General features: G+C 36.7%; 2 protein-coding genes across 4 annotated transcripts; one reads left to right on the top strand and one right to left on the bottom strand.

The window, feature by feature from the left end:
- Window positions 1-15,130: 15,130 nt before the first annotated feature.
- LOC144438602 (fibroblast growth factor 9-like) lies at window positions 15,131-28,280 on the bottom strand. Its single transcript, XM_078127696.1, has 3 exons — window positions 27,565-28,280; window positions 21,880-22,004; window positions 15,131-19,111 (listed from the first exon to the last, which is right to left on the bottom strand). Exons 1-3 carry the CDS (start codon window positions 27,902-27,904, stop codon window positions 18,815-18,817), a joined length of 762 nt encoding a protein of 253 aa, XP_077983822.1. The 5' UTR covers window positions 27,905-28,280; the 3' UTR covers window positions 15,131-18,814.
- Window positions 28,281-30,016: 1,736 nt separating this feature from the next.
- On the top strand, window positions 30,017-39,485 carry LOC144438617 (uncharacterized). Of its 3 annotated transcripts, XR_013481072.1 has the most exons (5): window positions 30,017-30,399; window positions 35,188-35,621; window positions 36,451-36,594; window positions 36,774-36,949; window positions 37,597-39,485. XR_013481072.1 is itself a non-coding variant. In XM_078127716.1 (4 exons), exons 2-4 carry the CDS (start codon window positions 35,230-35,232, stop codon window positions 37,661-37,663), a joined length of 603 nt encoding a protein of 200 aa, XP_077983842.1. In that variant the 5' UTR covers window positions 30,017-30,399; window positions 35,188-35,229; the 3' UTR covers window positions 37,664-39,485. The 3 variants fall into 3 exon arrangements, 2 of the variants coding, with proteins under 2 accessions (XP_077983842.1, XP_077983843.1); XM_078127716.1 differs by lacking the exon at window positions 36,774-36,949; XM_078127717.1 differs by lacking the exons at window positions 30,017-30,399; window positions 36,774-36,949 and having other exon boundaries at window positions 35,481-35,617.
- The last annotated feature ends 27,616 nt before the right edge of the window (window positions 39,486-67,101 follow it).

The raw sequence follows: 67,101 nt of genomic DNA, 5'->3' as shown, positions 1-67,101 counted from the left end.
TATTCAATCAATTAGATTGATACTTATGGTATTTACATTATAACTAGTCTTATCTTAAATCAATCAATCATAACAAATTTTCATAATTTTAATTTTGTATAACGCGAAAGACACCAGAACCAAAGTATTGTTCAACATGTTCAATGGCGCTAATAAGGTCAAACCACACAAAATGCTTGTTTCAACATATATGTCTTGAGTTTTTTCAATATAGTTTTGAAAGCGCGCACTTTTTTCCGATTGACAGCCAAATCATGACGAATTGATCTCCAAATACAAGGTGTCTTAATTTGTAGTTTTAATTAAAATGTTGTATTTTTCTCTCTTTTATTTCACCAAACTATTCAGAGTTTGATTCACTTCTCTTGTCATCGCTACTTCATCTTATCAAGATATCATATTTGAGATATGGCTCTAATCAGAATTCTGTTTTGTATTACTTTCAAAGAATGTATATTTTGTTTTCCTTTTCTGGTGGAATATATTTCAATTCATTTCAATTCAATATTTTGTTATTATTTAACTGACATTAAAGCAATCCTGTTAATTTTCAAATTGATTCTCCTGCACAATATTTACATAACGATCGCCCTACTATCATATACTCGACATTCATCAACTTTTTTTTTCTCAAAAATAAAGTGCTATTGATAATTAAAACGGATTATGCATAGATAGTTGTCAGTAAAAATCACCGTATGTACAAGACATGGGTATTATGCCCATATTTAAGGTTAAAACGTGTCAGTATACATCTTATTGTCCATTTGGTTCTTTTGTTTGTGTTTACTTGAATGTGTATTTGTTTGGTTTGGTTATAAATCGAGTTTGTTCATGTTTACTTTGGTTTTACTGCTTACACTTGAGTGCAACCAATTGGTTTACTTAACACATCTTTAAACAAATAGTCTATTTTGATTATACGTGTATTTCAAGACAGTGTATTCTCTTCACATGGACCATAGCGATACAAGTAAAGCATTCTAGTATCTATGCAGAGCAGTATACCCTGACAACCTGTGAGTTCAAATATAGGGCAATTGAGATCACGTGTTGTGCATATCCAATTAGTCTTAATAAAACTTTGCCACTTTGGAGTGTGATTGGCCCAATCATAAAATGGAGATTTATTATCTTATAAAACACTTGTAGATAACCAAGAAAGAACAAACAAAAGATTTGATTATTAGACTTTACATAGATGACAAAACACTGAGTAACTAGTTCTTCAGTCTCTGGTGTAGTAGTAAAACTTTTTAAGATGACGCGCACAAATCGAAGCTTCACCTTCGTTAATGAGATCACAATGTTACTACGTCAACGAGGTGGAAAACTACCTCGAGCGGTACGGTTTACTTTTAGTCAGAAATAACTCCCGCAACAACCCACCATGCATCAGTCGTTTTAAATAAAAGAAGAAAACATATTTGGGGTTTAACTCACAGCAGTGGATCAGTAAATCACTATCCGAAACGATCCTATCTTAGAGTATACAAACCAAAATCTTTGTCAAACAAAATTGCGTTTTACGATCGGAAAATTAAGAAAAGGTCATAAAAGAAACACTTCTGAAGTGCGTTTATTTAACTTTCAGTCATCGCCAATAGTACATGTAATAAAAATAACGAATATGGAACAATATGATTAAAGCCTCTCGGCGGTTTGTGGCCTGGGCTATTTTGAAATCGTCTCGCCTCAGGCATTACTCTCAACATGTGTCTGATTGATTCGACTTTTCAGTTTGTTACACTATACACATAATACATGGTCGTATCGATATAGATCGATTTAGCCATACAATTATCAGTTTTACAACGTATCTTGTTGTACACAAACTTATTCTTCATCGGAGAAAAAATGTTAAGGTCGTGAAAATTATTATAACGCTATAGGCTAGTGTACAAAATTTACATTGACTTTAACAAATCTTTGGAGCAGTCATTTGTGTCATTTTATCCCAACCGTCAATTTTATTCGTTGTTTGTGCAGTCTACTTTGATATTGTTGTTGTTGTTGCTGCTGTTGTTGTTGTTGTTGTTGTTGTTGTTGTTGTTTTAGTTGTTTTCATTGGTCATGGTTGATTACACTCAGGTTGCTATTGGTTACCGTATTTATATATTTGTTTTGTGTACATTGTAAAGTCTATTGATTTGACAGTAAGGTAAACTTGTTACTACCAAACGAAACAACATTTCACAAGTTCAGGGTCAGTTCTACTCTATAATCAAACATTGAGGAAAATGTGTAATATCCATTGAGACAATGCAGGCGTACGTGTAGACTGTCGACAGTCGTTCGTGCCTTCGTGCCAAAGTCGTCGCCTCGCTCCGTAGCACTGCTAATGCGTACTGATAGGAACTGCGCTTGTCGAAGGCACGAACTGTGAGTGCCACCGGCACTCGCTGATCAGTACGTGGTTATAGTATTGCTCCGGATCGGAGCGAGGCAACGACTTTAGTTTTAGATAAAACTTAGCAAAAAGGCACGAACGACTGTCGACAGTCTAGCGTACACAAGAATGATATGAAGTGACAATTACTGTGTAATTATCTAATGATTTACATCATCACATTACTGGAGATCAATTCAACATCTCACGAGATCATGCGGGCCAATACCACCTATACAAAGCAAAGCAAGCCATAAAAGTATTCTGAAGTGGTAAAAAAGAAAGCACAACTTGATTCATTGACATGACATCCATGGTCAGTAGACGATGAAGGAATGACTTGTGGTGGAAACGTTGTTCATTCGGAACAACGTGAATCAGGAGTCAGACTCAATAAAGATAGACAACAGTAGAAGGCCTAGGCAAACATCCATGGCATGACTCTAGGCTTGTATGCGCTGGTTCTACATATTATCAAGACACTTCGTTTCAACCGTACATAGATACGGCCTATATATAGTCTTCACAGATAGGCATGGGTAATTTATGTAACAAAAACAGCTATATCTCTGTCTTTGTTTCTGGTTGTGATAAAACGACAAGTATGCAATTGTCGACTTCAACCCTATGTGCGATAACCTCATACAACATGTACAAAGGCCAGGATGCTTTATTCAATTTCTTATCAAATGATATTTTAGCCATACACCTGTTTCACATTTAAAGAAACTAAAGTTTATTCATATCTAATATACCATTTGATGTACATGGAAATGTTGGCAGCGGTGCCTGGGGTTCCATACACATACATACATACATACATACATACATACATACATACATACATACATACATACATACATACATACATACATACATACATACATACATACATACATACATACATACATACACGCATACTTATATGCAGACAGACACGCATACTTATATGCAGACAGACAGACAGACAGACAGACAGACACAATTTAGAACAAAATTACAGACCTATTTTACGTAAACATTGCAAACTCAATATCAGTAAACATGTTATATATATATATATATATATATATATATATATATATTGTTATATATATATATATATATATTGATACTCACCGAGTAATATATATATATATATGTATATATATATATATATATATATATATATATATATATATATATATATATATATATATATATATATATATATATATATATATATAGTTTTGGTAGTACTGGAACTCTTTCTTGGGTGTAACTCGGAGTTTCACGCATAATGCGATCATCAGACAACTGGTCTGACCAGTTGTCTGATGATCGCACTATGCGTGAAACTCCGGGTAACAACCAAGAAAGAGTTCCAAAACTATCAAAACTATATATACATACATATATATATATATATATATATATATATATATATATATATATATATATATATATATATATATATATATATATATATATATATATTCTAATTATCATTTTTTTCTGCCTGGCATCTCCATCCACCTTTAAATACCATAGATATCTGAGGTGCAAAGACAAGGCAGCAACAAGATAAACAAAGTTTGGGTGGTTGTAATCTTATATACATATTCATAGATATAAAATAGCCTAAGATATATAATTACCGGTGTATTACGTCATAATACTGACTAGTGTGGTTCATCATTTATAAATGCATTAGTGTGTGTAATGATATAGTCTAATGTAAGTCGTGTGTAAGTTGAAGAAGTCATATCTAATCTCAAACTCATTTCGATCCCTGTGGACTGTCATATGTTTTCAGAAAATAAACCCACGCTTATCAATGTATTAATAAACCATACGTTATATTGTCATTTCAAATTGACTAAATCATAAATTAAAGTGTCAAAAGGGGGCGATTACAATTTGCCTTTTGGCTTAAACATCTCGGTCAATTTATACTCAATATGTATTTTGTTATATCCTTGTTTGGTAATGGTAATTGAATTTCTTGGCTTCCTACAATGAGTAATTCAATATATATCTGTATGTAGGTTTGTTAGTCTTTCATTTTCGCTAGATCTTGACTGAGTTATGATTTTAATTATCGTCTCCACCGTAATTATTCAGTATCGGTGATATGCACGAAGATGTCTTGATTTCCTCCATGTGGTAGGCGTTTCGTTTGCTTATTTGCTTTTGTTGTTGTTGTTTTTCTACTTCACAACATATCTGTCCATTTTGGCTTGTTTTCTTACACTATATGTGAGGGAACGAACCTAGTACCTAGGAAGCTAATGTGAATGAAAAGGTGTCCTCATATATTGTCACATTTTAACAGGAGTGTAATTAAAGAAATGTGACTTAGTGGAGGAGAGTCCGTGCATGTTAACAAACTAAATTACTTGAATTCCCTAAATAACTACTTCATGGCATGAATTCTTTCCTGGTCATCGGTTGTTAAAGTAAATGACAATATAACGTCATGCCTCCAAACAAGAACCTGCGGTGGAACACCATCGATGATAGCATAAAAAATAATGATCTAAATCAATGGTTAGTTCAGTTATTTCATTATATCAAAGAAACATATGATTGTTCTCGCGATACAAACAGAGTGTCACTCTTGCAGAAGTAGAGCGGCATGTGTTAAGAGTTGTGTCGTTGTCGTAAAGATGTCTTTTGGGGTTTACGAAGATGAACAAAATAGTCGTTGCATCATTTATTTTAGTATTCGTCGTATTTTTTTTTACCGTCATATTTTGTTGTAACTGTATTAGCAGATAATCCTATTAACGAGAATACCATTTCAAGACTTAAAAATATGGTTATTCCTACATGAAACAAGACATTTTTTCAAATGGCCAGTGCGGCTGTCAGTCACGAAATTCTATTAAATTTAATAGATATGATGTGAGTATGAGTAAGTCAGGGATGATCATTTCCTATGAATAGTATGTTTTTCCCCGTGGAATTTTAAAGTTATTAACGCGACATGTGCTTACCAGATGTGCATATGTATAATCATGATAACATGATAAGTAAACAAAATGAGGGCAGAAAAACTCTGATAGAGTTTGATCGATGTTTTAGTTGCCAGACAAATTATACTTTTACAACCTATTCACGTTATCTTGAGATTAAACACGACACGACGCCTGCGTTGTCATTTATGCTGAGTCTTGTGTTGCTTAGTATTTTTAAGATGAACATCACAAGTTAATTGTCACGTGACGAGTTGTGGTGACGGTCACCTGCTCTGGGTTGCCTTGCATATAATGGATTAAGAAATACCAAACTGATTCCCAATCTTGTGTCGTTAAACAAAAAAGTTTGTTTTTCATGTCATCTATTTGGAGTTAAGCTTCAAAGTAACACGTTGAGTTTAATCTGTACTTCATCAGGTCTTGTTAATCGTAATTGCCCAGATTAATGTAATTGTCACACCATTGGACACTTCGTCGTCGTCGCCTTCTTCTTCTTCTTCTTCTTCTTCTTCTTCTTCTTCTTCTTCTTCTTCTTCTTCTTCTTCTTCTTGGTTTGGAATGGGTTGGCTTCACTGACACTCGTCATTGTTATTTCCAGGATGACGTCATACACGCTGGTTATTTTTACCTTCCGTATTTAAATAAATATCTTGGCATTTCCAGAATAATTGTAAAGTTTGTTCGCTCATGCTGCTAATACCCTCGTAGACGTACGCCTACATAGTATTGCTTTGGTTATTGTTTTCCTAAGGAAAATATCACACGAATCCTGCTACTACAAATATATCAATATACTTTCATTTTATTTTTTATTCCAATTTTAGCCTAACTGGGCAATCTTCTAATTCATAAAGGTAGGGAAGATATATTAAAGTCAAAACGTTATCATAGCCTGGGGGAAAGGAAAATAACAGGAAGTACTAATCGTCTCTACGCTAAATACCTTGCCTTTTCGCCTATTTGCATAAATAATGATTAGTCATCATTTTTTTCCGTACATTTTTTGCATAACTTTGCGAAATAACTTTATCACTGCCCATAGACTGCTTAAACTATACATTATACAGTCATATAACAATATTACAGCATTATACACATACAATATTACAGCATTATACACATACAATATTACAGCATTATACACATACAATATTACAGCATTATACACATACAATATTACAGCATTATACACATATAGTACTCTCAGTAGAACAAAACTAGAATGTCAAAAAATGTTCGGATTGTAACTTTAAAATCCATTCAACTGAGACTCTGAGGTAAATCCAATATTAATACCAGAATTCGATACATTCAATGTTATTAATATTCGTGCCACATTCTTGCGGAAGACTACCGGTGCGTGATCTGACAGTAGACGAATAACCTTGTCTCCCTAGCTGGTTTGTGTCAGTGCGGTTCGCCGATCTTCGTTGAACCAGCTACGAACTCAATGCCATGCATAGTCAAATAGTGGAGTAGAGTAGAGTAGACAGCTAACTCTGCAACCAGCTACGAACTCTGGTTGCCCAGCGTTACGCGACTTCTCCGAGATAAGATATCGTAAGACAGAGACTGATAAAATTGAAATTGGATGATTCTGTGCTGTCCTAAATACATATAGGTCTTTAGTCTACATATAGTGTATGTCATTATACTACTAGTAGACTCTCGCTTGTGATATGCGCTTAAGCTTCTTCAACATTTTAGTCGCTGATCCCTAATCTTTTAATTATTTACTACTTTAGGTTTATTTTGTAGCAGGTTTTGTAAGATTTTTTTGTATGTATGTATGTATGTATGTATGTATGTATGTATGTATGTATGTATGTATGTATGTATGTATGTATGTATGTATGTATGTATGTACGTACGTACGTACGTATGTATGTATGTATGTATGTATGTATGTATGTATGTATGTATGTATGTACGTATGTACGTACGTACGCACGCACGCACGCACGCACGCACGCACGCACGCACTTCTTAAAACTTCGACTGGTTTTGCCTGTCTATCGCTATTGCTATGTCTAGGTGAAGTCAATCATTAATATGTTTGTTTGCTTTTGCTCGTAGTAATTATCAAAGACGATATGTTAGGCAATCCATTATGTACATGTACATGTATTATTTTGACGTACGGAAGTAAAATGTAATAAGGATTAATCATTGAAGCAAAATACATTACTTACAATAAATTTTAATTGTATTTCGTGTTGTCAGCGAAAACCTAGCAGTTGACGAAGTATAATACCAAACTGAATTAGAAATAAGTCATTGAAACCTATATGCTGTATGTAGTATTGCCAGTACAAGTACATGTTGACTGAGGAATAAACAGGTGGTAGTAATCAGAGCTATCAAAAAAAAAGAGCTTGATACATTATCCGGTCAGACAATTGGGTATGACTTGGCAATGCATTGTGGTACAGAAATTGTACTTTATTTGCCATAAAACGGGGGGGGGGGGGGTGGCGAAGAGCGAGAGGAGGGGTGGTTAACACCCAGAGGTAAAACTGATGAGTCCATGCTTTAAAATGGACACCCAATTCCAGGAAATAAAGGCATTTGCGTAATGTTTAGGTTCTGGAGAGTCTGTATTCATGATTTCATGTCACATAGATTTCACTTTATTGCCAAAAAAACCACCAACTTGAAACTTCATATTCTTTGTTCTAAGAGTGGTCCAGCATTTGCCTCATTGGAATTAGCATACATGCATATATATTAGTTGACCTATAAATATTCATGACTGTTTGTCTGAAGGTAATAAACACTTAGTAGTCATGAATATTTATTGTTCATTTAATGCATATGCATGTCTCACATGAGACAGCAATGGATCGTAATTTCAATTCGATGTTCCTTGGAAATTGCGTGATGTATGTGATGTGATGTGATGTTCTCCTGAACCCAAGTTTACTAAAATGCCTTTCTTTCTACTAGAGTAGTGTGCCCCTTTAAAGCCCCATCTGCTTGACGTGTTTATTTTTGTTCTCGCTTGTACCACTTTACATCTCAGTTTCAAATTAATTTTTGATGCCATTCAAATATTTAACTTCTCTGAAATTCTGAATACGATTGTCAAATCAAATTGACAAGTATCTATCAGATCACTGATTGTGACATTACTTCTCTTCACCTGTAACTTCACTTGACACCTAAATTCGAAATGCCAGTATATAACCGTTCGCACAACAAAACTATAGCGTGCAGGTAGTTTGCTAGGTTTTTTCAAATTCACTTTCAATTAAAAACATTTTGCCCTCCTCTCAACCCCCACCCCCTCTCATAAGAAGTCTCTAACAAGACGAGTGCGAATTTGGGGGGACTCCTGGAGTAATGACGCGAAAAGTCAGAGATGATTACTCACACGGAGCCCACAGGTGCTATGTTTGATGTTTGCCGGGCTTGGGTGACTCTGGGATAGCCTGTGGACTGACTGGGAAAGCCTTGACAGTTCCACAGCAACGTGATATAGAGCGTGCAATATAGCCCTGTCACGTAGTCCCAAACCCGAATGGATCTCTGTAGCATTTGTGTTTGTATTGTTTGTTTGTTTATTTGTTTGTGTGTTTGTTTGTTTGTTTGTTTGTTTGTTTGTTTGTTTGTTTGTTTGTTTGTTTGTCTGTCTGTGTGTGTTTGTCTGCATAACAGAAAGTCGCTGGGAGGAATTCCCAGCACAAAAATTTATTTAAAAAAAAAAGTCTCTATATAAAGACAAAGATCGCAGACTAAACTTCAAATTTCATACCAGACGTAGCAGTTCGGTAAGTACGCCCCCAACGTTCGTACAAGTAAATCGGTGTACAACCACCTGTTGCAACAGTACAGACAAATACATTGATTGACAGTGGCAGTGACTGACTGATTGACTGACTGACTGACTGACTGACTGACTGACTGACTGACTGACCGGTGAATTGATTGCTTGATTGCTTGATTGATTGCTTGCTTGCTTGCTTGGATGGTTGGTTGGATGGTTGGTTGGTTGGTTGGTTAAGTGGTTAAGTGGCTGATTGATTAGTTGATTGAAAAGATATTAAAGAAAAGATTAAACATTTGAAATAGTATAAACAAGGAGATCAAAGGAATGCCAATGTTGATATCGACATCGAATAAACCCATATGTACAACAAAGGTGACAACAAATAAAATAACTTCTTTTTTAAACTGGACAAAAACAAATTCATGTACATGTACATGCAATGTTCAACCACGAATGTTATGTGCTTTTCAGTGTCACATTTTATTTCCCAAGTTACCTTTTTTAAAGAAATGCAATATAAATAATTATCCAGTCCTATCTTAGATTACACGTAGGCAAAGTTTAAGGTAAAGTTTCAGAAAGTTGAAGTATAAGTAGTTTTTTTCTTGTGGCGTGTAGAGTTCTCACCTGTCGCTGAAAACAAGAACACAATTTCTGAGTGAAAGTTTTATAAGCAGACGACAAGAAGGATACGTCGAATTTGTCGTCTACCTATCTACGCCTGGTTTGTTATAAAGTATGACATCACGGCTGATTAAGCCTACCATAGACACCGTCTATGACCTCACAAGTCACCTGCCATGTCAATAAGGTGAGCTTTCACAAGCATTTTGCTTGCGATCGCCTTTTTCTTTCAAAGTTTACCAGTGCATGTCTGTGTCTTGGTTATATTATTGTCGTTGTCTGTGCTATAGTTTATTTCACTCTTCCTTGTTTCAAAGTTTGACCTTCGTAATGGTTTTCTATGTACTAAACAAAAGCTCGTCTTTAAGGAGAAGCAGAGTCCCCGTATGTATATAATGATCAAGTTGCGGTCAATATCCTCACGGCAACTTTGAAAATATGAAGTTTTCATGTTGTATTTCTGTGTTATCGGCGTTCCATCAAAGGGTATCTGTTACTAGTACGTGTATTCACGTAGAGTCCCTTTGAGACCTCGAGCTCTATTTTTATCATTATTGTTGACAATTCTATACCAGGTAAAAAAATGATTTTATTCCAGAGCAGCAATCACTAAGGTCAGCATGCACCCATTACATACACGTCATAAATGTTTAACCTTTACAGTAAAACGACTCCGTTGAAAAATAAAAAATTGGATTAAAAGCGAGAAAGAATTAACAGTCAGTGACCCGTCAGTAACGCGATCTTTTAAACAGACTGTAAATGGCGACCGTTTGTCGCTTGGACATGCATAATTATTGAATCATACTTCAGGGTTGTACGTTTACACAATGTAGTTACTGTAGAAATGTCAAAAATGACGGTTGCTGTGCGTTGACGGATGCATGAAGAACACGTCAAATCATTCATTAATGAAATATTCCTAGAATACGTGCTGTTGCCAAATGACTGATTCACAAGTCTAACTACTCATAATCAAACATGCAAAAAAAACATATGGAATCTCTATGAATATGTTACTTTTGAATATATTTTTCACATTTATTTATTAATAAGGATTGTTATCATCATTCTAGTCCACAACCTAGTTTAAATATGGAATAATGTTGCAGACGAACAAAAATTTGTTGAAATCGTGTGGGCGGGAAACTACGGTACGATAAAGGTTAAACATATATAGAAAAAGACTGATGCCACTGCCCTGGAATTCAATTATACATATATTATAGTAAATTCAAAACCATTTATAGTTCATTTTAACGTACCTCGATTTTCATGTTGTTTGTGTTGTTTGTTTGCTGCTTATTTTTTTCTTATCTTCACAAGATGTAGAAGCGGAACCTTCGTGTGTATTTGATTTGCCATTCAATCAATCAAGCGTTATATCCAATTTCTTCACTATAAAGCAATATCAAATTGACATTTCAAATGCTAAAAGGTGCTCAGGTTTGTACAGTACTGTACGAAAACACACCATGGCGGGCAAATAATGTCAATTCAATAGATAGAACTGTGGAATTCATTCATTTATCTATTTTTATCATAAAACATGTATCCAGTTCGGATAAAATATATACGAATCTCCAGATTCAAGAAGCATTTTCATTATATAGTTATTTCGACCAGGTGGTCGGGAACTGCAGACGACGTGTTATTTATAGATAGAGTGAATGTAACGGTTCATTTGTTCCATACGGGGTAGGATTTAAACTAGCTGGTTGTCGTGTCACAGTCATTAAATAAGAGGCCTAGGCTGTAGCCCACACAGACGATAAGTGTACACACATCAAGGAGAAACCTGACAGCCTGTAATGAGGCGCTAGGCGTCGTAGGCGTTGGCGTTACTAAAATCAGCTCGCTGTACCCGTACATCTTGTGCCATGGCCTACTTAGTACCTGAGAACACTACCCACCTCATTGTGTGTGTGTATGTATGTATGTATGTATGTATGTATGTATGTATGTATGTATGTATGTATGTATGTATGTATGTATGTATGTATGTGCATGTGCGTGTGTGTGTGTGTGTGTGTGTGTGTGTGTGTGTGTGTGTGTGTGTGTGTGTGTGTGTGTGTGTGTACGTGTGCATGTGTGTGTGTAATTCCAATATACATAGTCAGAAGCATGTACATATAATATGATATTCCAGCACTTTAGAACATGGCTATTAGAAATATAATTATGGTTATACATTTAATGTTTTTCTTTGGGGATGTTCTTTGAATAATTCAAACCATCTTTCAAAATTCGAAATTGTATCTTAACGAATTATCACAATTTATTTCAACAGAGGAGCCCTGTAAAACATGTACTAGCATACAAAATAACTAAATATTGTAACGATAGCTAGAATGGACAATTCCCATACCTGCTTTTAGTTAATGTACATATTAAATTCACACACTAAAATACAATCAACATATTGACTACTGGAAAACAAAATAAGAATTGAAAGCGTGTTACCATGTGGAAACTACTACGCACAGACACACAGACAGACACACACACACACATACACATACACACACACAAACAAACAAACAAACAAACAAACAAACAAACAAACAGACAGACAGACAGACAGACAGACAGACAGACAGACATACATACATACATACATACATACATACATACATACATACATACATACATACATACATACATACATAATACATGTACATGCATACATACATACATGCATACATACATACATACATACATACATACATACATACATACATACATACATACATACATACATACATACATACATACATACATACATACATACATACATACATACATATACACGCAGACAGACAGGCAGACAGACAGAAAGACAGACAGACAGACAGACAGACAGACAGACAGACAGACAGACAGACAGACAGACAGACACACATACAGTACATACACATACACATACGTACGTACGTACGTACGTACACTGTGATACATACATACATACATACATACATACATACATACATACATACATACATACATACATACATACATACATACATACATACATACGTACGTACGTACGTACGTACGTACGTACGTACGTACATACATACATATCTGTATGCGTATGTGTATGTTTGATTTTATTGAATATCGGGGTTGTAAAACATTATATAGCACCAACACCTTTCTACTATTTCAACAACGGCTTCAATAAAATTAAGTGTCCGTCCACCCCAGTAATTTCATATATTGACATGCATTGACCGAACAAATATTATCAATTCCATCGTATTAAAAGTTATTTGATCAGATAATTAAATTTTGATTAACAGTCGAGAACCCTATTTAAAGAACACATCAGGCAATTTTATAACATGTTTCTTGTTTTTGACTGATAGGTGATCAAGTACTACACGACCTAATTTGGGTTTTTTATTTTATCATCCTTATATATCTAGATATCCGGCGACCACCCACTCTTCCATAATTGTGATCCAATAACACATTTGAACACGGGCTTGGTTTCCGTGCCCCTCCCACATCATAAGAATTCATATGCAGTGTATATCATTGACACGGTCATCGTGCCAAAGTACATGGACAGCCAAGTTATAAATTTATTCTACATTACGGATATTTTAAGATACACAGCTGTGTTTCTCATCATCATCGGCGTCTTGCTTTCCGCCTCTCTGTCTGTTTTCTGTCTATTTGGTTTGTTTGTTTGTCTGCCTGCGTACCTGTGTCGCTCTATCCGTTTCCTCTTTGTCTCTTTCTTTTTTCTCTTCTTCTCCTAACACCCCCTTTCCTTTGCCTCCACCCCTCAGTCTCGTCGAAATATTTAGGTTAGAAATGTGTGGTTTGATATTATTTATAGGCAGAATCCCATTGTAAAGTTATAAATATGTATATATCTATGATATACATTATACATATGATATGAATTATGTATTCTATTTGTGTGTGATATTCATATTTATGAGGGGTAATGTTATAAATGTCACGAAACGATAATAAACGTCGGCGTTGTTTGAAATCTACTCTGTAAATATAACAAAGTGATGTTAATCTGTTTGCCATTTACATTGACACCCCTTACACATTAAAGCAACACGGAAAATTATCATCACTTAGATGGACAGGGTTTTTTCTGGTATTTTTTATTGACAATTGATATTTCATGTTATTGACAGATTAAATGCTAGCCAAAGAGACTAGACTTGTGAGTGAAATACTGCTACTGACAAACCTTGGAAGTATTTGATATGGAGTGTAAGACTTTAATGTACACTCAAGTACCTCACGTAGGAAAATATATTATCGCATGGATGGGAAGAGGATATATTTAGTCTGAAGAAAAAAATAGCACCTTTTCACCAAAAATAGAACGAGGAAGTATTCACAATACAAAGTACAGAAGAAATTGATACTGTGTATGTATATTGAATGAAATCAGAACCTCGTGCATTCACCACATATTGCGTCCATATATCCACTCAACCTATCTAACTCAAAGAAATACAGTGTATGGTACAGCCAATGTTATTTTATAGCTAAACCCGTGTCTAATACCCCATCAGTTTTTTACTAGTAATTTGCAAAGCACAACTACTGTGATTTCATCCCTCTCATCACACAGAGTAGAAAGCAACGTTTTTTTCATGGGTTTGTCATGTTTATGGATACAGGTTTAAAATATATTTATGCATCTATAAATAGCAATGCCCGCTACATTTCAATTCCCCTTTACCCTAAATAATTCATATTTCACCTGTATTGCTTATTTTCAATCGTAACGTTACAGTTGAAAGTTGACGAGAACTAATGATATATACATTGCGCTCTTGAAATGGACAGGTATTCGTTTTAGTGATCGTATATATCTTAAAGTAGATGTAAAATACAGCAACTAGTAAGTGCAAACTCTCTCACGGTTCACCACTTTTGTCAGATCCGTGAATTGTAGCGTAGGATATCAAAACCGATAAACGTCTTGTTGAATATAATCAAGACTTTATAGAGAATTCTTGCAGATTAATGACAATTAATACTTTCAAACTTGTGGCCGTCTAATTAGTTACTATGACGATACCCTTCTCTTGCTTTGAATGGACGAACTCAACACACAAACCTCAATGTCGACTGCCCAGCGAACTATATAGTGTGTAATTGGGTCTAAGATAGAGTGGTGTAGTAAGCTGTAACTGTGGTAACAGTACAATAAGCCAGGCTGTGGGCAAGTTTCTTTTGACCTTGCTGCAGATTTATCACTCGTCTACATATGCATTCCACACACGAATTTCAAATCCCAGCCTACGCCTTGGGGTATAAACGAGAAGAGATGAATTCAATGAAACAGACCCAGTTTCTTGAAAATAGTTTAATACACTTTATTTCAAATAAAAAGGTGAACAAAGTGTTGAGCATATACTCACACAGAAACTTACATCTCCTCACAGTTCTCGTTTAAAAATAATTGCATTTTTCAACAAAAACTTTATATCTTAATAAAGACAAACTACATATTGGAGTTTTCTATCGTCCTACAAGCAAAATGCAAAAAAAATATATATATCTATGTTATGTACAGAAGGAATAGGGAAAACCTTTCCAGCCATGATATAAGAATTTTAAAAACAAATTTCACCATTGAAATCAAATATAAGAGAATTGTTCGAGACACCACTATTAAAGCGTTCGTACTGTGAAATAAAGTAGAATTGGACAGTTTCCATGCATACGATCATTATAATTCTTAGTCAGAGTTGTCATAGAAACACGAACATGAATATGATTATTTTTGTCTGTGTAAGTGCACAAATTTATGAGGGTGTAAAACGTTATGACAGGTCTCCCATGTGTAGGCAGTGACGATTGGTTTATTATTATTTTGGACTGTTCACGAACGTTAAAGTTCATCCGCGATTTCTTCCACTACGTTAAATCACAGTACGATTTCGATAACACTATTTATCATTTTATACCGGAAATTACGTACCGGAAAATACAGTTCGTCACGGCGGCATTTTCACTACTTCTTAAAAAATTGTTTCAATTACGCGAAGACATTTTGATTAAATGTGTTTCAAACATTGACAATTCTTATGGAATCGAAGGTGGTTGCCACAGTACATTGAACTAATAAACAATTTCGTTATTTGAAAACAATACGTTTACTGAAGATAACCAAACATTTGATTGGTCAGGGCTGTTATCGTTATAAAATGAACTTACGTTGGGTACGATATTTCATTTATTGCCCTCCTTGAAAGTGACGTCACACTTGATCGATACCTTATAATGATAATCCTGCTTCATTTGATTACATGGTGTTACTTGAACTTAAACATTTTCAAAAGGAGGGTTGTTGGTAGTTTGGGTCATCCATCATCTATTGTTTGTTTGTTTGTTTGTTTGTTTGTTTGATCGAGTTTTGTTATTTTAGTTGGCATTGGAAATGACGGGTGGAAAAGTTGAACTATTATTTACATAAATGAAGTAACACCCTCCCATCCATATTGTCCCTATTCTTTCATAAATAACTTTCCGCAAGAATAAACAGCAAAAGGAAATCATAAGTTGCATATTAATCGTCGGCTTTCTAGCTAAATTCCCATTTATGAATTGTCTACGTCGAAATATCTATGTCTAACGAACACTTGTGGGGGGGGGGTTGACGATAACACATTGCACTGTACATATTAAATAATTATGAATACAATAACACTGGATTAAGAACTATAATATATTATCTAATTCCCCTACTAAACATTGTCTCTCATAATAACGACTATAACATATATACATATCATGTGAATAGATGTCGGATGCATACCCTGACGAGCCAACAATAAAACGCGCATGCGCTCACTAGAAAGTGTAGGAATTCATTAATAAATACATTAGATTATTTATCGAATAAGTTACCATGATTAACGTGTTTACATACTTTATCTCACAAAATAGAGCGTCTAGCTATGTCCCTGTTTTTTATTATGTCTCAACTGACCCACAGGTTGCTGATGCAACATCGCGGCACTTCGTTAATGAAAGGCAAAATTTGTTTCTTCTTTTTTTTTTCTTTTTTTCTTTGGGGTTGTTGTTATTGTTGTTGTTGGCGGCGGCGGCGGTGGTGGTGGTGACTTTCTTGTGAGTCAGAACATAGTAAGGGATGGGGGAACACCAAATTTTGGTGTGCCACAAGAAATTGCTATGCGTCAGCAGTGGCGCATCACATAGGCTTAGAGGACATACTGCTTTTATCAGTGCTCCCACACGGTTTGCAATCCGACCAAGCAAATAATTCTGGCAATCCTTCCGCGTTTTTTCCCAGTGAATGCTGTTTACCGGCATGTTGTCATAGTGATGGCTGCAAATGATTGGAACTCACATTCCTGAGAAGACACTTAATGCAAATTACATGTTAATATTTCATAAAATTTGCATGTACACGTATCACAGTATTTGGATTGGCTGTTGCGTTTGTGTAAGTGATTTTTATTTGTTAATATCTGAGATTTCTAGGCGTAGAACAAGTCATAAGTATATGGATAAACCCTTATTTCAAAATTAAAGTCTGAAATCTTAATTTACAATAATGAATCGAAATCAGTGTTATTTACATATTACAGACTTCAGTTTAACAAGCAGTTCATTAAAATTGAATAGTTTCTGAGCTTTGAAGATGTATGATTTTTTATTATAATCTACATTGAAATTGATCCAGCATCTCAGTCAACAATCACTGATTTCCCCAGTTGTTGAAGAGAAACTACATGTCACTGAGCAAAATATTCCATCACACATTTCTGCTTGCTTGGCTCTTGGATTTCGTTGTATTATATATATCACGTGGGTAAAATGGGCCAATGGCTGCGTCCAAATTTGGATTCTCTTTCCTGTCCTTGTCCACGACTACAGCATAATGCGCTCCATGAAATAGTCTAAAATTACAATGTCACGAAATCACGCACGATTTTTTTTCTCGACTTAATCTTAGGGACTTGCACATTATATTGTTCAGGAAACACCCCACACAGCTGTTATCCAGGTACAATTCGCCTGAGAAACTGAGATGACAAACTAATATGCAATGGTACTTGCCTGTACTGAATAATTCAAGACATGGTAATTCTGAGGGTTCCCCGTAGGATGGACTGAGTGATTAGATGCATACATTCAATAAAGTTGAGTAAAGCCCGGAGGATCGATGGTTCATGACGAGGACAACTCAATACATTATCACTCCCTAATTAGACAAGCCACCATTACTAAGAATCTTGCAGTCACAGGGGTGCAAAACGGTGGGGCCTGGCAAACTACGCCTACCCCACGGTCATTATTCTCTCTCTCTCTCTCTCTCTCCTTCAGAATCTGTTTTTAAGACTCAACTGTGGCATCAGTTGCTATGCCAAAGTCGAGTTATGTGTGTTTCTTTATTTATAGCAGCACGTCTCCGAGACAGGAAATTAGAAAGTATGGGAAGAGGGGAAAACTGGCGTACATTCCATCAATTTAGAACTGACCAAATTGAGTCTGGTGTCACGTAGCAATTATATGGCGGAAAGTGTCTACGTTGCTATGGTAATGTAATTGGAATGATCGGCTCATCATTGATTTCAGCGTTTCTGGTAATGTTGTCCAAGGTTTTGTATGAATGCTCTCTTCATTTCAAATAATGACACACCAATCAGGTTAGATAGGACACATTCCGTTCCTGATTCTGCAAACATCTTCCTTCCAATAAATTTGTATCCATCTCACTTCGCACGGGATCGTGGTCTGTTGACTCAAACTATAAAATTGTTTGTTTGTATTTTTGAGAAAAAAATCTACCTTAAATTGATACACAATAGCCGGTGCATTTGAGCAAATATTACTTCCGTAATGTCGCCAGGTAACACTTTTCTATCTTTTATCACTAATACATTCTGGGAGATTGTTACCATGGTAACCACGCTATCACAGTATAAGGCGACACTCGTGGAAACTTTGGATGTAAATCGACGAGACGCTGCAAGTCCTCTCTTGATACGTCCATCTCACAAAATAATGCTGAATACACGTTCAAGTAATGTAAATAACACAAAAAAGGTTCTCAGTTCATTCCGTCGTGTCCTGTGAAAGATAAGTTCTTGCAGCATTCATCGCCGCCTCATCACGCACTAACCTTGGGAGGAATAGTACGTGTTCTTTCTCGAGCCTGGTATCAGGGCCTTCCATAGGGTGTCCTCTCGAATCTAAGGCTACGTAATATTTACTAGCTTTTCGTCTTCTAGACTTTTTCTTGCGTGATTTTCCCTTCGGCCTCGGTGGAGGATACTTGACCGACGAATACGTGTTGTATCTCTGACTCAAGTCCATGCCTTCACTGAAATGACAGTTCCGCGACTTCTTTTGCTGATTAGATAAAAGATATGTAAGAAAATAATGTTTAAAAAGGGAGAAACATCATAATGTGTAATATCGAGTATACTACTAACATACGATTAATATATAATATATATACTATATATAATATATATTCAAACTCTGACACACATTGCATTGACGTTTTCGACGTTTTTCGAGATTTCAAAGCAGTGGATGCATTCTCAAATTACTATTGTGACATTTCGTAATTGAAGTTCACGAGATGCAGATATACTTAAGATGCTGTGACCTAGTCCTAACCCATCCTCCTAACACAAAGGCGATAAGCTGAGGCCGAGTTCAACCTTACCAACTACACGGTAGAGTCGGGGAGTTGGGGTTGTGTATATGGGTGTGTATTTGTGTAAAATAAAAAGTTATGGGGGAGGCGGAAATGACAGTGAAGGGGTAAATTGGTTACGCATCTGTAATATTATGGATGATAGCAACATTTCTATCCTCTTTACAGTCAACCCAATATATTATCAATATAAGCCTTATAGTGAACATTCCATCAAAACAAACTACCTTTTCGTCCCCAAACTTTAATTTCAACTCGAGTAAATATAATATTTTTTTCATTATATAAGTTGAATTAACCTAGTTATTATAATTACATTTCATGTCACCTACGAATTCGATATGGACAGGTTGCGGCAGTCAGTGGCGTTTTACACAAGTCTATGGACATGTAGGATGAAATAGCTTACCAGTAAAACGAGAATCACGATACATCAACTATAATGTATTTATAGAATCGCTTAAAGAACTATCATTGATCAATTTACAGCGATGGGATCATGCATTCTTGGAATGACGTGACGAATACATTGGGAATAACCATGACAAGGAGGAAATTAAAGTGAATATTGTATAACCCCCGGGAAAAGCACTGCGCAATGGAATAATTTAAATCGAAATGCTGAATAGGTCGGCTTTTGTTTGCCCGAGTCAATCTGCTGTGTCGGGGGAAATTGGGTAACTTATCTTACACTAATGCGAAATTCATGTTCGCTCCCTATCATCAAGAGGAAATTTTCCCATATTTCATGTGAAATGCACACACAAGTCGTTGATGCAGTCGGCCGTGAAACGTACAATGCATTGTAAATTTCTCCACTCGTTCTGGACACTTGAGGTTCTTGGCACATAAATACCTTCACAGTACCTTTAACCAGAACTAAGATTTTCGATCGATGTGACAAATAAATGGGGTCACTATCACTCAAGTTGTCGTATTTCTGTTTCCTGATTCTTTTTTCTTTTTTTTATAAATGGAACATTATTTTCAAAGTTTCGCCTATGAGTGCCAAGATGGAAGAGGTTTGGTGTCAGAACGGACTATGGTTTCTATTACAAAGGTGATCACCAGGGGGGCGGAACTATAGGATACGCAACTTAGCAATAATGATGTTCAAATCTGTCGGATTTCTTTCACGTGATTTTAGATTTATCTTGAATCCAGAAACAAGACGTACTAAGACTGCCCTTAGTTGTGCAAATGACAGATGTGGTATACAAAAAGACTGAAACCGTCGAATGACTAGCTATCGAAGCGTGTTTACCTTTCACCTTATTAAATCTTTTTCATTCTTATTCCCGACCGACGCACGCAAGCTTCCGGAATTTAGACAACGCTCCAGCAGGCCTGGGCTTTAGAGAGTCAGTCGACTAAAAACTCGTGGTGTATTATCCGATCTTTGTCCCCATTTCATTATAGTGGGCCAAGCTTTGTCTTTTTTCTCAGTCTATATCTGTCTGTCTGTCTGTCTGTCTGTCTGTCTGTCTGTCTGTCTGTCTGTCTGTCAGTCAGTCAGTCAGTCAGTCAGTCAGTCAGTCAGTCAGTCAGTCAGTCAGTCAGTCAGTCAGTCAGTCAGTCAGTCAGTCAGTCAGTCTGTCTGTCTCTCTCTCTCTCTCTCTCTCTCTCTCTCTCTCTCTCTCTCTCATTACGTGATTAGTAGAATAATTAACATGAAAATTTTATGAAGGAAATGAAAAGTTTCACATGATTCTTAACCTTTCCAAAATGAGATAGTTAATTATGTTTTATTGATGGGAATACCTCAATTGAGATTGTTAGAAAACGAATTAAAACTGCACACTTGATATGTTGTCAAATTGGCGTCACTCGAAAGGTTATGTTGGCTTATTTGCCGATACTCAATAACGCATTCAGTAATGTTTTCAATGTTTAGGGGTCTGTATTTTTTAATAAACCAAAGACAGTCTAATATTCACGACGGTTTCGGTTAATCTGTGCATTTTATCAAAGTTCTTGTTTGGACAACGGCACCACTGAGATAAATTGAATAGTTGAAGAATAAATGGTCGAAATACATATTCCAGGCCTATTTACAGCAACAGTAGAATATACTACACGTAGAGAGAGAGTAGAACGAATAATTTGAAGAATTAAATAGTCGTGAAAACTGTCAGGCCTCTGCAAAGAATGGAAGAATACAGACATCGATATTACATGTAATGCACACACCCACGCAGAGTAGTGCACTGTGACACCTTTAGAAGCTAGCAGCATTCACCTTGTAACATACATATCACCTTCACATATCACGCATAAGCTGCACTAAAAAAATAACCATGTTCCTGAACATTTACATGTAAATCATACAGTTTTTAATGATTTTAAGGATTCATACAGCCATATTCATTTCTCAGAGAGTATGGACACAAGCCAGGATTTATTGAGAACTGGAGAAATGACCCCCGAAAGTGTAGAAATCGTGATGTGGACTTACCGTTATTAAACATCGCCCTGTGGCATACAAGACGCCTTTCTTATTCATCGCTAAATACTTCCCACTGTACACGCCTTTAATAGCCACGATCGAAGGCGGTCTTACCGAGATGATCTGCAAAAAGGCTGAAATGAAGAAGAAAATATTTTTCAAATTTTTAGGAAATAAAAGATTAAAGAAAAAACTATGGATTCGGATTAAAACTATTCAACTCTACAACATCAGATTGATGAGGTTGACAACTGAAAAATGACATGATTTTCATCAATAACGATAATCATGAAATGGGTTTTTAAAGAGCGCTAACTCTGATTCATTTTGTATTGATAGTAAATATCAAACACTAGTCTCAATTAATCCTGGGGGTCGTAAAAAAAATAGCGTTACTCATGAAGATTTGAACGATCCAATTACCGATTGACTTAATCAAAGTCGTAAGAGTAGTGCCATCATGTGACGATTCATGGCCAGGTGTCTCCAAATTTGACCACTTTTGTAATTCTTTTCTCTCTTGCATAAATGATGGTTTAATGAAAATATGAACAAGCCTTTACAGATGACTAAATAAATGTTCATGTTTGTTGTTCATATCTTCCGATGTCATACGATCAAATGATACAAACATACATACATTACGACTAATATAGTATTTACTGGTATTCTTCATTGTTAGTTTCACAATTAAAGCATATGATTGCTACGTTGTCTTTTTTGGTATAGTACTTTGCCGTACAAGGAGATGAGATGCGATTTACAACAGACTACTATTCTTAATAAACTGGTCTGAGGTATTGCGAAACACAACCAGGGTACAAACGCCAATAAAGGGAAAATCGTTTGATCAAGGGCGAAGCTTGACAAGAGAGTAAAAGCGTCAAGTCGAATAGTGATTCCCTAGTACTAAAGTCGTATACTCTATATATATAAACACACACACACACGTACGTACGTACGTACACACACACACACACACGCACGCACGCACGCACGCACACACACACACACACACACATACATACATACATACATACATACATACATACATACATACATACATACATACATACATACATACATAATATGTGTACATTGTTCCCTTACATTTGTCTTCGTCCAGTCGAGGAAAATACTGGTAACATAAGGGGTCTTGTCACTTGGAGTCGAAAACGGGTATAGACAGAACCCTTATGCCAGAAGTATTATCCGGCTGAATGAAGAATATTAGAAAATAATGCAATAACACCTACGCAAGTTTATTTAAGACAAAATCAGAGGAAAATAACAGGAAAATAATGGCAATGGCCGAATCAATCTCTTAATATAGAACCGTGACGAATGACAACCAGGTTCCATATTTTCTGTTCGCACGCGTATAATATTGTTTGACCATAATATAATACATGTAACTCGTGGACACCATGCACGTAGGATACGAAGACTTGGACCTCCGTAGATCAGAATAGAATACCGACGTGATATTATTTACGATCATTTCAAGATAGGTACTATCCATCGTACGTTGTGCAACCTTTAACCTCGCAAACATCTAAATACGATAAAAGTGATGACGACACTATATGCAGGCAACGTTGCCACAATGACTGACTACAGACGTATGGTAGCATTTCGATGTATTGTCCTTCATGGGCTATTGTTTTGTTTTGTTCAGTTCTGTTGTTACCTTGGGTATTTTGTTTTGGTTCGGTTTTGTTCGCAAGTGCAGTGATCCTTTAAAAAAACACATTTACTTGATCGTTCCGTTCAAAATTAGATAAATAAGTGAACAATGGGTGTATAATTGGATAAATATATGCTTAAGAGAACATATAAGCAAATAAAATAACAATAAATCATAAATATACTAGTATCAACCACTCATAATTTATTCATTACTAGTGTCTTGTATTCTTTAACTAAGTTATGTACATAGGGAGGCTGTACAATTCCACTGTCAGTTCCAACGATATATTGAAACCATAATAATTGATGATTCAAATCAACGGTGGGTGGATTTCCCACATTCTAACAGTAACCCTGTATAGTCTTGGAAATACCAAAGTGAAACTTGTTGTTTTCGGTGGTATATCTCAGCGACTGACTGATCTGAGACATAACGTGATCGTTTAACCACAAATAGCACGTGTTCGTCGGTCAGACGACAACTCGACCCTCCCAGTCAATTTAGGTGCTGAAAATATGCCTTTAACACAATGTGGCTGGTACTGGTATATCGTACTCAAAGCATTTGTTAGGTCATAGAGGTAGGGTCTATGGTAAGCTGTACTTTTTTTTTGCATTGTTGGTTACATTGCGGTATGCAAACTTAATCTTTTCAATTTTTGACAAGATATACCGTTCATACTGTTTGTTTCACTTTTTTCAGGACTTCATTAAAAAAAAACTCTTCCAGTCTCGGCCGTATCTACATTATAATTGTATTTTTTTAGACAGCCTTTGTATTTTATATTTCTGACTAGTTCATAGTCTAAACTAACTGATGGACTGGTAGTTATGACTTTACCGTTTTAAAACACAGAGAGACTTTACTTTAAAATCAACTCTGGTCGGTATGCCTCTGTATGACAGTATCGTTAAAGAAAGTCCCAGGGTTTGCCAATCTACCACACAACCATCGCACTCCTCTTTCTACCCTTAGTGTCGTCCCTCCGGCTGTAATTTTCTGTGTCATGGTTTCGAGACGCAGTCCGGTGAATCCTTTACGATGCTGTAAGGTACCATGCGCAAATTAGGCCTGTTTTGTTGAAGTGAGTGGATTTGGCTGTGTAGCCTGGGGGTTTTCCCATCGACTGCAAACTAGAGAACCCCTCACCCAGTAGCGGAGTGTACGAATCATATGACAGCTCTGTCATTGTGTTACAAGTAGTTTGCAAATTTCATATTGTTTTACACGATTCCTGTTTAGTCTTGTTTTCTCATGTCTACTCGAGTTTTTATTCTCCGTCTTCATGCATGCATTCATGTGTACCGTCATGTCTCTAACTCCCCTAGGCATGGCATCCATCAATTTTCCTGTCAACTTAGATTCTGGTCTCCAGGTGACCATACACAGTAGATAGTTTTCAGGCTTTGATACTGCAAAAACTGACAACGCTACAAGTCGTGATACCTCAACCGAGACGCGTAATTTTAAACACTTTTTACACATTCGCCTCTTATTCATGTTCACAAATGCACCAAGCAAAACAAAGAAGACAATAGTTATGAGGCAACCGTTTCAACATGTAACTATGTTTTGATTGTTCGGCTTTTCACTCGTCACAGTGTCTGGGGAGTTGATATGTTTTGTTCTTGTTGTCTAAACGCTTTCCGTAGAAAAGGTAAAGACAGGTGGTCTTCTGCAGTTACTCTAAAGAACAACAATCAAACCGAGGTGGTAATTGCGAACAAACTTATAATGTAAACTAATTCCATGTGTACCTAAGCTTAAACCCAAAATAAAACATTTCACAACTTAAAGTAAGGTGTGGGACACTTTAAAGACACTAAACTACAAAGTTTGCATACGGCTAACATGTTTTAAAACATAATTAGGAGACAGCCACCAAGAAGTAACAATACCCAATAAAACTGTTATGGCGGTGACATGTTCTAATTAATTATCTTACACTCCCGTTACTGAATGCCCACTTTTCAAAGCATTGTTAGACTGAATTGTCAATTTATGTACTTGATCGTCCACACGGTGATGTAATTACCGTGGAAATTTAGTGTCACGTCTTTGTGACGGCAGAACACCAAACAGGTGGTCGGTAAATTACAACCTTAATCGTTGTCCGTAAAACAAAAGCCAGACAAAAAAAAAACGAGTACCTGCCTACAATGAAACGGCACTACATGATAGAGAAACAAAAGACTAACAATGCAAGTGACGAGGTTTTATGTCTCCACGGTAACCGATAGAACGTCATCTTACGTCGACTGCCGCTCTCTGCTGCCGGTTGCTAAGAAACAAAAAGTTACTAATTTAAAGATGTTTGGCAGGTCTCACGAGTTAAGTTGTGCGTAGGTTGGTTTCATTAGAACGACCTTTAACGGGTGTTCAGAATAGACCGTAATAACCGTTATTAATCGCCATCCGAGCGACATGCCCCGCGTTTCTTTTAAAATATTCCCAATTGGCAAAATGAACGAAATATGTAGTACACATGTACCTATGCGATGCATGCAGTGGTTGCATCGTTGAAAATATTTTTAAAATGAGCACACGAAAGATTTTCAAAAAGTTTATTTGGAACTAATTTTGGATTTTCTGTGCTTCAAATTTGTTGTATAAACAACTTTGCTCGTGTAAAGGCGGGGAAGAACATGTTGTATCACGGTAGAGATGCTTGACTAACATTTACCGACCTTGCAATTATCCCTCGGAGTCAATCTCGTGTACAAACTTAAGTCCTAAACACAAACAAAGAATAACTTCAATCGACTTTTTTTCTTTAGACATTAGGCCCGACGTCGAACCATTGTGATTTAAAATAAATACGAAGGGTGCTCATTACATTTGTTATGTAAGTATTTTTCTTTCCAAGATATAGAGAATGAATAAGTATATGTTATACAATTTATTTCATTATTACTCTGTATATATTCCTTGCGTTGGCATGTATGTCATATCAAATTTTGGACAAATGATGTATTGAAAAGTCTCGCTTGCATCTCCCTTGTTAAAGAGGCTTGTTTGAGGTTTTGGGGTTAAGGTACGCTCTATATAGAGCGTTGCCTGTCATGCCGGTGAAGTATTCTGTTTCAATATTTTGTGTTATCGAATATAATGTTTGGGAAATGCACTGTCCGTTTCTTTTGATGTAGTAAGGAACTGCTAGAATTATTATACGGATGCAGTATCAATGCATTTAGTGTTTTGGAGCAAAAATGATTTACGTCTGTTTGTCAAACGCGTTTGTGTATGAGCACCTTAGAAATGAAATGAAAGAGTTGAGACTGTTCCGTGACCCACAGTCGACCCCAATTTAGCCTTGCTTACCAACCCATTCGAAAGTGGTCGGGTTTGCGCAATGTAGTGTTGAGGGTCCCAGAATATAGAAAAAATGCCGTTCATCTGAAGTGAGTTTTTACAAATCCGAGAGTTCAAACACAACTCGCGAGCCTAGAATAGCACGCGTCTCATTTAGCATACACATTCATAATAAAATATTTAATTTTCTGAAAAGCTGATTCAAAATTCTGTGTACCTTCCGTTCATGATCGATAGGAGAGGGGAAAGGTCATTCAATTTTATGACATCTAGGAGGTCTCAATAGTAATACACAGTGCAGTGTGTATGTGTATGGCATTATCGATCAAGTCCCAACATGCCATGTTGGGCATATCTGCATACATTGTAATGCGTCAAAGAGAGAACTCTAACATAGCATGTCTCGTGTCATATGTGTGTGTTTATTTCATACAAAATTAAACGTATTTCACTGATCGATTTCCGGTGTACAGGTATCAAGTTGATCTTGATAAATCATAAGAGTTACTGAAACGAAAAATTAATGATTGGACAGTGGCCGTCACTTCGTTCTAAAGCTACTCATAGATACGGAGTTGTGTACACTGTTGTTGAAGTTTTTTGTCTTATAGACTTCGCTGTTAGGAGACAGCTACAAGGATACAAACCTATGGTCTGAAACTTTTTTTAGAACTTCAAACAGGGTTACTTACCAAACTTATCCGAACCCGAGTTAGTCCCGGTAACAGCGCCATTGCTCAACAGTTGTAAGTGATAACCAGTTCGGCTGTATAACATTCGCAAACGTGGTTCTTCCATAATTTGACGAACTATTTGTCCGTCATTTTGGTAATCTGTCGCGTTGTCTAAGTCAAGTAAATGGCCATAATCCATAACGTCCACATTTGTTGTCGCGTCGCCGTCGTTCTTTGGAACCCCTTCTTTTTCGGAGTGTTCATAACGAGGCGCAGCCGCACACTGTAAGACCGTGGCCGTGGTTAGAAGTGCAATTAGTAGTAGCGAAGAAGAGAGCAATTGCTCGACAGCACACATGATCCAGCCGTCATTATGAACCAGATGGAGACCCAGCGTTAAAAGCTTAGTTGTGACCTCAAGCACGTCTTTGAAACGGAAAAATCAAATCTTACATATGGTATATAAGCTGACAGGTTGAAACAGGTACGATCCTTACATTGTAGACGACGGCGAGTTTTTAAGCATGCACACAACACGAAGGTTGTTTGAAACAACCACAACTTGTGCTCAACACGAGCTGCAGCTGACAACTGCTGTCTGCCTAAATGACGGAGACGGGTAACTAACAGTATTTTTCCGATGTGTCTCTCAGACAAGCTTCAGTCACAGCGTACAATTACATAAAATGACTGCTATCAGGATTGGGGAACGAGCGATGTAGTACTTCCGTATGCGCACACGCACACGGGAAAAAAATGAACCGTGATACTATTACTAGCAACTTAGGTGAGCACTGGCTTATGCGATGTCAAAATTAACGAAATACTCACCTGATTATGCAGCGGGAAGGTGTAGCGCCCTCACCCATACAGAGATTGGTGGATCAATATTATATCGTTACATGTGAAAAAAAGGCTTATGACGCAGGTCAGCTGTGTTGGTCCATGCTTTACCTCTATAAGGGGGGAGGGGGGTAATCGTTTAACATATTTAACTCGATGTAAACGACCAAAACATAACCACTAAACATAATAAACTAGTTGTTACAATGTAGTTACATGGATAAGTTTAACGAATTGGTGGCGTGTGTCGCACTTTCACTTAGAAAATGCTTTGACGAAGACGAGTGACTTTTCTTTTTCATTTTTAAAACCGGTAAATTGTGGCAAGTTTAGTAGCTATTTCGCTTCCTCAACTGAAAAATCTATCACCCCATGATATAACTCCATTTCCATTTTATTGTGTGTGTGTGTGTGTGTGTGTGTGTGTTTTGTTGTTGTTGTTGTTGTTGTTGTTGTTGTTGTTGTTGTTGTTGTTTAGGGTTGTTGTTTTCAATAAACAAACAAGGTTGCTTAGTTTAGAAGTATTTCTGTTTTAGTCTTGAGAAGAAAAATGTAGTTTGGCTAAATGATTGTTGGAGCCATTCTCATACATATAGGATCTACTCTCTATTGAGTGGGCCGAAAATACTGTATGAATGCAACACTACAATGAGTGGAGAACCCGAGTATTCGCTTGTCGACGTCATTCTAACAATGGAGGTAGCCAAGTGAAAGAAGATGCCTACAATGTAGGAACTACAATGCTATGGGCAGATATTGGATTGACTGTGCTATGCCAAATGCAAACTTCACCGACGGTGTTAACTTGTGTCTAGTGAACCCGTTATCAAATCAACTTTTTTTTATTTTATTATTCAAATCGACATTAAGCTACAAAAAATCAAATCTACTTGATTTGAGCGAACGATTGTTCATGTGACAGCGATAGAGGAGAACGTGATTTCTTTTCTATATGCCCTCGGAAGTCAAGACAGGGGCCGTGGGGAGGGAGTTGATGATTAGAAATTTCACCGTTTAACGTAATATGTCGGAAACTTACCAGCGTATAACCTAATATAACTGATATGTTTCACTGATTTTGGCACTATATAGGCGCACTATATAATCTTCTGTTGGTCAAGTGTCGCGTGTCTGCATGCCTTCTCTTTCCTAACTTTAAGCTTGCACGTGGCAAACGCTCGATTCCTGGATGACCTAGTCAACAGACGGAAGCAAACGGAAAACCAGTACAAAAAATGTAACTGTCGTATTTTTATATCTAGCTTTTTTGGGGGGGGAGTAGTCAATATATGCTTTGAATACCTTGGTGACAGCTAGAACGAGATCTGTTGATTGTTACATGCCCGCCTTTGTGAACAGACGAACTATTACACTCAGTTTCGACGAATTGTCACATCTAGTGCAAGATATGGGGTTGAATTGGTTTTATTTTTTCTCTCCGCTACGTAGCGAAGGGTAGCGAAGGTAGCGAGATTCAAAACTTACTCTTTTACATTCAGACACATTTTAGGAATCTACATTATACATCAGACTGTATTACCGTCATGTTTTTTTGCACAAAATAAATGGTGTACATCGTGTTACCCGTGTTTTATTTCTGCACTCCTTTTTTGGCCGTGGAAGTACACCGACCGAGTCACCACTTGCGTTACAAACAGACAACCGTGATCCCACTTGTTCAAATTCTAAACGTACCCTTTTACATTCCAACACATTCAATGATTATACATTGAATATACTGTATTACGGTTACACTAAATGGTGTACATCGTGTTACAACCGCGCTGTATCTCTGCACTAATTTTCTCCATGGAAGTACACTGCATGAGTAAACAGGCCTTGCGTTGCGTTGCGTCGCGTACACATGCAGAGTCTGGTTACGTGTACGTTGCGTTGTACATGTTGTATTCATCCTAGAAGTCAGAGGTCAGAGGTCGAGATAAAAGCCAGCTCCATTCTCCAGCTGCATCGTCATTTTGTCCCCGGGTTTTAGCTCTCTACTATATCATCGTAAGTACTTTTTTATATTTCTCTTTTCGTTTACACGTAAGTATGTACGTTATGTTCTACTTACGCTCTCCCAGCCCATCTCTCGACTATTTCTGTACTAAAAATTACAGTTTGTTGCTTGACACATCTTCAACACCAGTCAAATAAAAGCTATGTCTTTGTTGAGACTTGACCTGTCAGTTTTACAACTTATGCATACCATCTTATTATCTGATAACGCTATTTTTATGGGGGCCCGTTCTGGTCACAATTATCATGATTATGTAGAAATAATAAAACTACTGCTGTAATTAATATTATGTATTCCTTGAATTATTTAAATGTGTTTTGATTAATTGTATGCACTGTTATGTTGTCTACAATTGATTTTATGTATTCCTTGAATTATTTTAATGTGTTTTTGATTAATTTTATGTAGTCTTGAATTAATTTTATGTATTCCTGGAATTAATTTTATGTATTCCTGGAATTAATTTTATGTATGTGTCGAATTATTTTTATGTATGTGCCGAATTATTTTTATTTATGTCCCGAATTAATTTTGTGTATGTGCTGAATTAATTTTGTGTATGTCTCGATTTAATTTTATGTATGTGCTGAATTAATTTTGCCCCTACAAATACAATCCTTTGCGCAAGATTTCTTATTCAAAATGGCGGCCCGCAGTGATGCTCAGCGGGTTGTCATTCGAGAAAGAAATCAAGGAGGATTCTACCAATTTTTGCTCAATCTAAAATCAGTTGTTCGAGTTTTTCTGTCTCCCCTGAATTTAGGATCAACAGACGATCTATATGAAGTTAAGTTTCGAATGTTTGATGCCACGGGACTTTGTCTTTGCTTTTGGATGACTTAGCGAGAGAAGGGCCCAATCCAACGGGACTACCTTCCCATATTATACAAATAACATGTAACATCGATACAACTTGGACCTGGACGAAGGCGCCTTTCGTCTTCGCTGAATAGTCGAAACACTCACTTGAAGCATATCAGCAATTTTCTGCCATGGGTAGAAGAGGGAACGCAAGTGTTCCAATTGGTGTTTTGAAATTTCCAAGCGCCTTTGTCCAGGTCCATGTTGTATCACAGGGGACCCAGGAACCGTGTGACAAACAAAACAAAACAAAACAAATAAATAAAAAAATAAATAAATAAACTACCAAATAAATGACAAATGAACAAGCAAACGAACGACAAGTATAGGGACAAATAGAATAATTAAATAAACCAGCAAATAAACAGATACTCATGGGGGTATACTAGATATGGTTTTTTCTATACCCATCACTATTTGTATAGAAAAAAAAACATATCTAGTATACCTGCTGAGCACCGTGCACCACTCTGAGCTGTGGGCCGCCATTTTGAATAAGATATCTTGCGCAAAGGATTGTAGGGGCAAAATTAATTTGACACATACACAAAAGTAATTCAGCACATACATAAAATCAATTCGGGACATACACAAATTTAATTCGTGACATACACAAAATTAATTCAGGACATACACAAAATTAATTCACGACATGAATAAAAATAATTCGGCACATACATAAAAATAATTCGGGACATACATAAAAGTAATTCGGCACATACATAAAAATAATTCGGGACATAAATAAAATTAATTCAGGGCATACATAAATTAATTCTAGACTACATGAAATTAATTCCAGGAATACATGAAATTAATTCAAGGAATACATAAAATTAATTAAAGACTACATAAAATTAAGACCGGTACATAAAATTAATCAAAAGACATTTAAGTAATTCAAGGAATGCATAATATTAATTACAGCAGTAGTTTTATTATTTCTACATAAGTGTGACCAGAACGGGCCCCATACTATTTTCGTATTCGTAAGAGCAAATGTATTATTGCCATTGGTTGCAAGTAAATGCGTTAGTGACATCACTGCTGATGGGTATGACGCACAGCGTCACATGTTGAGTGGTCAGTTCAGTTTATTTGTTTCGCATTTGTTTGGTTATCAGTTTATAAAATCACATTTTCCTCGCGAAGAATAAAAAAATCAAAATCATGAATTAAAGTGGAACACAGTTCCAGGAAATACAGTCATCGCCTTCTACAGTGAGTTTTATCTGCAGACAGAGTCACTTCTTCACATTACTTCACTCGAATTACCAAGAAAATATGTGGTAAAAACTTGTTCGTGTCGAGTTATATCATTGTCACCTAGGAGTTGTGAAATTAACTCCCATTGTCTGACCTGCTCAATCAGCATTGCCACACAATGGAATGGGGGGGGGGGGGGGCAACTTATCAAGGAAACAGCTGTTTAGATTGTTTGTCACTCAATTTATGTGAACAACCCAAACCCGAGAAACTCAGAATGTTTAGATTTTGGTGATTACTTGTCAATGACTCGCCTCTAGATCTCCACACTAAAAGATACAGTCAGTCATACCAGCAAAAATTGGGCTCATGCCCATGGAGTCATAACTATTTTTTTGTGAGAATAGAATTTCATAGCGTACATTGATTATGTTTAAAAGAATATTGATGGCTGATTTTTTTTATGGGTAATGATATGGGGAGATGCTGGTGGGTAAGTGTCCTTTACCCTAAATACCAGTACCTGCATAAATTAAAAGACAACAGAAATGTACACATAGTTCATTGTCTTAGTATTGATCTCATATATGCACCAAGATACTTTGTTGCCTTTGCTTAGACAATGGTAAAAAGGTAAACATATACTGTAGGTCAGCATGAGAGGGTGTCATCTGGAACCAGGTAGTGTTCACATTGACTTTTTACTCTAGGACAAGACCAGGCTGTAGCCTAAACCAGCTTCTCACCTTGGACAAAATCTTATGCGTCCCAGGACAATTAACTGTTCACACTTGTTTTGTTTTTTTGGACCAGGGCCTGGCCATACACAAAATGTTAAATGTGAACAGCCTAATTAATGTTCCACAATATCCAGGTGACAATACTGGTCCATGGTACAGACTGTTCACTCTCTAGAACTCACGTTGCAAGGCAATCACTTTATTACCAGGGCTTGTCTCTCCTTTTAATTTCCTTGTGTACGAAATTAATTGAAACACTTTGGTGACCTGGCATGGTATTATTGTCCTCAAAATAATTGCAATCGTATGTAGACTAGTGTGTAAGCTATAATGTTAAAAATTACAAAGCCTATGACCAATTGACAGTTTTTCATAACATTGAAATGGATTTTTTTATTAGCCATGGCAATAGTTTATGCATTGATGCTATTTCATTGTATATTAAGTACGTTGAGTTAATTAGGCTGTTGATATTACTAAAAATCCTGGCCGTGGCCTGGTCCCAGGAAACAAATTAATCCAGAATTAACTTTTGGTATGTGTTCACATCAACTATTTTATGTGACAATGGCACTTCATAGTGTACATTAATTATGTTGAAGAGAATATACATGGGTTGACTGGTTATGGGTAATAATATGGCAAGACAGTAGTCGGACTGTATAGTAACTAAGTAACTGTTTTCATTATGACCCTTGTACCATGCATTTCAAAACCATGATATGGTTCCTTCCTCAGTCACTTGATTGTATTACCAATAATGTTTATGATTCTCTATAGAGAATAGATCCATGATCAGAACAATACCTATGTGGTAATCCTCTTTGTTGCCTTCACTTAGACAATGGAAACAAAGTCAACATGTACTGTAGGTAGCATGCGAGGGCGTCATCTGGGACAAGGTATGCGTTCACATTGGCTTTTTTGCTCTAGGACAAGACCAGGCCAGTGCCAAACCAGGGCTATAGAATACTTAGTAATGTTGTTGGGTAGTACATCCCAACCATTTAGAGTAAGATCAACTTGCAACTGACTTGCAGCACTTGGTATTTACAAAGTAAACTCTTTTGTCTGCCATGTGTCTTGTGAACAGGCTGTGATTTGATACTTTTGTAAGAGATACCACATATACAAATGTAGGCATTGTCATTTTTAGTCCCCGTCAGACAAAGTCCGGATTGGGGAGTTATGAATTGGGTTCCGTCCGTGTGTGCGTGTATCCGCACCCATTTCTCAGACATGGCTGGACCGATTCGTCTCAAACTTGGTACAAGGACAACAAAGTATGACGTACATATGCATGTAAATTAATTTTGTGATACGATCCAATATGTCTGACAGGCGGCCATTTTGTCACAATTTCATTTGTCTGTCTGGAATATGTCCGGAGCCATTTCTCAGACATGGCTTTGCCGATTTGTCTCAAACTTGATACACTATGACATACGTTATACTTCCATGGACATACATGCACGTCAATTTGTTTTGTGATACAATCCCATATGGCCGACAGGTGGCCATTTTGTGATTTGTTTGTTTTGCTTTCCAGAGCCATGGCTTGACTGATTTGTCTCAAACTCACTACAAGGACAACACACTACTGCATACATATGCACATCAATTTATTTTGTGATATGATCCAATATGGCCAACTTGCGGACATTTTGTTTGCACCACAACCTATCCGCCAAAAACACCCAAATGAACCTGCGGGACTATATCATTATACAATGTCTTGTTTGCTTATGATATGTGTTCCTTGTTTGCTTTTTGGCAGACTAGTTGATTAAATTAAATATTTGTAATTATTTATGACATTCCAGTTTAATGTTACTCATCATGGCAGCAGGCTTGTAAATTATGAACAATAAATGTGCAGTAATTTTCTGATGACATGCATAGATTGCCATTTTTCAACTAAGTATACAATAATATAGCATTTTCTTGTTTTTCCTCTTGTTATCCACTCAGGATCTACACTGTCAGGTATGCCTAAGAGGTCAAAACTTCAAGATGGACATTATCAAGGCTGATGGAAGAATACAAAACCTTAAGAAAAGCCATGATGCTTTGGTGATTATCCATATTTCAAAAGATATGAAGTACCTAGAAGAAAATGCGATAATGACATTGTTGTGTGCCAAGTTAACATATGTTGGGGTACAATGTTTATTTTTTTCCATCAATCATGCACTTGTCAACATGCCCAAGAGGTTTAATTACATCGAGGTTATATTTCAAAGAGCGCTCGAAGATCATAGAATTGCAATTGATGAGGAAGATGAGGAGACAAAAGAGGGCACAAGTTTTATCCATCAGATATCAGGAGAAAAGATGCTCTGTCTATTTCTGAAGAGGCATTTGCAGCTGTTGCCCTTCATGAATGGATGGCCTGTCTTGCGTAAGTATTTATATTTTCTTTTCTTACTTTCTTACTTACGTTTGTAGCACATTCATAAAGAAAACACACCAACTTGTGTCTACAGACCTGCTGCAACCTTTGATATTTTTATTTTTTTTTGGGGGGGGGGTTGGATTATAGATTGGGTTCTGTCCGTGTGTGTGGGTCCGACCAGAGTCATTCATGGACATTCATGGACCAATTATTTTCAATCTTAGTCTATGGATAATAAACGATGTCATACATAAGCACGTTAATTTGTTTAGGGATATTATGCAATTTAGCCGATTAAGAGCCATTTTTGGGTCAAAAAATGTGAATTTTTGGTCAAAAATCTTGATCTCCAAAACTACTGAGCAGATTGACCTGATATTTGGTAGGAATATTCTCAGAATTGTTCTTCTGCAACATTTGGCCCTAGCAACAGTGACCATGCCCATAGCAACAACTAAGTGGTAGTATGTTTTGGTCTAATAACAACATCATTAGGTAGGCAAGTGAGTAAACATTCAAAAAATGTTTGCAAGTACAACCTTTGGGAATTTTTAAATAGGGGATGTTTATTGTGCTTTGATTTTAAAAGGTGTAAATTTAAAATGTTAACAATTAACACAGGTATTAAGTTCAACTCATACAGGAACTTTCACCATGCGCTGATTGTGCCATTACCTTACATTGTTGTGTTACACTTGAAAGCTCTATATCATTCTCTTAAATTGCAAACATAGGTGCCTTACAGAGGAGAGCTATATGAGGAAGTATGCACATTTTTCATTTTTCCTTTCCTCAATATGAGGGTATTTAATATAGTTGTACTGATTCTGTTTTTTCAGAAACCATTCTTGGGTTAGCTTCAGAGGTTTTTCAGAAGCATACAATGATGTTGTGAGACAACTCAAAGGAGACGGCATAATGAAAGACTTCTTACAAAATAAAGCTGAGCCCTCAACATCTGCACAAATACGGTGTTGTTTCTGGTAAGTGAAATTGAACTTGTGTATTAATATATGGCAATTTCAGTTATTGTTCTTTTAACTCTTACGAAATCTTTCTGTGCAGCAGAGAAAACTTCAGGGGACTAACATATCTAGATTGTGTTCCTGCATCCATATTCTTTGTTCCTATACACAAACATTATCTTTTTAATTCCCGCCAGACGAAGTCCAGAATGGGGACTTATGGATTGGGTTCTGTCTATCTATTTATGCATCCATCCGTCAGTACTCAGATATGGATGTACCAATTTCTGAATTAACATGTTACAAGGACAACAAACTATGGCATAGATCAGCATGTAATTTTTTATGGTTGAGGTTTACCTGCCTTTTGCGCGTAAGTAGTCACAGACGAAGAGAAGTGAATGTACTTCATATGTTTGGATGTGAATGACAGTGACATGGCTGATTTCATCACTTTGAAATTTTGAAATGCTTTTAATGAATGATTTCTTTTTTATGATGATAAAGATAACTTTTATCATGGCAGTGACAATGATACCTGTAATACTGCGTAGGAGTGCCATTGCAGTACCTTTAAAATCAAACCAACCAAGAATCAGGTTTCAAATCATGTATGCAATACAGAACAACTTTTTATGACACTCATACAGAAAATTAAGGTTACACAAAAAGAATGCAACAAATGGCTTAATTGTATTGTATGAATACACTAATATTAAACATAAAGTATTACAAAGTTTTTACTTTTATGATGCAATTAAAAGAAATACTCTAATCCAATATACTTATTTTAAATGGAACTTCCATTAATAAAACATGTGACAACTTCAGTTGTATCTGTGCTACAGAAAAATTGAACTGTGTTAAACTATTACACTGGTTTGAGCTATGACAAAAGTCTCCTTACTATGTTGACGTCAACAATTATTGTTACTGTATGCATCCATTTTCTTGTAGCCCATCAATTCTAAAATCACAAAACTTCTTGTATGTTAAAACGTTATGTTTGTATAATTACAGGTTCACAAATACAGTTACAGAAAAAAGCTGTGTCAGATATGTTTTTCAATGGGGAATTGGCATATGAAATCATAACAGCGAAAGCAGAAGAACAGTATCTTTTCATCCAGTCAAGTGACAGGGAAAAGCATATGGAAAAGATAATATCTACCATTGCACATGGCATGTACAGCCAAGATTGTCATGGCGATTGCCATGTATGTTAATTGTAAAGTCTGCTTATCAGATGCACTAATGAACAATGTAGTACAAATTATTTTAGCCGGAGCTGTTTCTTGGAGATGCCTGGACCAATTTTTATTCAAACTTAGTACAGGGGCAACATACTATGGCATACATATGCACGTCAATTTGTTTCTTGATATTATCCAATATGGCCGCCTAGCAGCCATTTTGTTTGTGATTTTTCCGTGTCCAAAGCCATAACTCAGACATGCTTGAACAGGTCCCCCCCCCCTACCCCAATTGAGGAGCTCATTAGTGGTTAACTTGTGCATTATGTGTGATTTAGGTGAGGGGTGGAGTGGGAACAATACTTTTTTGGTCTTGTTGGCAGATTTTTTTTAGCACAATTGAACTAGGTTCAGTAGTGCTATAGGCCAGTAGTGTCTGTGTGTGTGTGTTTGTACGACTCAAAAACTGCCAGCCCCTACTGTTTTGAAGGGACATATACTTGTGATGTCTAGTTGGGAAATTGTTCAAATGAAAATGTTCGCGTCACAGGTGTGTGGTTTTGGTCAAACGTGATTTTTGGTAAGAAGAAAACTAAAACTCAGAAACTACTCGGCAGTCTGGTCTGAAATTTGGTGGGAATGTTCTCAAGAGGGTGTAAATTAAGACTTGTTCGTGACATTATGATTTCACCAATATACAAATATAGAAACTGGGGCTAAAATCTGTCTTTTTGGTAAAAAAAACTTCTATTACAAACTTGGAAGTTCTTGGACTGGAACTTGGTGAGATGCTACTAGACTTATTTTGCAGATGTTCAAACCTTTTGACTATTAAAATTGGCCCAATCAACCATGGCAACAGCCAAATGGCATTATGTTTTAGTGAAATAACATCACTTTGTAGACAAATGAGTAAACATTTTAAAAATCTATGCAAATACTTCTACCAACCTGACCACACCCATAATAACAGTCAAATGATTTGCAAAGATTACAATAGGGTAGATAGGCAACTTCTTGGTCGTTTAGCAAATTAACATGTATACCTAGCATGGCTCACCATGTGAAATGTTTTGAAAACAGTACAGTTGTACCTCAGTGCCATTGGAGCTATTTTTATTTCTCTTAGCTATCATGTTATGTTTTACATGCTATTAAAATTTGAGTTTCATGTGACACAAATTGCTACCACAATATGTAATTGTAATGTACTCCCACATTAAAGTCTTGGCATATTTATTGATAATGTTATATCCAACCACTTTTAGCTTTCGTAGCGTTTGTATTTAAGGCTGGAAAAGGCTACTTGTCTATTCAAGATTATGCCAGCATTTCTTTTCTGTTTACCTTTTTTATATTATTACTAAACTTTTCTGTGGTTTAATGCACCTAGGTGTAAGCCATGACATTTTTACATTAGGTTTACTGTTTTTATATTTGGTGTCATGTACTTTGTTTCCTTCTGGGAAAAATATATTTTACCTGTGATATGTCACTCACTTCTGAGAGAGGAACAATTGGACTTAACAGGCTGTTATAGTAGTGTTTCATATATATGATTCCTGAGAGACATATCAGTTGTGAAAAGTTAACCATTTCTTCCAAATGATTTGAGGAAGACATTTTCCATTAATATTGAAAAGTAGCTGGCTTATTTATGACTGTAGATCTTATTTCTTGTACACATCTTGAGATATATAAAACTCCATTGTTTACACATCTGTAATTTTGTATTGATTTTAAATTTTCTAATAAAAATTGCTGTAAAGCTCAAAAAATAACACCATTGTCTGATGTTCTAATTATTTTCAAAACTGCACCCTTTCCTCACCCCTTGACAATATCCATGAATACACATACAATGTACAGTGAAGTGAGACCCTGCATTGCACAAATGCATTATTGTGTACAAATGTTTCCAATTTGTAAAGTATGTGTTATAGGGATGGTAAAGTGTCTGTCTCTGTGCTATCAACTTAATAAAAAAAACTATGCCAATTGCTTTGATGTTTGGCTGTAGATGAACTTTGTTAAAGGTCAATTATGTGGGCTAGCATGGCAACCACAGACGAATAAGGGAAAGGGATATATGTGGATTAATAGGTGTCACATAACGTTTTTCTGTTATGGGTTCATTATATATACCATTCATTACTTGTAGGTGACGGCTAAAAAGTGTAGTGTTAAATTAACTATTAATACATCATTAATAATATGTATAATATTAATTACATATATGTACCTGGGCTGAAAAGTGCCCCTATTGACAAGTCCCACAAACGGTTTACAACACACACACACACACACATATATATTTTTTTTTTCATAGGGTTTTTACCAAAGTGGAATATGTACGACAGTTCCATTTAATTCACAGGTATCAAACATTTTTTTATAAACTTGACGCATAATTAAATAATCACCAGCTTTTCTATTACTCATCAAAAGCAAGGGTAAAATGAAGCTCATCGAGTGTCCGTGGTGTATACTTTGTGGAATAATGTATTCTAGGTCGTGTTGCATACGTTGTATGTATGCATGTATGTATGTATGTATGTATGTATGTATGTATGTATATGTGTGTGTTGTTGTTGTTGTTGTTGTTGTTGTTGTTGTTGTTTTATTGTACACTTGCATGTACTGTCTGTTGTTGGTTGGCTAATATTTCTTGTATCGAGCTGTAGCTATGGAACTATGATGTTTCTAAAGGCGTTGGAGAAAGCAGGTAGGTATGGGGGGGGGGGGGTAGCTCCAGACTTTAAGTATTTTCTGTATGTGCGTCACTTCTACGGTGTACGCTATTAGTTAAAATAATACTTTCGGTTGGTAAATATTAGCTAAATGTTTATATTGCGAGACGCTGGTGAATCTAAAGTTTGGCATTATTTGCATGTGATCCATATACAATAGGTTTCGAAACCATGGTGTGGTTCCTTCCTAAATCATTTAACAATATTTACCATAATGTTAATTCATGATAATAATAATATTAATAATTATAATAATAATAATAATAAGTTTTCGATGTTGTTTATGTTTCTGACATGTGTGCGTGTAGTAACAATACCGAAATTTCAATGTTTAAACCCGATGTCTTGTGTTGATTCTGACTATTCATGTTGTTCGTGTTTTTGTAACTAGTGTGTCACAAAGATTTGTGTTTCGTTTTTAGGCTATTGGTGATTTTTCAGGGAACAACTATTCGATTCTTTTACATGATTTCACATATTTTGGTTGCCAATTTTAGGTCTTTTGTGTTGATGAATGGGTTGTATGTTGTTATGAACAAATCTTTTGTTTTCACACATGCTTTTCATTGCAGGATTTTTTTGAAGATAAATATTTCTGGCTTTGTGATTGACTTCGTACATAACTTGCGTGATTTTGTTCTAAAACAGTTCATATCCACATCGTTGTAGATTGTTTGCGAAATCTTTTAATTTGTTGACAAAATCCCCTGTGTTGATACAGTTACGGACGTCGCCATCTAAGGCTTTCACCTTTAGAGAACTCTTTAAACGTATCTATCGGGTGACGATCGATACTCTTTATGGAAGACCTGAAATATGTCAGTTAATTTTGTATTGGTTTGTGTCAAGTATCCTTCCTTTGTTGTATCTCCGATCTTTGTAAACTTGTCGATCCAAGTACGTTGTTTCCTGTTAGGGGTAGACCATTTGATATCCGGGGGGGGGGATTGGTGGAGAGTTATTATATTTTTTCCCACCTGCTTGCCTGTGAATTATCTTTTTCTCCTTCGTCTATGCTGGCAATTTTTTTTTCTTTCCTTCTTTGAGATATCCGGATTTTTTACACCTATGTTGAACACCAACTTTTGTTGCCACAATTTTCTGTTTGGTTTTCGCACAGGGTGATAAGGAGAGTAAAAAGATGCTGTTCTATCACACACAGATTATATTTAGTAAACTACATATTTCAATACATGTTTGATTTTCAATTAAATAAACATCGTTGACAGTTTTTATATATGCCGTGGTATGATGACACACTGAAAATGCAAATCGGAAACTTGATTTGTGAACTTAAACATCATTTGTGAACTTAAACTAGTGTGGTAGCTACGTAATACATGTATATGTATAATTTTATGTATAGTTATGTTTGAACCTTACATGAAGTAATATTTAAAAAAATTATGAAAGAAATAGTGACAAGAACAAATATATATATGTACCACAGGCCAACGAAACTGACTGGTCCCTGACGTGTTTGAAAATGTTAGTCATGATCTGACAAGTGTCCTATTTGGAGAGGTACTAGCAGGTTGAACTGTACACTCGAATTTGTGCATCATTTCCCTGCCAAGACATTTTTTCCCCTCACCCACTCAGATCCGGATTTTTTTCAAGACACTCCATTTGGCATCTGTTTTTCCCCCCGAAATCTTCCAAGTCCTCCTCAGGATATCAAATGGTCCACCCCTTACGAACTTTAAAACGAAAACTTAAAAGTTCAGTGTAAATCGTTATTAATTTTGACCCACACTTTAAAGTTATCTTTTGTTTCGTCCAATAGCATAACAATATCATCTCTGAAAAGGTCCAAGAATATAATATTCTTATTGTGTGGTTCGAGTATTCTTTGCTCAAATTCATCGAATGTAATGTCAGCTATACCATGATGCCACTGAACCCATACTACAACCATAGATATATACTTCTAGAATTCTCCATTGAATTCAAATGTATTTTTGTAGGACTAGTTTTAATATCTTTACCACATATGTTGGTGGAGGCTTTTTGATTCTGTGTTGGTGTACTTTCGGTCTCCGGGTAAAACAATATTCCGCTACCCTCCGCTACCTTGAAACGCATGTTTCAAGTCCTCCATAATAGTTCCAGTTCCAAAGAGAAGGAAAATATCATGTTTGAACGATTATCATGACCTGTAGCTCTAACTTCCGTAATCATGAAGGTCTAAGATACCTTAAATCTGCTACCGAGCCATTTCTTGACCCATTCCAGTTTGCATATCGAGCGAACAGGTCAGTTGATGACGCTGTTGCTCTTGGTTTACACTTTGTTCTACAACATCTAGAATCACCTGGTACATATGCACGTATTCTTTTCATAGATTATAGTTCAGCATTTAATACGATCGTTCCAAAGCAATTGTTTGAGAAGCTCAAATCATTCGATTTTAATACGTCCCTGTGTTTTTGGCTTTTGGACTTTTTGTTGAATAGGCCACAGACCATTAGGCTTGGGGATAAAACATCATATTCCATCACTCTTAGTACTGGCGCACCTCAAGGTTGTGTCCTATCACCGTTGTTATATTCCTTGTTTACCAACGATTGTGTCTCCCATAATGAGTCTGTAAAACTCGTAAAATTTGCAGATGACACTACAGTTATTGGGCTGATTAAAAATGGCAACGAAGTCATCTACCGTTCCGAGGTGGCCTGGCTAGTTGACTGGTGCTCAAATAATAACCTTGAGCTGAATATTAAGAAAACAAAGGAAATGCTCATCGACTTTCGCAGAAAACCAGGTTTAATTGCCCCACTTAAAATCAATGATCAACATGTTGACCAGGTGGAATCGTTTACCTTCTTAGGTTCAACAATACAAATACATTGAGATGGGATACCCACATACACGCAATTTTGGTAAAGGCACAACAACGTTTGTTTTTCCTGAGGCAACTTAAGAAATTTGGGTTAAGTAAACATATTCTCATTCGTTTTTACAGAGCAATCATTGAGAGTATTATTACATTTTCTATTACTGTCTGGTACGGTAATGCGACACAGAAGGATAGAATTAGTCTTGAAAGAATAGCTAAGACCGCTTCAAGAATAATCGGGTGCGAGGTTCCATCGGATGATTCTGTTTATGCTGGTCGCCTTGTACGGAGATCCGACACGATTATAAAGGATACAACACACCCGGCGCATCACTTTTACGAACTCCTTCCCTCAGGGAAACGGTTTTTTTTTACAGTTTCTTTCCAAAAGCAGTTCAAAACTGTCGCATTTGAATGTAGCGTTTTAAGATTGTATTTTTGTGTCGTAATACTGCATTTTTATCAGTCGTTTGTGATTTTATGGTGCTTTTGTGGTGTCTTTTTCTGTATTTGAGTGTTTTTTTGAGCAACGCCAAGGCACATTCCTCTCGATTCTATCGATTGGCAATAAAGAATATTATTATTATATTATTATTATTACCTTCCGCTACCTACGCTACCACATTTCAGTGCTTTTGCTGAAAAAAAATCGCTTCCTTCGCTACCAAATCTCAGTGCTTTTGCCGGAAAAAAAATCGCTACCCTCCGCTACCTACCGCTACCTTCGCTAACACATTTCAATACTTTTGCTGGAAAAAAAATCCGCTACCCTCCGCTACCTTCGCTACCACATTTCAATCCTTTTGCTGGAAAAAAATCCGCTACCTACCGCTACCTTCGCTACCATATTTCAATCCTTTTGCTGGAAAAAAAATCCGCTACCCTCCGCTACCTACCGCTACCTTCGCTACCACATTTCAATCCTTTTGCTGGAAAAAAATCCGCTACCCTCCGCTACCTACCGCTACCTTCGCTACCAAATCTCAGCGCTTTTGCTGAAAAAAAAAATCCGCTACCCTCCGCTACCTTCGCTACCACATTTCAATCCTTTTGCTGGAAAAAAATCCGCTACCCTCCGCTACCTACCGCTACCTTCGCTACCACATTTCAATCCTTTTGCTGGAAAAAAAATCCGCTACCCTCCGCTACCTACCGCTACCTTCGCTACCAAATCTCAGCGCTTTTGCTGAAAAAAAAAATCCGCTACCCTCCGCTACCTACCGCTACCTTCGCTACCAAATCTCAGCGCTTTTGCTGAAAAAAAAAATCCGCTACCCTCCGCTACCTACCGCTACCTTCGCTACCACATTTCAATCCTTTTGCTGGAAAAAAATCCGCTACCCTCCGCTACCTACCGCTACCTTCGCTACCACATTTCAATCCTTTTGCTGGAAAAAAAATCCGCTACCCTCCGCTACCTACCGCTACCTTCGCTACCACATTTCAATCCTTTTGCTGGAAAAAAATCCGCTACCCTCCGCTACCTACCGCTACCTTCGCTACCACATTTCAATCCTTTTGCTGGAAAAAAATCCGCTACCCTCCGCTACCTACCGCTACCTTCGCTACCACATTTCAATCCTTTTGCTGGAAAAAAAATCCGCTACCCTCCGCTACCTACCGCTACCTTCGCTACCACATTTCAATCCTTTTGCTGGAAAAAAATCCGCTACCCTCCGCTACCTACCGCTACCTTCGCTACCAAATCTCAGCGCTTTTGCTGAAAAAAAAATCCGCTACCCTCCGCTACCTACCGCTACCTTCGCTACCAAATCTCAGCGCTTTTGCTGAAAAAAAAAATCCGCTACCTACCGCTACCTTCGCTACCACATTTCAATCCTTTTGCTGGAAAAAAAATCCGCTACCCTCCGCTACCTACCGCTACCTTCGCTACCACATTTCAATCCTTTTGCTGGAAAAAAATCCGCTACCCTCCGCTACCTACCGCTACCTTCGCTACCACATTTCAATCCTTTTGCTGGAAAAAAATCCGCTACCCTCCGCTACCTACCGCTACCTTCGCTACCACATTTCAATCCTTTTGCTGGAAAAAAAATCCGCTACCCTCCGCTACCTACCGCTACCTTCGCTACCACATTTCAATCCTTTTGCTGGAAAAAAATCCGCTACCCTCCGCTACCTGCGCTACCAAATCTCAACGCTTTTGCTGGAAAAAGAATCCGCTACCCTCCGCTACCTTCGCTACCAAATCTCAGCGCTTTTGCTGGGGAAAAAAATCCGCTACCAACCGCTACCTTCGCTACCACATTTCAATAATTTTGCTGGAAAAAAAATCCGCTACCTTCGCTACCAAATCTCAGCGCTTTTGGTGGAAAAAAAATCCGCTACCCTCCGCTACCTACCGCTACCTTCGCTACCACATTTCTATATTTTTGCTGGAAAAAAAATCCGCTACCCTCCGCTACCTACCGCTACCTTCGCTACCACATTTCAATATTTTTGCTGGAAAAAAAATCCGCTACCCTCCGCTACCTACCGCTACCTTCGCTACCAAATCTCAGCGCTTTTGCTGAAAAAAAAATCCGCTACCCTCCGCTACCTACCGCTACCTTCGCTACCAAATCTCAGCACTTTTGCTGAAAAAAAAAAATTCGCTACCTACCGCTACCTTCGCTACCACATTTCAATCCTTTTGCTGGAAAAAAATCCGCTACCCTCCGCTACCTACCGCTACCTTCGCTACCAAATCTCAGCGCTTTTGCTGAAAAAAAAAATTCGCTACCCTCCGCTACCTTCGCTACCACATTTCAGTGCTTTTGCTGGAAAAAAAATCGCTACCCTCCGCTACCTACCGCTACCGTCGCTACCAAATCTCAGCGCTTTTGCTGGAAAAAAAATCCGCTACCCTCCGCTACCTTATTTCAATACTTTTGCTGGAAAAAAAAATCCGCTACCCTCCGCTACCTGCGCTACCAAATCTCAACGCTTTTGCTGGAAAAAAATCCGCTACCCTCCGCTACCTTCGCTACCAAATCTCAGCGCTTTTGCTGGGGAAAAAAATCCGCTACCTACCGCTACCTTCGCTACCACATTTCAATAATTTTGCTGGAAAAAAAATCCGCTACCTTCGCTACCAAATCTCAGCGCTTTTGGTGGAAAAAAAATCCGCTACCCTCCGCTACCTACCGCTACCTTCGCTACCACATTTCTATATTTTTGCTGGAAAAAAAATCCGCTACCCTCCGCTACCTACCGCTACCTTCGCTACCACATTTCAATATTTTTGCTGGAAAAAAAATCCGCTACCCTCCGCTACCAAATCTCAGCGCTTTTGCTGGGAAAAAAAATCCGCTACCCTCCGCTACCAAATCTCAGCGCTTTTGCTGAAAAAAAAAATTCGCTACCCTCTACCTACCGCTACCTTCGCTACCACATTTCAATATTTTTGCTGGAAAAAAAATCCGCTACCCTCCGCTACCTACCGCTACCTTCGCTACCAAATCTCAGCGCTTTTGCTGGAAAAAAAAATCCGCTACCTACCGCTACCTTCGCTACCACATTTCAATATTTTTGCTGGAAAAAAAAAATCGCTACCTACCTCTACCCTCGCTACCACATTTCAATATTTTTGCTGGAAAAAAAAAATTCGCTACCTACCGCTACCTTCGCTACCACATTTCAATATTTTTGCTGGAAAAAAAAAATTCGCTACCTACCGCTACCCTCGCTACCACATTTCAATATTTTTGCTGGAAAAAAAAATTCGCTACCTACCGCTACCTTCGCTACCACATTTCAATATTTTTGCTGGAAAAAAAATCGCTACCTTTACCTTACGCTACATCCACCATGCTAGTTGACTAGATTTTGAGAGAAAATATTGCTTTTAACAGGTCACTTCATCAATAATTAAAAAATCACTTACTATCTGTTCAAGGTGCCATATGAATAACAATTATTGAAGTACACGAAACAAATTCTATTAAAGAATACCCCATGTGTGCAAAAGTAGTTCCTACGACATCTATGGCGCATTAATATCCCAGGCAATGTAATTTGACAATCATTTCACTTTGCTACCTTCGCTACCATCCGCTACGTAGCGAAAGCGAAAAATAAAAACAATTGAACCCCCGATTGAGCACTATATAAATTGTCATGATAGAGTTTACAATACAGTGGGTCAAAAGACCCACCGACCTTCCCAATACTTGGCAAACAAACAGCTTACCTTAACATAGCTTGGTGCAAATAATGGCACTTGTTTTCTTTTGTTTGAAAATAAATTCGCATATTGGTATAAACCAAGGGTTAACAATCCACCACAGAAAGTTGTAAGGTGCCTTCTTTGCAGGATGTTAAGAGCTTTAATAGTGGCCGTGCTTGCAGTTTGCATATTTGCCGTCGGGACTGAGAGAAACGAGAGGGTACTCGACACAAAAAGAGTCTTTTAGACTATGGCACTATTTTGTAGACCTGCCAAATGCACAGTTTATTGTACTTTCTCTGGATAGATGGGCCTTAAATCTGATTATTAATTCCGGAGGATTTGTCATCCGTCTAAAAACATCAAATATTGTACGATGTGAAGTGTCCATGTCACAGTTATGATTTTACAAGTAGACTGTCGACTTGGTGTATTTGGGACTGATGAATTTATGTATGCCTTTTTTTCTTATATTGTTAAATAAATTCCACAGTTTTATAAATTAGAAAATATATACAGTTAGAACTAAAATAACTAACGCATTTTCAAATGATACAAGATTTCCTAATATTTACTGTATTAGGAAATCTTGCTATTATGAAGTCATAATAACTATGGTCACGGATTATTACAACCATAGAAAGAAATCGCAACTTTCAAAACTCTTGCAATCATTTGCTGAAAGACGGATATTTGATGTAGGTTAACTAAGATCACTATTGACAGATAGTTCGAAAGGCGTACTGGACGGCTGAACGGTAGAAATGTTAAATTGTAATGGATTCATATTCCATCTATAGTTCATAAAAGATAAAAGAATACACATATTCGGTAATGGATTTATACTAGAAAATAGTTTGGACCTAAAGAGTCTAATTCAGTCTGTCTTCTGGCACCATAAAAATGTATTGATGTAGTGAACATAGCAAAAAAATATCGTTCTAAGAATTGGACATTTTGAAGAAGAAGAATAAGAGAGAAATCAGAATACCTTAGAAAGTAAAAAGTCATACAGAAATAAATAAGAATCGATACTTTTATGAAATAAAGTTGTTGTTAGGAGAGAGAGAGAGAGAGAGAGAGAGAGAGAGAGAGAGAGAGAGAGAGAGAGAGAGAGAGAGAGAGAGAGAGAGGGGGGAGGGAGGGGAGGGACAGACAGAGATAGAGACAGATAGACAGACAGACAGACAGACAGACAGACAGACACAGAGTGACAGAGAAAGGGGAAAGAAGGAGAGGGAAGGAGGGAGAGACTGACTGCCTAGAGAGCGAGAGGACAGTGAGTGGAAGAGGTAAAAAAAAAAAGGCCGGGGAAGGGGAGAGGGGCTTACCCTTGAATAAATGAACAAAACGCGTGTTAAAGTTAGCGTTTGAGTTAAGTTCAGGATTGGAAGTTTTTCACTGAAAAGCGTAAAATGTACCACAAATATTCCACTTAACATGCCGTTTTGTGCAAAGGTGAGCTTTACATCAAAGAATGCATGAAATGACAATGTTCTCGCATGAGTACATACCCAGAACTCCCAATAAGATTTTTGTCGTATACACAACATTGTTAGATGTATACCTCAAGACAAAGGTTGGTCATGTGACAATACGTCATACGTCAAGTCCAACAATAAAAGCATAAGGGAATCTTAAAACACATAATGCTTTCAAAATGCCTATCGTTCTTTACTTCTTCTTTTAATAATATTATTTTACCAATCTGTAACTTTCAAATATTGCATTCCTATGTGGGGGGTAGAATGCCAAGTTTTATTGGTGGACTACAAAGCGAGCATAACCAATGTAATTTCTCTTGACTTTCTTCTCGGACAGGCTGTCACAAACAAATTTGCCCCTACGATCTCGACTTCCGAATTGATTAGTAGCGGTCCAAAAAAGGAAGGGAAAGGACACACTTAATTTTGAAATGTATTGATACGGTTGATAGTTGTGTTAAACTTTTAGGACTCCGTAACCTTGGTGATAACGAGAAACCATAAGATAGCACGCAGGAATATTTGTAGTTTATCTTGAAGACAATTAATGAGAATTTGCCACTTGACCAAAAAAATGGAGTTTCTATGGAGACATTCAGAGTAAAATTAAGTAGTTATTAACGAATGGCGAAAGTGACCACTCTCGACCTCTATATTGTGGTTCGCATTTATGGGCAAAGAATTCCTTTCTTTCTCTCTAAAACCAAGTAAATCATACTGTGTTACACTCGTGTAGTCGTCAATACGGAGCAGCCAGCCAGTTACGACATTGGGGGGAAATACAATCGGGCCATTGTTAGCGTAGCCTCAGCAGAGACACTCCAAATATATATCAAGAAAATCTCGATTGTTGCTTTACTGACAATGCTTTGTTTGTTTGCACTTGATAGCTGGCAAGGACTCATTCCAACACGTGGTTCAACACCTCTCTATCTTCAACACCTTGCCTGGCTCTTCATACAAATCAAGTGAAAAACAATATTTTCTTAAGACTGTGGCATTCCTCCCCTCCCTTCTGATATCTGGAGCATGCTGTTTTGTATGCTGGTAGTATTGACTCAGTACAAGCACCGCTCAAGGCGATTTTAATAAGACGTTTCAACACTCTGATGGTAACAACACCTTTTCTGAAGACGAGGGCATTGCCGAAAGGAGCACTTTCGCCTTTTCAGTGCTTGTTTGCTTAAACGGTCTCTTTCCCCATTGTGGTTATCGTCATCACGCGAACCGCACACCTTCTTCAGTTGACTCAATTGTCCTTCGCAATTATCACATCGGAGTGAAAGAAACGAGACTTGGACAGCTCTCGGCCAGCTCATTAAACAATTTTTTAGAGTACTTTCGGCGTCACGCCGCTAGTTGCTATCAGCACAATAACAAATAATCACTCCCAAGGACATTACCCTCTTTGTTTAATTTAATTTCAGAATTAAAGTCAAAAGTAAGAACCTAAAGAACGAAAATTTTTTTGTCTTTCCAGAAATTGTTTTGTCCTCGAAAGTGAAAAAGAAACTCCCTATGGAGCACTTGCCGACCAATTACTTCTCTGATGAGTACACTTTGCTTGTTTTATTTTCAATAAAAGTGGCTTTCAACTGCTTTTAACCGCAAGTTGCAACAAGATCTTTGCACAAGAAGTTGAAGAGAAAGACAATGAAGTGTAATATAATACATGCATTGCTATACACCATTTACCCCTGCAATTCCCGGTGTGTTCTTTTTTTTAAAAAAAGAAACACTATTTATTTTTACTCTTCACCATCTATAGATGCCTCATACATACACGATGTAGTTGTAATCCCATATAAAAGCATCCACGTCCTGGCACCCTCTCAACAGTTGTCTCAATTTCAACTTTTTGGCTCAAGTTTCAATTGGAGATGACAATTACAACCCAGCGTCAAAATCCAATTTATCACATTTCCATATGTGAAATGTTTCGAAATATTGTAATTAAAATTCACTTAATTTCTTTAAGGGCGAGAAAATGTGTTGTATTATACGGTGGTTTATCTTTGTTTATAATTTCTTTACAATAGTGTTGCCATGACTACCATGACATGGCAGACTCTCATCTATTCTCTGATGCATCCAACATGTCAATCAACCAATTTAATATATGTATACTCCATGATTTCAAGTACAAATCATATATCCATAATAATATACATGTATATTACTGTTGGAGTTCTTTATTTCAATCATAACCCAAACGCTGTATCTACCACTTCTGCTAATGCATAAATAATCAAACAAAGAGATGGACTAGAGAGTGGAGGGCCACACAGAGGAGTGACATAGGGCCACACACAACACACATTTCCGCTGGTCAAGTTTGATCTTTCAGGAAACCTTTGGGACTGTTCCAATTGTCCAGAGATTAAAACGGATTAAAATAATATAACAATCGTGAAAGTAGCGTAAAGCTCCGTTGTAGCAATTGATGGCCAACATACGGAATGCTACATATTAAGAGAAGTCCACAAACAGCATGGCATGGGATAACAACTAATGGGGCCTTTCCACGAACATCACTGACCACCAGGAAACAAAAGAAAAACACGGTGGTTATTATCCAATCGATAAAGAACCAAGCCTTAATTGCACTCAGTTCATTCCATTGCAGTGCTTCTCTTCCCGTTCATTCAAAAGACGTTGTAAATTTGTAGAGCGGCTTGTCATTTTTTTCCAACTACCGTCTGTTCATCGTAATAAAAAGGTGACATGAATTACAGTAAAATCAATGCTATCAATACGAAGGCATTTTTACAACTTGTTAATTAACAAAATTAATTAACACGCGGTGTAATTAAGCTACTTGAAATGACTTTATTACTCTTAAAGTTTATTATGTTGTTTGTCCATTAGTTTTTATTTGGTGTTTTTATAGTCAATAAAAGTGCATGGACATTATGCAATAAAGGTGCCAGGGGAAGGGGGTTAAAGCTTCAAGGCGTGATGGTTACTTTTATTGATCGACATACTGTTGTAGGGTGTCACACCTTTCCATTCACACTCAAGTCAACTTAAATATGCTTACATTTATAGACCCAGTCAATGATGGTCGCTATTCATTCGGGTCGCATCTTTTCAAAATGTTCTGAAAAGAAGTTTGCATTTTATTGATAAATCGATAAAACTGAACCCGGGCGAACTTTCGTCTGCGAAATAGAATAACATACCTGTATTTACTGGTGTGAAATCAATGTTGCCAGCCGCCCACTAAATTAAACATATATAGTATGTTTGTATGTATGTATGTATGTATGTATGTATGTATGTATGTATGTATGTATGTATGTATGTATGTATGTATGTATGTATGTATGTATGTATGTATGTATGTATGTATGTATGTGTGTGTGTGTATGTCTGTCTGTCTATATGTCTGTATGTATGTATGTATGTATGTATGTATGTATGTATGTATGTATGTATGTATGTATATAAAAATGAAACTTTTTAGTTCACTGAGTTGAAATAGCAATAGATATTACTTTATTGATCCAAGAAAATTTGACAGGTCTTGCACCCCCCACACACAAACGCGCAGACACACCTAAAGATCTTACACTGACACCCAACCCCACAGACACACACACGCGCGCTCGCGCACCTGGGTAGCTTACACTGACACCCCCTCCCCCACCCACACACAGAGCTGAACATAACATCATCATTAGGGACCGGTCAGTTTCTTCGGCCGGGGGGGGGGGACCGGTGGATTGGGAGGGGGGTCAACCTGTTTTTGAAATTGGCAGCAGAGGGGGTCATGCTGTTTTCAAAATTGTGGATAGGGGGGTCATTGTGTTTTGGATTGTGATAGAAGAAAAAAATCCTTTTTCTACAATGGCATATAGCAAGTTGTCTGAAATGTGGTACATGTAAATATTTGTTTTTCTCCCTGTTTCTTACATGAATTCTTACTTATTAGTTCAAGCATAACTATAAATATACATATACATGTATTACCTAGCTACCACACTAGTTACAGAACATGTCATGTAAATGCTTGGCTGTTTCACAATCAGTGCTTCACTTATATTGCACTTTGGGGCAAAAGTGAACTTGAAGGTTTCGTAATGGTAATCTTCATAGATAGTTTATAAAAGAAGTTAATCTAAAATGTTCCCTACTCGTCACTATGAACTTGTCAGAAGGGATTAATACACTTTCTATTTGGACACTACATGTTATTGACACTACAAATCACCACATCTCATCAGATTCCAGTTTCTAGTATACACTAGGTATGACCACCTAAAGTTCTGTAACATACCGGTGACTTTATTTACTATACATGCAATATTAATGCCACTATACCAATGTTACGGGGCCATTTTTATGTGACATGGGAAACTCATTTAAAACTTACATTTATGTTAGCTATTCGAAGCTTGGAAATATTACCTCAAAGGCTATAAATAACCTAAACATTGCCTTAATAGAAGCAAAAAACTGCAGATCTGCCAGGGGAAAACGCCCAAGGACTCCCTCACCCCCAGAGGTCACTCAAGCATTCAACCAACAATCAGATGCACCAACAACCTTTTTACAGTCATAATGGTATTAAACTTTTCTTATCTCCCCTACCAATGATACTACCAGTAGATGTGCTGACCTTGCTGACCTTTACTACATTTAACTTTTTAAGAACATATTTCAACCCTGTGTGAGTTATAAAGAATAGTTTCTGATACTTGATGGTGCTGTCTTGTAAAGCATGGATTAAGTTATTGCTTGAAAGGGTCTGAATAGCCTAAACATTGGCTTTAAGAGTAAAAATCCTCCAGGGCTTCTAGAGGGAGACCCCTTTGGATCCCCCACATGAGGTGGACATATCCCAGTTTCAAGCTCTTCCCCTCTAACTGTCAAGATGCTATCAAAGTAAATTTCAAAAATATTTCAACCCTGTGTAGTTGCTTTTTACATGTTGGTGCTGTCTTTCTTGTAAAGCTTGGAAATTATTGTCTGAAAGGGTCTGAATAGTCTCAAAATTGACTTTTCAGAGTAAATACCTCCAGGACTTCTAGGGGGAGACCCCCTAGGAACCCCCCCCCCCCACTACATGAGGTGTACACATCCAAGTCTCAAGCTCTTCCCCCTACCTCTTACTGTCAAGATGCTATCAAACTTAATATTTCAAATATATTTTTTTCTTTTTACATGTTGGTGCTGTCTTGTAAAGCTTGGAAATTATTGTCTGAAAGGGCCTGAATAGTCTCAAAATTGACTTTTCAGAGTAAAAAACCTCCAGGGCTTCTTTCACTGTCAAGATGATATTAAACTCCTTTGGAATATATTTACCCTGTGTAGTCAATAATTACAATTATGATAGTGCTAACAAAGGATCTTATAAAGTAGATGCAAGACAGTCAAGCAGTCCACACTGAGCCACGTTAAAAAAATATCTGTCATGTGAATATTATATATATATATATATATATATATATATATATATATATATATATATATATATATATATATATATATATATATATATATATATATATATATATATATATGGGGGGGGTCATCATGTTTTAGAATTAAGTGATAGGGGGGTCAGCCTGTTTTTGATTTTACAGATAGGGGGGTCAGTGACTTTTTGTCGGCCCAATTTAAGAATCCACCGCCCCCCCGCCCCCCAGGCTGAAGAACCTGACCGGTCCCTCAAGAGGAAACCTATATCACAAGTTTGGGGTATATCTTGTTTGATACCTATACTAACAATATCAGTGAAGTTTAACTACTATAAAGTTGTATGTGACTTAATGACGTTTTACTTGAATTACAAAGCTAGCCAAATGGCTTTATGTTTAATAGTTACGTTATGTACATTGTAAATTGAGACCCAACTATGAATAAATTATTTTATGAGTGAAAAAAAGGTCAGTCGTCCTAACTTGTATTTGTATCGCATAAGTTAGGTTCACAACTTTACACTGTACATAATATCATCACCAACCATACATTTCTAGTCCAACCGTAGGCGAGGTTAATAATCTGATTTAATTATTCAAATTATAAAAACTGGCGCACCTATTAATACCATTGATTACTTGTTCTGGTACATTATCAAAGCATAACAACTTCCGCGCAAAGGAATGTTGCAACAGTTATTTGTCTCATGACGATAGGGTTTTTACAAATTGAACAAATCTAACTATTGTTTAAAAATTGGAAAGTCATTGCCCAAATAGTCTGGATCTAGTGTCCACTCTAAAACAATATGTTGTTATGCTGATGTCCATGAGGGATAGAATTATAGTACAACGCTTTGGGCACAGTCAAAGTAAGAACTATATAAATAACACATTGTCATACATCGTATCAGCGATTTATTTTACTATCAAAGAGACGAGATGAATCGTCCAATGTAGGATTTTTTCTTTAAAAAAATCGTTTATTAGTATTAACGCCTCAAACCCCGCCCTACCCCTTCTAACTTAATTGACCAAAATTGAGAATAATTAAACCGCTATGGAGTAGTATGTAGTACTATGAATACAAGGACAGTATGTAGTAGTATGTAGTACTGTGAATGTAAAGCCAGTATGTAGTGCTATGAATACGAGGACAGTATGTAGTATGTAGTGAATATGAATATAAAGCCAGTATGTAGTATGTAGTGCTATGAGTACAAAGCCAGTATGTAGTAGTATGTAGTGATATGAATACAAAGCCAGTATGTAGTAATATGTAGTGATATGAATACAAAGCCAGTATGTAGTGAGTAAAAATATTTCTTTTATTGACACTTTAATATCTTTAGGGTCATGCATTACCAAGTCTATATACAAAACAGAATCCATTAAAAGTAAAATCGTTTTTATCTAAAATAGTTCTTAACCCCCCCCCCCCACTAAAAGCGTTACCTATGTTATCCTACATTGAACTATTTACATTTTTGTATCTCGCTCCTAGATTGGCTTAAACTGTGATACTCGCAAGTTACATAGGTTGAAACAAACTTTAGCAGTTAAACACACTGCACTGTTTGACTGAATCTAGGTGTCGAAAAGAAAGAGTTTTAATAGTTTTAACTATGTTTGCAGATGCATTTGTCTTTATTTTGAAGAAAAATGAACATATAAAGCTCGACGCCACGATAAAATCACAGTCTGGAATACATGGTCATTTCCTTGCCTTCATAAATCGAATTATAAACTTTATGTTTCGTATAATGTGTCGCAAGTACCCTAAATTCCTTTAACAAGACAACACCGAGCTGTCTACACAATCACGATGGAAAGTCGGTTTCGTCGTCGCCATGTCTCTGAGTGTATAGAGGGGTAACCTGAGGCGTTCCTCGGTATGCTCAATGCACTTCTCACAAAACTTCAAGCAGCTTAAATATCAGAAACCTGACCCGTTGTCGTTTCCACTTTTAACCCCTCTGAACGACAAGTTACTGCCATCTCATCAACCACTTGACCTCTGACCAAAGTTCAAGTTAACATCAAGACAAGGTTTGACGAATATCGAACTGGAATAGTCATTCCCGTCTGACGTCACTGATTAGGGATTTCCCAATACGTCGTTGCTTAGCAACGACTCCGCAGACAAAATGTCGTGCTTGAAAGAATAGAGTAAAAAGTAGACTTTGGCCATACTTATCCCGGTCGTTGACAATTTTGTTCTCTTCAACGCAAAGTCAGGCAAAGTTCAGTGGGTGAAACAGTTAGTGCAAGTGATAACCACGAACACCGAAGTAGGGCGAAATGTCGGAGAACTGCAAGGTGCGGAAAGGCATTCGTGTTGATACGGTCTCTCAATGAGACGTAGGCTGTAGAATGCATTGTTCTGTGGCCAGCACAATGTCAGAGATAAATACCGGTACCAACAATAGCTGACACTCTCCTTTACTTTAACGATGCCGACATTTGAGATAAGTCATCTAAAGATAGCATAGAATGTATGGCATGTTATCGACACGGCATCCCTATTGGTTAAAACTTAACCCACGTGACTTAACTTGACCAATGACAGTTATCGACACTGTCTTATGAATACACACACACACACACACACACACACACACACACACACACACACACACACATATATATATATATATATATATATATATATATATATATATATATATATATATATATATACTTAATTCAAAGGAAGTCGTTACTCAGAGTTTCAGACTTATCCTTATTCTTTTGAATTAAGTCTATAATGCTCCGCTACTAATAATTGCATTGAGCACTGTTCTCTCCAGCGAGACACTTACACTCATATGTATGTACATGTATATATATATGTATGTATGTATGTATGTATGTATGTATGTATGTATGTATGTATGTATGTATGTATGTATGTATGTATGTATGTATGTATGTATGTATCAACTCAGTATAGGTCAAATGTCTATGCTGGAGTAAAGAGTGCTCAATAAATATATTTGTATATATGTAGAACGGTATAGATGATACAAGACCATACTAAGGGGTAGTTACACAGTGTATCACGCTGTTGCGATCATCGGACGACGATCATGGCGATGATCTAACTAAAAATGAAATTGTTATTAGCCAAAATAAAACAAGAAATTTGTTAGAAATCATTGTTGGTGGGGAAATCTTAGTACTGAAAGAGTAAATGTCAACTAAAATTTTAAAAACAGTCGTAGTCATGTTATTTTGTGCGTGAAACTGGTATCCGTTAGGGTCCGTGGTCGCTTATGTCACACGATTCGCTGGTGGCAAATAATTCAACACGCCAGTCGTTTAGAGTGTAATTTTAATTTACTAACGTGAAATGACTAATACATGTGGACATTTTATTGTAATTGAGCCTCGGACATTTGCACATCCACTGACATTGTCTTATATGTTCTTAGCACTGTTCTTGCCATTATTCACATTCCATGTACTTTGTTTGGCGGTTTCAATACTTTGATGTAGTATCAATACACCTTCCCTTGATGCGGGTACTAGGTCATCGAGAAATATACATATAGATCAGATGTGGGGCATGTCATCGACACCATGTCAAGTAATATGAAAAGAAGTCATAAGAAGGGGTATTCGAACTTTATTCACCTTCGCCACGTTTGGAACAATTCTGTCACTGAAAAATGATGATGAATCTCCAAATCTCCCACGCACTTCAGGAAGTGAGGTGTGCCCTCGAATATATACGTATTGATAGAATGTCGCCCAACCCCCGCAGTATGTAGTGGAGAACGTGAGAAATCACAGTCACTGGTATATCAAGGCCTGGGGTTACATTCGCTAGTTTCCGTTCGTCTCGTCTCGCCTCGTCTTCTCTACTCTTTCATCTGGAAACTACCAAATGTCATGTTTAAATGAATATACGTGTGTCATCATATTCTGTGACGCTAAGCACCAATCAGAGTACTGGTAAGAAATCATAACCGATTTCTACAAGTATGACGAGACCTGATTGGTTATGTTGTTCCAATGGATGTGATGTCAGAGTTGCAGTTTATTTGAATACACGGACTTGCTGGAAATGTTAACATTCGAAAATAAATATAAAAGGTATTGTAATTCTAAATTATATTACATCCACCAAAAAAAACATGCTATAATATACAATGGTGTTTATTGACATAGTCGTCATTTATTATTCGAATGATTGTTTCCATGTCTGTGTACACTTAGGGCATGTAACACCGACTGATGTTTGAAGTTTTAGATTTTTCATATTGAAGACCCGTTGTCACTTTAGCTTGATGATTCGAACTTTCCAGTAGCATACGTATATCTGAGAACGTGTAGTCTAGAATTCTAAACTGGTACAGTATTATGTATTAAAAACTTCATTACTAATTACTAATGGTATTAGTAATGAAGTTTTTAATATGTACATGTGTAATACTGTACCAGTTTAGAATTCTAGACTAGAGAACGTGTTGCAACGACAGTGGGCGTATATATAGTAGATGTGTGTGTCGGTACAACAGTGGTTGGTAGGTCATAGTACGAATTGACAATGTCTGTATTACGAGGTTATTCAGTCACTTTTCAGTGTTTGCCATCTTGTAATAAATGAACTTGTTGGTGAACTAGGAAAACATTAATATTTTGATAGAGAATGTACGATGTCTCAGCCTCCAAGCTACAAGCATGGAGGTAGAATCGTCTGTGCTACAAGCTTCGGATGTATACATTTTCACCTGGGTACGACGATATCTGAGACTGTATCTCGATATTTCGGTCAAACCTCATTCCAACACATTCCAACTACTCAGCACATTAACCATCGAGATGACATGCACGAAACGTTGTTTGGCATATTTACTCGCGTAATATCTAATCAATAAAGCTGTGACATATGTGATCATTTCGTGTGAATTGTTGAAAATGGCTTTAAATAACTGTGTCACTGAGGAATATTGAGTATGGAAATAATGAGGTATTGTGTTTGGGTGAATGCTGTCACAATTACGTACGTGTAGTATGCATATCATTTCAAATAAAGGTGTATTTAATTTCGTTATGTTGCAATTCGTGATAAAATAATGAAACTATGCTCAGTCAGACGATTTTTAATTTAGAGTGTGTTTAAATCATAACTGCTCTTTTTTTAAATTTTCGGAAGCGGTTTCGTTTCTTCCCACTTTCTAATTCGTTATATACACTATAGTATATACTACCGAGTTGCCACCAGCGACATTGCAATGTAGTAGCCATCGATCGAACTCTCTCTCTCTTTTTCCGGAGCCTGGGGTGTCGAGTTGTTATTGTTTCTTACAATTCGGTGTCTTTGTAACAGTATATATTGCCGAAATGAAAACTTTACTTTACTAAACTTACTATTCTAAGGATAGTTCACTCGTGCTTCACAGTACCACATGATTTCCGTAGCACCACAAGCCACCAAGAGGAGGCCGATAGTTCACATGTTTTATTCCATTTTGTTTTTCTTCGTAACTTCATGAAACAAAGCACTCACCAATCTAGTGAAATGGACAATAGTGCCAGTCAGTCCTGACCAGACATGTTCATTTCTAACTCAGTAGTAACTGTCCATTTCTATATATTACAAGGTCTCAAGTAGACAAATTAGATTCCACGCCAAAGGGAAAACAAGTAAACAAGAAAAGTGAACAAATAAGGAATAGGTATCTTATGAACAACATACTTGTATAACCGAAATAGTGTAACATAGGTACAATAAGTACCCCTTAGCTGTTTTTTTTAACCTTTCTAAATTTTTATTTGGTTTTCTCTGTGTGATTAGATAGTCCATGTTGACATTCTAGTTGTCAAGCCAGACAATTTTTGAGTTTTTCATTTCACCTTAAGAACAAATTCCAATATTTGGCTATACAGTTAACTTCCACTGTTCCAATAAATCGGGGTAAAAAATTATGTTTTTCAATAAAAAGTAAACATACATTTTCCCCATCAATATTATGTATTATAACTTTGACAGTAACGATGATTCTCCATGCGTTAAATGCTGATATGTCAAACTGCATCTAGTGATCGACAAAAAGAAAAGCTAAAACCGAGAATACAACAGATGCTACAATAACTAACATAACGATTGTCGCACAGATAATTCATTTTGACACAAGGACACACACACAGGGTTTGTGTCTGTATTAAGGGACACACACAGTCTATGTCTATTTCAAACAGTGGATATCAGCCCGAGGTATCACTCCCTGGAAGTGGCAACATTCCAATTTTCGTGTTCAGATCTGTACATTTCAGCCCCTAGGGATGGGAATTGATTTCAGTGTCTCGTTTTGATAGGGCAATTGTTTACCAATCGTGTTATGCCCTCCAGTAAAAGAATACAATAGACTTTTAAATAACCGATAGAGTTTGTACATCCTTCAATTTGCTTTATCTTAAAAAGAAATTCAGATGTCAATTACAATTTATACGAAAGACTTAACAGAGTTTTCAAAACACTTGGAGGGTACAATAACTCTCCAGTTTACAAAGTCTTATTTTTCATAGAAAACAAACCGAAATACCACCAGGCAAGAGTTTGACAAATAGTCTTTTGTAACTGCGATTTAATGACAACTGTATACAGTTATCTTATTGTAGTAAATCTGGTGATGAAATCAGAGATTTATCATTAAAAACTTCGACCCTAGTACGTCAAATCCAAGTGTTGCTGACAGCTACAATCCTTGTTGTTTCTTGTCCCGAACGTTTCCATGGAAACCAATTGCAATTCATATCAAACATTCCACATTTCTACTCCTTTCATCTTATCCTCAAAATAACTTATTTTAGCATATTAAGCTAATGTTGGACTTGAATATAACCATGTATGATATTGTATTCTAAGAACGTCTTCCTCCGGTAAGGCAACTATAAACCAGTCAAAATTTTACCCGCCTATTTTTTCCAACTTGTAGTTTATGAGGATATTGCAAAATAAAAACCGAGATGTAAAATATAAATAAATACTACAATAAAACCGTTCAAGTTACCGTTCACTGACTCTGTCTGACACAACTAGACAGAGAAACCAATAAGAAACTGTACATGCTACACTTTAAGATAGCAAGATTGAATGAATACAGTTTCTTGCCACATTTTATATAAATGAAATGAGCTAAAGTGTCACCATGCAAACATCAAATACAGACGTCAAAACTCTGGCACCGGTGTGTATTTGTCTGTGACTAGTTGCAGTACTTTTACAGACTTTAAATGGTTTATTTCATAATATCATAATAGACAAAATGTAGCAAATGTGCGATCTTGCCATTTTAGTGTACACTATGCAATTCCTTATTGCTTTCTGTGTGGTTGCAGCATGATCAGACCGAGCTGGTGAAGTGTAACTTGAAACGGGCTGTATTAAATGATAACAGTAATAGCAAAGCAATGTTAATATAATTCTTCTCATACCTTAAGGTATCGAAACACGGATGTATTGGTCCAAAGCACATTAACTGCTTTGAAGCTTTGACCTTTGACCTTTGAACATAAGGCGAAAGTATTATCTCTGGTATTATCTCATACTTTTCAGGAATGTTCATCGTTTCAGGTTTAATCTCCATGCTTCTAGATTTTTGTTGGATTTTAAATCACTTTAAATATCAGTAGGCCGTGAAGGTCAAAAACAGGAGAGGTTCGAGATTGATTTTTTTCAGTTATTTACAAACTGCATGTTGAGTCCTGCCTCGATGTGTTCACAAAGCCTGCTTTCTCTTTGACAGTACTAAATAAATCATTGTTAGAAATGTTTGGTGTATTTTTCCTGATTATTCGGGAGGGGCGACCGTGAGGAATTCAATGAAGAAGTAAGATGGATTTAGTGTTCTCGTCACACTCGTACACGATTCATATACATTTTTTGTAATTGCATAAACTACACCAAATACTCAAAAAATGGCGCGCAGCAATTCAAGCGTAAAGTTTTTTTTTTTTTTAAAAAGCCAGCAAACTAGTCAGAAGAGGCAAATGACCAACAAAGTTGGGATAATTTCGTTTTGTCGCATAGATCTTGGCGGGAACACTCCAGGCTCTATGCAGAAAGACATGCGTCAACAAACAGACGGCGTTGTAACTCGTGTCACAACTATTGATCTACAATAAGTTGCTGTCTAAAAATACATTCCAATGCATGATTTTTTTTTTATTCTTGATATCAAAGTGTCGCTTACCAGTATCGTGTCAAATTAAATGGGTTGAAAGGCAAACCTCAAATCGAGGACATATTCCAATCTTATCATAATTCAAACATGATATTTATGAAGTCTGGCTCATCAAATCACCAATTTACATCTGGTCAAAGATTAGCTAGGTATGGATGAGTGTTATGAACTTAAAACGTTTTTATCTAATCTGCATATAATACCTTTGGCTCAAAGACATACTTGTTTCATACACTGTGAACTTTGACACAACAATACGAATTCCTCAAAGAAATGTCTTTGTGTGGCAAGGGTGATTTTGTACGCTAGCCCAGATAGTAAGAATTTTTTCATAGTTTCCGATATTGATTATTTTGTAATAGCTGTTATTTCTTAATCAATCAATATAACACGTTGTTGTTCTTGTATCTGGCTGCATTTATTGTCTGGGTCTGATACCAATCTTATCTGAAATACGTCGGATGATATAGGATAAGAGGGTTTGCTGATCTTAATTATTTCAAATGATAAACCTAAAGAAAACAACTAATATTACTACAAACATTCATGTTAACAGCAAGGACAGTCGGTAAGAGATAACCCTTGTTTCTCTACTTCACTTTAAACAAATCGGCGACGTAAACGATATTAAATTTTCTTTAACTTCCCCGGCACACAGTTATCTTATCTATCTATGTATGTGTTATTGTTTCACTGATTTCATTGTAAAGTCACCAATTAAGTGTTAGCTTGGGTTAATATCAGTTATATCATGTATCTGAGTTACAGTTATCCCCAATGTAGATCTCTTCAATTACAGTGTAATTCATTACAATTAGTCCTCCATGATGTCCGCCATCTCAAACTTAGCCAACACATCCGGAAGATCACTTCATTGTTACAGGTCTTTTTGTTATGGTGGTGATGGTGGTGGGTAGGTGTGGTGCTGAGTGTGGTGGTGGTGGGTGGGTGTGGCGGTGGTGTTGATGGGTGGGTGTGGTGGTGGTGGTGGGTGTGATGGTGATGGGTGGGGGTGATGGTGGTGGTGGTGGGTATGATGGTGATGGGTGGTGGTGATGGTGGCGGGTGGGTGGTGGTGGTGGGTGTGATGGTGGTGGTGGTGGTGGTGGTGGTGGTGGTGGTGGTGGTGGTGGTGGTGGTGGTGGTGGTGGATCAGACCACGCTACAGATAACTTTTCATCGTGGTCAAAGATTGTGTTGGCACAAGCATTAGGAACATTCTCATTTTCAACAATTGACATCGCTATTCGTAAGAGAAGTGTTACTGTTGTTTTTATTTTGTACTGCCTTTGTCTTGCCTTTCCCCGCCACATTTTTGTAATTCTTGTTTTATCGCTCACGAACAATATCAACTGACTACTAGTAGTTCTCATACCACTCCTGTATACAAGTTGCCAGCCAAAATGAAACATGATATTAATCCCTTTGTCATTGAGACAATGTATTTATGATTACAAAGCCTGTTACACTTGCATAACAATTGTTTATCATGATGAGGACCGCTTTAATGAAATAACAAGAACAAGGCGGCATAGATCAACGAATTTTATCTTATTCTTATGGAAATGATATCAAAAAATGTACTCAACATAAATATTCATGTGAACTGTTGTGACCCACTGAGTGGGAGCAAGGAATGCTACAGCGTTTTAAATATAGGCTGAGAATTGTCAGTTAAACAATTACTTGTAGAGAATTAAATGTACTGTTGTGTCTAATTGTGACATCGGCACTGTCTTTATCTGTTTGCTTTCAGATACAATTGTTAGGGTTCACTCGATTAGACATCGTCGCTAGTCGCACTACATATATACAGGCAATGGTACCACCATTTTACTGATTAATAGTTCAGACGTTGATTGTATGGAATAGTGTAACGTGATGCACACTGTCGAGCCAAACCATAACGCTGTTTATAATTATACATACATACATACATACATACATACATACATACATACATACATACACAGATACACAGATACACAAATACATATATATATTTTCAGTCAACGTGCCGTAGACATTTGGAACAGTTTACCAGAAAGGGCTATTGCTACTACATCAGTTAATCATTTAAAGCGTGTATTGATAACCACCTCAGAAGAGCACACGCATATACATAATACATACACGGGTAGACAAACGCCCAGCAATAAGTGTAACTGAAATCGAGAAAATACTATTTTGTTGGCAAAAACGCAAACATTTGATAGATGTAATAAAACTAGAAATATACATGTAATTTTTTGTAGTGTTGAAGGACGTTCACGTGCAGTGTTGGCTGTAACGTTGTTAGATTGCATCACATCACATCATCTATTAGTATCAAGCCAATCTAGTCGCACGCATGTCAAGTAGTACGAACTTTTACCACTCGTTCGCTAAAACGTGATATCTACACGGCTCATGACCAAAATAGATTGACTTTATTTGTATTCAGTCTATCGTGTAGTGAAATGGACATTATAATCTGTAGACTGATCGTACAGCTAGACGTACCCACTAGTCCATTGATATCTACACACAGATAATTCAGCCTTACCTTGAGTACACAAATTGAAACGATGAAAAATTGTGTGGCCATGACTTACCGCTGACCTTTACTTTGATCTGCGAACACATCCATTTAATATGTTCATATCGTTTACTTGATAAAACCCATAAAATACAAACTATCATCACGGTGATTGTGGATCTTCGGAAGGAGTACAGCTCAGATCTGATTATATTTCATTGTTATTTTTGTTTCATATAAAGAATTATTTATGATATTCGACTTATTAAAACATTTATAGTCAGCTCTGACAACTGAGAGATATGTAGCTTTGCATTTAGGAAAACTAAATAAATGATTTTAGGAGATAATTGTGGATCCACTCAGAACACCATGATTGTAAAGAAGAAGTGGAATTTATAGATCATATCTATATAAATGTCACATAGTGATTTACATTCATTCAGTTCAAGACATGAATCTACATCAATATGATAATACACTATATATACTTTGATAAAATGGCGTCTCCAACTAAATTGTATAAAATGATATTATATATTCGATCATGACATGACATATCACATTATATTATTATATAGTATTGCTGTCAGTCAACATTACATTACTGTGCATACATGACATTACATTATTGTTTTTTACCATATCACATGATATTCTTGGAAAACATTGTAATACGTCAGATGGCATGACAGCAAATGTGACTGTGATATGATATCACATTACATTTCACTGTGCAATGTGTTGTAATATTAAGTCAGATTAAATGACCCTACATTATATCATATTTATATCACTTCACATTACAGAGCGCAAAGATACGTGCCATTACATACATACACGAGTTGACATAACATCATATTACATGCTACTGTGTAATGCACTGCAGTAAGTCAAGTTATATCACATCGCAGCACTTTACATTACACATCACATTATATCATATTGCATTACATTACTGTTACATTACATTATACATTTTTTGTATTACATTGCATTACATTACATTACATTACATTGCATTGCATTGCATAACATTACATTACATTGCATTGCATTATATTGTATTACATTACATTACATTACATTACATTGTATTACATTGCATAACATTACATTCATTACATTACATTGCATTGTATTGCATAACATTACATTACATTCATTACATTGCATTACATTACATTACATTACATCACATTACATTACATTACATTACAGTGTGAAAAGAGGCGTGGCATTATACCCTTGTGTGACATGCCATCTTAGTATATTACAGTAACTGTTTTCGTAGTCTATAGCAATCATTGGGTTACTGTATATCAAAATACATCAATTTACATTACATTACGTAATATCATTGTTTGTTATCATAATCATATTGTTTTAATCCATGTCAAATGCACTAACATTACATTCACTAACTCGTCACGTATAGATCATTTCATAGATTTCAACAATGATAAACAGGTGTTAACTTTTATTTTATACCCGTCCGCTTTAATTTAGGAATAACCATAGCAACCAAGTAAGCTCAGTAAACTTAAATTGTTTGGTTCTGATTACACAAATAGCTAGGCTTGGTATTTGACTTTTTTATTCCAACCTTTTCGGTCGTCATAACAAAATTCTTCTCTTTTTTGGCAGGAAATGTAACCAATCTGTGCAAGATAACTTTGGGAGGTGTTCTCCATATTCAACGACTGGTATGTATGACAGGTCATACAATGTATGTACATTGCCGTCGTACGGGAGTGGAGTAGAGTACTCAATCACCTCAAAGGAGTCAAAAGATCGCTAAGGTAGATACATATTGCTTTGTTTGCCCCACCACTTGGACCCGTCCAGGTGATTTATCACTAGAAACAAGTAGCTTCAATCGGTAAACTGTTGTTATCTTAAAGGTCGTGCTCCTGAATGTCGAGTGCGAGTCCGACACTACTTTGCCCATGAACAAC

The sequence above is a fragment of the Glandiceps talaboti genome, chromosome 8, assembly GCF_964340395.1.
Source record: "Glandiceps talaboti chromosome 8, keGlaTala1.1, whole genome shotgun sequence".
Classification (NCBI taxonomy): Eukaryota; Metazoa; Hemichordata; class Enteropneusta; family Spengelidae; genus Glandiceps; species Glandiceps talaboti.
Note: the sequence above shows the minus strand (reverse complement) of the source record. Positions and strands in the feature narration are given on the sequence as shown.

Bases quoted from the DNA above. Each gene is read 5' to 3' on its own strand.
- LOC144438602 (XM_078127696.1), bottom strand. From the start codon at position 27,904: ATGTGTGCTGTCGAGCAATTGCTCTCTTCTTCGCTACTACTAATTGCA. The intron at 22,005-27,564 runs GTAAGTAACCCT...TCTTCATTTCAG, and splicing joins CTCGGGTTCGGATAAGTTTG to CCTTTTTGCAGATCATCTCG. The intron at 19,112-21,879 runs GTAAGTCCACAT...TTATCTAATCAG, and splicing joins CAGGGCGATGTTTAATAACG to CAAAAGAAGTCGCGGAACTG.
- LOC144438617 (XM_078127716.1), top strand. From the start codon at position 35,230: ATGGACATTATCAAGGCTGATGGAAGAATACAAAACCTTAAGAAAAGC. The intron at 35,622-36,450 runs GTATTTATATTT...CTGTTTTTTCAG, and splicing joins GGATGGCCTGTCTTGCGTAA to AAACCATTCTTGGGTTAGCT. The intron at 36,595-37,596 runs GTAAGTGAAATT...GTATAATTACAG, and splicing joins CAAATACGGTGTTGTTTCTG to GTTCACAAATACAGTTACAG.